This window comes from Adiantum capillus-veneris, chromosome 14 (genome assembly GCF_014529385.1).
Source record: "Adiantum capillus-veneris isolate H3 chromosome 14, ASM1452938v2, whole genome shotgun sequence".
Lineage (NCBI taxonomy): Eukaryota > Viridiplantae > Streptophyta > Polypodiopsida > Polypodiales > Pteridaceae > Adiantum > Adiantum capillus-veneris.
Genome location: NC_140944.1, coordinates 119,108,373 through 119,171,435, shown reverse-complemented (window position 1 = coordinate 119,171,435; position 63,063 = coordinate 119,108,373). Strand labels below are relative to the sequence as shown.

Sequence of the window (63,063 nt, the reverse complement as noted above, 5' to 3'; positions counted from 1 at the left end):
CCATGCAGAATATGTCCTGCAAAGCTACTTTGCATTAAAACCTTTCACGACTAAGGTACCCATTTGGCAATGCATTCAGTTAGTTTTGGTTTAGTCTATAAAAGAATTCTCACCATGTGGTCTTTCAATTTTGCAGAGTGCTTTAAAAAACTACACATATGATTATTTGCAAAGATACCGGGTAAGTTTAATACAACACCTGCTTACTATGTCTAGCCCCAGAGAGCTTGAAGATAGCGGCTTGGATGACCGCACTATTGATCTAACAAAACATGACGTGCCACCACGACAAACCCCTGCATCCGATACAATGGAATCACAACGGGCCGAGGGGGTCATATCAGCAGAAGATGAAAGAGCCGAGGATGAGGAAAGGTCAAATGAGCATATGGAAGGTGCTAGTGTACAACCAGAGGAGACAATGAAAGAGCCAAGTCAGCTAGTGGAGGAGCCAAAAGAGCCTATGGCTAAAACCCAAGATGAGGAAAGCAGGCCTATAGATGAGCAAAAGGATATGGATGAGGAAAGCAGGCCTAGCGATGAGCAAACTGATATGGATCAGGCAAGGATGTATGAGGCAAGCCGATCAACCGAGGGAGAGGAAAAGACCTTGGAGGAAACCTTGAATGAGGTAGAAAGAGCCATGGGGGAGACCCTTGATGAAGATGTGAATGATGACTATGAAGATAAAGCAGAGGAGAGCAACAACGACATGAACACTACAGAGACCCAGTATGGACCCTTGCTACCTGTAGATACGGTTGTTCCGATAATGTCTATTAAAGTATGGCAAAATATGTTCAGCTTCTAACTACTTATATATACTTGTCAACTTTTACAGAGGTTGATTATCTTGGATGTCAATGGATTGCTACTGATGCGGGTGCCTCTCGGTGACAGAGAACCCTTTGAGGATTTGCAAACGTTTCGGATGGGAACTTGTCGAGTCGTGGTTCGTCCAGGAACCAAGGAATTTATTCAGTTTCTTCTTTCGCGCTTCAAAGTTGCCATATGTTCTTCAATGCAAAGGCAAAACTTGTCGCCACTAGTTGCAATAGTTTGCAGTGTATGCCACGCTCACACGTCAGATTTTGCCTTTTTGTATGATCAAAGAAAATGCGTTACCGTTGAGGGCCACTACCACCCTAAAAAACCACACTTACCTCTTTTGTACAAACCGTTTAGCCAAATCGGTGTACCCTTTGATGCAACTAATACACTACTGATTGACGATACTTCTGAAAAGGGAGAACTAAATCCGCCGGGAACAACTATCTCACCACCTTCTTTCGAGGGGCATTCCTTCGATTTTTACCTTGAAGACATTCTGATTCCATACTTACAGAAATTGTTTCTCAGTCCATTGTTCACGGACGAGTTTGTACTTTCTAATGAATTAAGATGACTCTTCTATCATGTCTTTTTCTTGTCTAACATTGAGAGAGAGAGAGAGAGAGAGAGAGAGAGAGAGAGAGATTTGACATGGTAAAGAAATGTATTTCAAGCACACTTTTTCACAGGGCACAATTGAAAAATGAGCTCAATAAACTTCATGTCTTGAAAGTCATTTGTATACTCTTGGGTTCACAAGAATATCTGTTACATTGACACTTTTTCACAGGGCACAATTGAAAAATGAGCTCAATAAACTTCATGTCTTGAAAGTCATTTGTATACTCTTGGGTTCACAAGAATATCTGTTACATTGATACTACTTCAACCCGACCATCCAACTCTTTGCACAAAATATCTTTTTCCCTTCGCCGCATCACCTTACGGCCAGCTAGGAAAAAGGAAAAATCTGATAGGTCCTTGTCCATTGACTCTTCAATTATGTCATGCCGCAAATGCTGAAGACTGCATAGCTCCCTTATTGTAACCACCAACAGTAGGCCATGATCTTTATCAATCACTTCCACATCCACAGCAGGATTATCTTCCAAACCTGCAAAAACCTGGTCCATAGGAATGTACTTACCGTTGAGCATTTGTGATCGCATATACCAAAACGAGAGTAACAGTGATTGGCTTGCAATCATGTACTTGACAACTAGAGTATCAAGCGCGACCTTGCACCGTAAACCAATCTCTTCCTTTGCATACCATCCTCTGTCAAGAAGTTTGTCACAGGATGACTGCTGAAATGACTTGCACATGAACATAGTTTTCGTAACTCGGATGTTGTAGCTATGAAACAGCACTATGAAGAGTGCAACAGGACAAAAGGTTGCAATTCTAACCAGTTTGGTGGGAATAAAGCTACGTAGAGACCTTTGTATATCCTTGTAGAGCTTACTTTGCATTGCCTCCACCATTGTTTCCTCGGGAACTGGCCAGTCCACAGTGTTCCAATCGGTTGGTAGAGGCACTTTCACCAACATGCAATTCTTATTCCCTGAGCTAAGTTGGTAGAAGTGGTCATAAAAAAATATTCTCTCATCAACCAGTCTTTTGTTGCTCCTCCCTGAATACTGTAGAGAACCAATGTGGGCATGAACAACATGGAAGAGGCCTATTATGCACTCCACAGGCTCCCATTGCTCATAAGAAGAGGGATAAACATCTGCAATATATATAAGAAGAGTTAAACTAAGAGTATCAATAAGTACAAATGACAAATCTAATGTAATTGAGCTGTGAAGAATGGAGACATTGCTCATAACAAGCGGGAGAAACATTGTAAAATATATAAGAAAAGTTATAATGAGAGTATCAGTAAGTTCACATGTCAAGAGTACTTACAATTGCAACGTGGTTGATGTATATCTGATACATTTCCACCGTTTGCTATCACCTCTGGATGGGTAAACACATGCTGAACAAGAACTTCCTTTACAGATCTTTTGCCGATTTCAACTTTGAAATCCAACACTCTGGCCTTCCATGCTGAGCGGTAAACGTTGATACCACTAGACCTCTTGGGTCTTCTTGGTTGCATGAGGACCCATGAACCTTTGCTTATCCTTTGTCCAACCCATTGGTTCTCTGCACTTATTGAAGCTGGTATTGTAATTGAGGATATGCTACTACTTGGCCTTCTAGGCAAAGTGCAGTTGTTGGTTGTTGGTGTGAGAGACAGTAAACACCTGGAGCCTCTTGGGCGAGAAGACGTGGACGCCATAGCTCTCAGAGAAAATCTTTAGTGGAGGGAGATTCACTTTGAAAGCATTCTAATGGAGGGAAAGTGTTTTAGAATTCCAATATCTTGTGCGGGCTTAATGGTCACCCTCCAGTACGTTAATGACCATAAGAGAATATCAGAAGTGGGACCACATTCAAGCACCTAAAAGCTCGGTAAAAGGAAGGAAATTACGATGCTACAATCCTAGATTCCTGAAAGTTTTATGCTATTTTCCTATTTTTTGAGTCTTTCCACGTACTTTCCTACGTAACGTAGCCTTCGTGCTCATTGGACGCGCTCTATTATTCTCTCTCTTCATATGGCCCTCCAAATGACCTCTGAAATTTCCTAATGCTTTACAAGAAGCTATTGTAGCCGGAAGCTACCGCCTGCAACATGTCAAGTCATCCCCTCCTCCAGGCTCCAATAGCCTCGACTTCTGATGCTCGCCATAGCTGCCAAATCCCCACTTTCACATGATTGGGTGCTGCCCTCTTAGTGAGGTGTGGACCTTGGGGTTCTACAGGCTACAGACCACGCAAAACAGACCATCTATTTGGGGTGGAATTTCTCCTTTGTCCCTTGCCCTCCACCGGCATTTATGAAATTGAAAACGACACGACATTAAGCTGAGACACATTTTTTCCTAAACATTGCTGTGGACTCTTCCTGAATTTGTGTATATGAGACAGAGAGAGAGAGAGAGAATCTTGCCAGACTTCATAATTTAACTCTATTTTTGGAGAGAGAGAGAGAGAGAGAGAGAGAGAGAGAGAGAGAGAGAATGCACAATAAGTAGCTCCTTTGTCCGGTGCCTTTAGGCCAATGCTGTCTGACCAGCGGACAGTGTCTCACACACACACACACACACACACAGGTGTGATAGGTCACAGGCAATAGCGCCACAATGCTCCCATGCTTTACAAGGAGCTATTGTAGCCGGCAGCTACCGCCCGCAACATGTCAAGTCATCCCCTCCCTTCAGGCTCCAATAGCCTTGACTTATAATGCCCGCCATAGCTACCCAATCCCCACTTTCACATGATTGGGTGTTGCCCTCTTAGTGAGATGTGGACCTTGGGGTTCTACAGGCTACAGTCCACGCAAAACAGAGCGAGAGAGAGCTGCACCCACTCGCAATTGTGTGTGTGTGTGTGTGTGTGTGAGAGAGAGAGAGAGAGAGAGAGAGAGAGAGAGAGAGAGAGAGAGAGAGAGAGAGAGAGAGAGTCCCTTTCCGTCACGATTGGAAGCTGCCTTCTTCGTCAGGTGTAGGCCTTGGTGGTTTACAGATGACCACCTGTACACGAACATCCAAGATTCTATGTGTGTGTGTGTGTGTGTGTGAAAGAGAGAGAGAGAGAGAGGGAGAGAGAGAGAGACGTTCTGAGGTTTGGAGTTTGTAGCAAAGGCCTTGAAAATTGTGTACAACGGATTCTCGTAGCTGCAACCATCCCCCAACTTTGCAAACAGGTCCGTTCTCTCTCTCTCTCTCTCTCTCTCTCTCTCTCTCTCTCTCTCTCTCTCTCTCTCTCTCTCTCTCTCTCTCTCTCTCTCTCTCTCTCTCTCTCTCTCTCTCTCTCTCTCTCTCTCTCTGTGTGTGTGTGCTAATCGATGTCCATTTGGACCACGCGATTGGCAGCCCGCATCAGAGTCCGTGCTCAAAAGATACATAGGGGCACGATTGGAAGCTGCCTTCTTCGTGAGGTGTAGTCTTTGGTGGTTTACAGATGACCACCTGTACACGAACATCCAAGATTCTGTGTGTGTGTGTGTGTGTGTGTGTGTGTGTGTGTGTGTGTGTGTGTGTGTGTGTGTGTGTGTGTGTGTGAGAGAGAGAGAGAGAGAGAGAGAGAGAGAGAGAGAGAGAGAAAGAGACGTTCTGAGGTTTGGAGTTTGTAGCAAAGGCCTTGAAAATTGTGTGCAACGGATTCTCGCAGCTGCAGCCATCCCCCAAATTTCCAAGCAGCTCCATTCTCTCTCTCTCTCTCTCTCTCTCTCTCTCTCTCTCTCTCTCTCTCTCTCTCTCTCTCTCTCTCTCTCTCTCTCTCTCTAGGTCCCTGCTTATCGATGTCCATCTCGACCACCTGATTGGCAGCTCGCATCAGAGTCGGTGCTCGAAAGATACGTAGGTTTAGTGTGATGATCCCACCTGCAGCCAGCCAGTGTTCAGGAAAAATCATTTATCTAAACATACAAAATTCCTTACTTTGAATTTTTCGAGAGAGAATTTTAGAAAATTAGTTTAATTTCTGGGTTTTAAAACGATTTTTCTCCATTTTGGGCTGGAATTTCTCATTTTCCCCTCGCCCTCAACCGGCATTTCTCTAGCCCCCCCGCCCCCCCTCCTCTCTCTCTCTCTCTCTCTCTCTCTCTCTCTCTCTCTCTCTCTCTCTCTCTCTCTCTCTCTCTCTCTCTCTCTCTCTCTCTCTCTCTCTCTCTCTCTCTCTCTCCCCACCCATGCGGGTCCATGCTTATCGAGGTGTGCGATGTGTGATTGCAGGTCCATTTTGACCACCTAATTGGCACGCTACATCTAGGCTTGCGGGTAAAGAAATCTATGATCCTATTATCTCATAACTTTGTCTGTGGTCCTAAACCCTCTCTGAATAGGCAATGGAAGCAAGGGGTTTGAGGGTAAGAGGGGCCATGCCGCCGCCGAAGGCGGTGCCGTTTTACTAGTGTTTGTAGTGTTTCACCCTAGATGAGTAATTCTCACACAGACTAACACAAGTCTAGCATTGTCATGTCATAAAAACGTCAAGCATGATTTCCTTATTTAATTTTTTTAAAAAAATATATATGTGTGAATTGATAAGTGGGTTTTGAGCAAGTTTGTCTAGGGTAAAGGGTTGAGTAGTTTGGAGTCTTACTCATTGGACACGGATAAAGATCTAGATACGATGCCTGAAAGTTGAATATGCTTAAAGTCAATGGAAAGTAATCCAACATCCCTCGTCACTACATGGCACTGCTTTGGCCAGGGGTGATCTAGGGCCCAAATTTGGGGGCGGGAGGTGTAGGTGGCTTTAATCTCAACCGTCGGATCACGTAGTGAACTGGGGGTGAACTCGGGGTGAACTAGGGGGTGAACTAGGGGTGAGCTTGGGGCAAAAATGGCACCCTGAGTTCACTCCTAGTTCACCCCTAGTTCACCGGCCTCACGGGGTGTGGGTCGAACCTTGGACGTCTCGTTTGCCACACGAATGCCCTACCACCATGCTAGCACGCGTCCTTGTCCATGTTGGCATGGCACATGATCATACCCTAGTTTAGGCGCTCCTTGTTCACCCTTAGTTCACCCCCAGTTCACCCACCTCTAGCTTACCTGCCCCTAGTTCACCGTTAGTTCACCCCCAGTTCACCCACCCCTAGTTCATTGCGTGATCCGACAGCTAAGATTAAAGCCGCCTGGCGTCCCCAAATTTGGGCCCTAGATCGCCTCTGACCCAGAGCCGTGCCATATAGTGACGAGGATCCAACATCCAACTTACCAGCAACTTATAGCAAAGCTATATTCCACAACACATTAGGAGTTATGTCTCAAATAGAGTGTTAAAATTTGAGCGACTCATAATTACAATCTAGATGTATGTAGAACTAGTTTATGTTTTGCCAAGTAAATGATACAAGCAAAAATACTGAGTAAGAGATATGCTCTCACCTTTAATCGTGTGTTTTAGTCTTCCAATATATACGACTGTTTGAAAGGTGGTAATCATTACCGTAGTCCATCCTGCAAAGGAGTGACAGTTACTTGATGACATAACAAAAGCCCATAGACAAAGGAAAACATGTATAAAAATGGAAATAGAACTTTAAATATACAATGCTATCAGCTATCAACTAGAATTCTAATAGGATTGGATTATCATTATCCTTTCTATAAAGATAGGCATTATCCTAATTAGTAAACACCTACAAGAAGAAATGATTACTTGACCAAGTTAGGCACCCCAAGGCACCAACACTTCCGCTTGGAATGGGTGGGTCAGGCAAAAAGTAGAAGACGGGTCTAGGTCTAAATCCATTGTATAGTGCTAGCCCGACCAAAGGCTAGCTTGGGAGAAGGGTATGTGTGTTTATGTTTGAAAACCCAACAATAGATTGAAATGTACAATCTTTTGAACTATACAATGGATAAGACCAGAGACAATACAACTACACTATGAATGATGCATTATACTAAATCATAGACTCCTACACCAGCTATATGGTTACAAACTAGATTTTAAAATTAGTCATTGAGTATGGCTAATTGTGAATTTTCATAAATCTGTGCATAAATATGTTATCATCCATATGGATCTGTTGTTCTATCTGTCTTCTTTGTAGTAATCCCAAGTAAGAGACTTGTTACCTGCCGCCATCCACACAAAAACATTAAGTTAGTACTTAGCATGATTCATGTGAGAAGACAGGTGTCGATGATCCCTTCCCCTTGTTATCGGTTTCAAGAATTACACAACAAGCCTAGCCGATGAGAGAAGCAGACTAGCAAGCTAGTACAAGGGAGAATTTTTTAAGAGAGAAAAAAAGAGAGAGAGGGTAGAGGACAACAAGTATAAAGAAGAGCATAGCATGGGGGGAAGAGAGAGAAATATAGAGAGATGGCAATAACTAGAGAGAAGAAAAGAAAAGAGTATCATTTCCTTGCATGTACAGTGTTCTACATACATATTCACAAAAAAGGTCACAATGAAAACATAATTAGCACAAATGATCTCTTATATTGTGAGAGAATTTACTATAGAGAAGAAAAACAAACTACAATTGCACTATGCTCAATCCTAGGCATGGCATCCTTACAAGGACATAAACTATTGTATAAGAACTATGTGCAAAGCTACAAAGAAATTCTTTCAACATGACTGTGAAAGCCTAATTAAATCTAAAAAGGATTTCCATGCCATTCCAAAATGAAGGAATACTTCTCAAACAAAAAGACTTCTTGCAAAAATGCTTGATATGACAACATAAGCTATCTCATAAGTATTTGAATACCTTCTTATAGAACCAAGAGAAAATTCATAATATTCACACCTAATAATAAAGCTCCTTGTTCCAATTATCATGTTAACACCATCAAATGGATGTTTCAATAGCTGTCTACTCATTGTGCATTGCAGAGAGAGAGAGAGAGAGAGAGAGAGAGAGAGAGAGAGAGAGAGAGAGAGGAACGAAGAAAAGCAGTTAAGATCGAAGTCATGCATGTAGAATGCAAAACCTTATGAAGAGCACAGGTACGAATAGCATCTATGAGAGGATAAGATGCCAACAAAAGCTTCACACCTTGGAATGTGTGGAGCAGGTGTGCGAATTATGATCTAAAACGCGCCCAAATGGATAATCCTTATCTCGCAGTCACATGCTTAACCTCTATGAGTTGAGTAGATAGCTAAGTTAAGTTAGCTGGAAACATGGAGCGAGGATGAGGAGGTAGACAAAAAGGACATTTTCTTCAATTTCAAAACTAGTCCCTTTACTATCAAAATGAAAGTTTCCAATTTCTTAACAGTGTATAGGCTATCCACACTTGCTTTGTTTGAGAACTTACCTTTACACAAAATATCTTTTGGGTTGATTCTGTAAGAAGGTGAAATAGCAAATTTAATTACTTTAGCCCCCTCTGTTGGAGCTATATATGGCTCACTCTACTGAACTTGGTCTCACCTATATATTTGTATCTTGTCCTCAATATGAATCAGTCTTTGGGAGCGTATATGGTGTGTATCTTGTCTCGTCTCTCTCTCTTTCTCTCTACATCTCAACATGGTATCAGAGCGGTAATGATCACGCGCCGATTCAATTCATGGTGACACAACAGTATGTGTATGCGATTCGCATGTAAGATTCAAAATTGCTACAATTTTTATTTTTGAGGGTTGATTCTTGTTAACTGTGGTTGTTTTGTGTTAAGAAGAATATGATTAGTGTTTTATGTGGCGTTTATTTCTAATCAATCTAATCGTTGATTACGTTTTCTTGTTGATGACACCCTGAACTTCATCTCAATTTTTCTTGCTGTTCTGCTCAAAATTTGGAGAAACTGGAAAAGCGCCGTGGAGCGTAGGGCAATGGAACTTTTCATCCAAAACTTGCTCGTCTCCTCAAGCTCTTCGATTTGAGTTCTAGGTTTGCGTCAATCGGAGTTCGCAACAGAAAGTTATGCTTTTTTTACTGCAATTGAGCTTGACGCAGCTTTCTTCATCCTACTTCTTCGTGAAGCGTCCGCGATCGTTTTTCTTATTTTGCCGTTAACTTTTTTGAGAAGATTTAGCTTTTTGCTATTCATATTGTGGCCGTCAATCTTGCGTCTCATGCCACTCTATTTTGAGAACTCGTTTATTATTATTAACGTCTCCTTTACCCTGTCTTTTTTGGGTGACGTCTCTCACATCTTTGGATGTTCCTTCAGCATCCTTCTTACGTTTATCGTTGACAGAACGCAGTACTCATATCTCTCTCATTCTCAATTGCGGCCTTCACCATATATGGTGTGCAGATTCTGCGATCTTATCTTATACGTCTTCTTGCAACAAGATATGGCTATGAATATTCTCGTCAACGGCTTTCCTTCTGGTCAGTGTTCTGTTCCTCCTTTCCAAGGTCAAGGATTTCCAGACTGGAAAGCCAAGACGTTGTTAATTCTTGAAGGCGATGAACTCTCCGATGTTGTTCTTGGAAATCGTGTTTGTCTGCCTCATCCTGTTGATACGGATAATGATAGCGTGCTTATCACTGAAGGACCTATATTTGAAGATTGGAATGTTGCCTATACGGATTGGCAATGACGTGATAAAGCAGCTCGTCGGTATATTCTTTCTACTCTTACGGATTCCCTTTTGCTTGATATGTATGAACTGCCTACTTCCCACGACGTATGGAAGTACCTTATTGCAAACTTTCAGAAGAAATCTGTTACAGAAATACTTTATTTGAGACGGTTTCTTAACACTAGAATGGTAACCTAACAGGACATAAAAGTGTCCTTTAGGGTTTTGGGAAAAATTTCCAAAACCATAGTAGATCCACTCATTTTGAAAAATCCTTTCATGAGCTTATAGTTCAATAACTACTACATATGGAAAAAATGAGAAACTTGTAATTTTTCTCATCCCTTGGTCACTACAAGCCTCCAAAGTTGATGGACCAATGTATTTTGCCCAAAACAGCAATTTCTTACGGTTGATTGCATATAAATAAGAGTGGATATTTTTGTAGGAAATGAGATAAAATGCCCCATTAACTTCAATGGGTTGGTGACCAAAACATATGGTTACTTTTACCTCACTTTTTTTGTTTTGGCAAAAAAAATAGGTACAAAAAAGTTGCATTTTTGCCATTCTGCGGACCTATCATCAAAGTTTCTATAGTCACGCTCAATACAGATACTATATATATGTTTTCTTAGTTCCCTTTGGGCCTCTGGATTGAAAAGGAGCCATGGAGCATGTCAAAAGGATAATGGATCTCTTACAATTGGAACCTTGGGGGCAATGATAAAGTGCTAAATACAGCAAACATGAAAAAATTGGGTTTAGCATTATGACCTCTAGAAACCCATAGAAACTACTCAATATCTAGCCAAGTTTGTAGTCTATGATTAGAGATGGTCACTACCTACAAAATACACACAATTGGCCTAAGAAACTAGCAATATTGAGAAAGTTATACTTGCTACTCTAAAATGTATCGTATTCTTCAGTAATCAAAAAACTCAACCATCATCATATACTATGCTATATAGCATATTAGGTCCCCCAAAACTCAAGGAAGATTAGCTTTATGTTATACATTACACTTACACAATCAAAATTGAATTTGGATATCAAGAAAGCCACCAAAAATATCATAAAAGTGCTAATTTTGCCCAAAAAAACAGGATTATGCAATTGTTGTAAATTGGTCATAACTTTCAATTTTTACACTTAGCTCTCCCTACAAGCATCAAAACATGTTGAGAACTATGAAGGCCTAACCTCTAGCCATCTAAACCTCACAAACATGAATTTTAGAGTGGTATAGTTGCCAAAAATTGAAAAAAACCAAAAACAGGACCCGTTTTTTCAAACAGTTTAGGTTCAAAAATGTTGTGCAAGAGTAAGGTTAATGGTGAGATCGATACTAAAAAAAAATGCTAAGCTTTTTTCAGCTCATAAGGCAACTTTGTGGATATATAGCACCTATAAATTCATTTTCATACTCTTCAAATAATTCAAGCAAAATGGTCACTTAACAGGAAACAAAAGTGTCCAAGGACATAAAAGTGTCTTGTTACCATTCTAGTGTTAACAAGTTACAATATGAAGTTGGTATTGCCATGACGAGACATATTGAATCTTTCAAATCTATTATTAATCAACTTGCTGCTGCCGGTGATCCTGTTCCACGAAAGCAACTGATTACACTTCTCCTTGATACGGTGAAGGACTCTTCTTATGATAACATTGTTACTATTCTCTCTAATAAAGATGGTCTTGATTTCGACCAAGCTTGCATGTCTTTAATTGAATACTCTCAACGTCAAGAACGTCGGAATGCTGGTCACGATACAACTATGATTTCACAAGAGGAGACTGAGTCACAACAGATGGAACGTGCTTTTTATGCTCGAAGGCGTCCATTCCAACGAGGAAACCGCAGAGGTGTCCATCGTGGGAATATTTTCTCTCGTCTCAAATTTCCTAATAAGCAATGTTCTTACTGCAACAGAAATGGCCATACTGAAGATGATTGTTGGGCACATCAATATGATGAAGAACACAATATTACCACAAAACAACCACATTTATCTAGAGAATCTTCTTCTTCTTCTTGTGAATATTGTGGACGATCTGATCATCCCACTCATATGTGCTATAAGCGTAGCGTCGATTTGACACAAATCGGAATAGAGCATATGCTACTGAACATCGAAACAACATTGTACCAGAAACAAGCTGCGTCTTATGTTCAATTGCTCCAGACAGAATACTTCATGTACGTGATGGATCACTTTTTATTGTCGATTCTGGTGCTACAGGAAATATGACATATCAGTCTAAGTGGCTCCATAACTATCATCCACTGTCAGTTCAACATGTTGTTTATCTTGCTGATGATACTACTTGTCAAGTAAAGGGTATTGGAGACTTATATCTTGGTACCTTATCTTCTTCCACTCGAATTTTGTGAGGAGTATTACATGTACCAGATCTTCAACGTAATCTTCTTTCAGTTGCTAGACTTGTTGATCTTGGTCTGTTTGTTGGATTTGATCATACCAAATGCCGAATTGAGAAAGATGGACAGACTATAGCCACTGCTTCTCGAAACGGTAATTTGTTTGAACTCTCTCTCAACGATGTTGTAGCAAATATTGTCACTGCTCCAGGTGATCATGATTCAAAGTATGGCATCACCGTTTTGTTCATGCTGATTTCTCAAAACTCCTTGATCTTCAACGTCGTGATCTTGTTCACGGCATGGATCTTAAAGCCCATCCCCATATGGGAATTTGTGAATTTTGTGCTCTTGGGAAACACAATCGTAAACCCTTTCCTCTTTCAAATACAATTCATTCTCATGACATATTGAATCTTAATATATGTGGACCTCTACCTTCTTCGAGATCACAATATCGCTACTTCATTACTTTCATTGATGATTTCTCAAGGTATACAACTGTATTTCTACTTAGACAAAAATCTGAAGCCTTATCTGTTTTCAAACAATTCCACAAGGCTGCGGAACTTCAAACTGGTCGTCGCCTTAAGAAACTTTGTAGTGACAATGGAGGCGAATATGTTTCTTGAGAGTTTGTGATTTACTGTGCTGACAGTGGAATTCATCATGAACACACTATTCCATATTCGCCTTAACAGAACGGTGTTGCTGAACGAAAGAATCGCACTATTCTCAATGCTGTAAGATGTATGCCGATTCATTCTAGCTTATCTCGTGTTTTATGGGCTGAAGCTACTTTGATAGCACCATTTATTCAGAATTATCTTCCTACTACTGCACCCTCTGGTAAGATACCCATCACAGCATGGACAGGTGACATTCCTTCTGTATCTCATTTTCGAACCTTTGGATGTATTGCTTATATTCATGCTCCCAAAGAAACACGAACAAAGCTTGATGCTCCTGGTTTTAAAGTTATTTTTATTGGATATTCTGACACTTCCATAGGAGACAAATTCTATGACCCTTCCTCCAAGAAAGTAATTGTGAATCGTGATGCTACTTTTAACGAACAGCTTATGGGAGGCTCATGGTCCATGGATGATTCTGATGATACTAAATCATTGCTTCAGGCTTTTCCATTTCTTTCAGAAGATGAAACTCTTCCTGTAGAGCAACTTTCCTCTTCACAACCATCCATTCCAAATGTTGCCAATGATAATATTGATATTTTTGTGGATCTGCCTATTGATTTTGAACATGGCTCATGTCATGTTTATGATGACGATATTGCTGATAATGCTTTTTCTACTTCTGAAGATCCCGTTACTTATGATGAAGCTATCTCTTCACCACAAAAGGATCAATGGCAAGAGGCTATGGAAGCAGAGTACGATTCTCTTATCTCTAAAGGTACATGGATACTAACTGAATTAGCTCCTGGTCGTACAGCTATTAAATGTAAGTGAGTGTATAAGACAAAAGTAAAAGCATATGGATCTTTTGCCAAGTTGAAGGCGCGTTTAGTTACAAAAGGTTACTCCCACGTAGCTAGTGTTGATTATCAAAAGACTTTTTCACCAGTTGTTTGCATCACAAGTGTTCGAGTTTTATTGGCATTTGCTGTTCAATTTGATTTAGAAGCTCATCAAATGGATGTGCGAACTGCTTTTCTTAATGGTGACTTGGAAGAAGAAATTTATATGGAACAACCAAAAGGGTTTGTTATTCCAGGTAAAAAAAACCTTGTTGCTGAACTCCATAAGGCACTATATGGTCTCAAACAAGCTTCGCGAGCCTGGTATACAAAATTTGATATTTTTCTCACCTCTAAAGGATTCATCTCTTGCTCGTCAGACCCCAACTTATACATAAAACGCCAAGGTAGCAGTTTTGTGATTCTTGCTCTTTATGTGGATGATACCATCCTTGTTTCCAATGATTTGGGATTTCTTCAGCAAGTGAAAAAGTTATTGTCTTCTGCATTCGATATGGTGGATCTTGGAGAGATTCACTTTTGTCTTGGCATTCAAATCCAACGGAACCGTACAAAAGGTATTTTATTCCTTCGATAGTCAAAGTTTATTGCAGATACTATTCAAAAATTTGGTATGGAATCTGCACATTCAGCCAACACACCTTGTCTTGCGAGCTCTACGAAGAATACTTCTGACAATGGAGGTCAACTTGTCACAAATCAACCTTATGCTAACTTGATTGGATGTCTTCAGTTTGTTGGCATGAACACTCGTCCTGATATTCTGTTTGATGCTAATTATCTTGGACAACATCTTGCATGTCCTTCTCTTAAGCATTGGTCTGCTGCAAAGCATGTATTGAAATACTTGAAAGGCACTACAGATTTTGGTTTAGTCTATCGACGACAACTCACATCGGATTCTATGCAATCTCTTCTCTTTTGGGTTACACAGATGCAGACTGGGCAATCTCACATTTATCTATGCGATCTACTAGTGGAAATTGCTTCTTTATAAATGGTTGTCTTGTTTCTTGGACCAGCAAGAAACAATGTTGTGTTGCAGTTTCTACGACTGAGTCAGAATATGTTGCGGCATCACTTGCAGCTCGTGAGTTGATTTGGCTTCGACAAATGCTGGTTGATATTGGTCACTCTCCTCTTTCTAGCACACCCTTGCGGTGTGATAACCAAAGTGCTATTAGTCTTGCAAAAGACTATGTTCAACATAATAAGTCAAAGCACATTGCTGTCCATTATCATTATGTCAGGTATGAAGTACGCAAAGGAACCATTATGGTTGAACACTGTCCAAGTGACTAGATGATTGCAGACTTTTTGACCAAAGGCCTCAATGAGTCACGTTTCATCCTCTTGCGCTCGAAGCTTGGAGTTGCTTCGGCCTCACTCTTTCTAGATTAGCTTCTTTGCTATTGTAATAGCTTTGTACATATGACATTGTAATCTTTTAGGTACCATGCACTATGCACACTCCACATTTGCACCTTGTGATATCTAAGTCACTTGAATATTTGTACATAGATGCACAATTCACTTTCACATCATCACCGCTGGTTCATATTTTGACATTGTATAGGGGCTTGGGTTTTTCCCTTGAACTCCCCAAGGGTTTTTTCATCCAAAGCTAGAGACCTTTGTTTGAGTGGGGGTGTTGGAGCTATATATGGCTCACTCTACTGAACTTGGTCTCACCTATATATTTGTATCTTGTCCTCAATATGAATCAGTCTTTGGGAGCGTATATGGTGTGTCTCTTGTCTCGTCTCTCTCTCTTTCTCTCTACATCTCAACACCCTCAGCATTAGCATCCCCAAAAATTCACATGTAGTGAGGCCAATGTTATTTGACGTCAAAACAACATGTGAAAATGTTGTAGTTTCAAAGCTTACTCCATCCAAAATGGCAACGTTGGCTTAGAAAGACGGTGTTTGGGAGGCCTAACCCAAGTTTAGTCATGCGAACTCTCTCCTAATACGTTATGTATGAATGGGCCGGTTCCAAAGAAATGGCCGCTAGGCAAGTGTGAAACCAGGATAAAGTCCAATTAGTGAATGGACTGTATGACCTTTTGCAGGTCTCCAAAGTCAAGTCCTTGTCGCAAATCTGTAGCAACGGCTTGGCTTGGAAATGAGGGGATTGGAAGCCTCTTCCTACGAGAAAGAGCCTTCGGCAGGCAATTGGCAGTGTTAGCGTTACCCGTGGTGCCGCTTCTTGCCAAGGTAGCAAGTAACCCAGTGCTACCTTGGCAAGAAGGGCTTTTGATAAAAATCGGGGTGGTTGCCACCGTGGCACCCCCATCTTTCATTGCGTGTCATTTTTATTTCTAGCGTGGCAATTTCCTGGTTTGACATCGGCCAGTCGCTCACCGCTCGGAGAGCGCTCGCCGAGCATGTCATCTCTCTCTCTCTCACACACACACACACAGGTTTGCAGAGCACATGAGAACGAGCGACCTTTCATTGAAGCAGTTTCAGGCTCCAAGTCTCTTCTCTCTCTCTCTCTCTCTCTCTCTCTCTCTCTCTCTCTCTCTCTCTCTCTCTCTCTCTCTCCATTCAGCGGCTTGAGAGGAATGCACAATTCCTTGCAAATAGAGTGAATGTCGGAGCCAAGGGCTAGAATCAAAAGCCGGTTTAGGGAATCAAGGCATCTGTTGATCTTTTGTTCTAGCTCATAGGTTGGGTGGGTATATTGCCAGTGGGCCAGCTCCAAACAGATGTGAACCCTTCTGTTTGTTAGCTTTAGCAAAAAAAACAGTGAAAATTATAGAAAGTATTTGGAGTTCCTTCTTTTTTCTGGATGTCTATACTATTTCTAATGGCTGGTGTATTGTTATATGCACGTTGAATCCGCATCATTCTTCCAAATGTATACTATTTCTAATGCCTGGTGCCCTTTTTTTTATATGGCATTTGGAAAGTGTTTTGTCTTGAATGAATTTTGAAACACAATTATTATCTAAGACGATGCTCATATTTCATGGTTTAATGCTAATGGGGTAAAGAAATTGATTTTGCTAAGGTTGTGGGCAATTTAAAAGAGCCCCATGGAATTCCACTAGGTTGCTAGATAAGCTTGAAAGTCATTGGGCGCTGTAGTTTAGGGTCTCGGACAAGCACACTAGATTTTCCCATAAATCTTGATTGGATGGGTAGTTTACAACATTGACCAGGACTTACTTTGTCTCATGCTGTGGTACATTTAATTGTACCAGAACCTTCACACACAAGCTAACATTTTCATTGTTTGTTGCTATCAATTTAAATAACTTAATTTCTTTATGACGCATGCACACATGCGCGCACACACACACACAGATACGTAGTGGGAATGTATGTAATCTTGCCTCTTTAAATGAAATATGTAGGCGAAATTGCTCCTATGTAGGACCATGTGTCAATTTACATCCAAAGGCTCCGTGCGATGGCATTCTACTCCTATGGGTAGCTTGGAGAACCCCATAGACCTCATCACACCACCTTCGATAGGAGCTTACACCACCCGATTTATCTTTGTACCCTAACCCTTGAGAAGCTATTGGAAGTGCTTACAAAATCAGAGACATCTAAGGTGGTGCTCAACAGAATTGAAGTCATGGAGTCAAACACTATCACTGAACAGAGAGAAACCTATACAACAATGCAAGTAGAGGTTGGAAATTCACACGATAAGCCTACAAAGGTACATGTTGTTACACATAATTCAATTGAGAGTTTTCACACTAACATAAGATAAGCATGCTCAATGTGTTGTTGTGCAGGGTGCAAGGAAACCAAGCAGTCAGAGTAAGCCCAACAAAGATGCCCCCAGGAGGTTAGCACGCTTGACTGCCAAAAAAAGCAAAGCGCACTTTGAGGATTTCATCCTCAGGCATTCAAAACGCCTGCTTTCTCGGAACAACATTTATGATAAGAAATCTAGGGGTTTAGGGTTTAGGGTTTTTTGGCTATTTGTGGTAGTTTATTGAAAGAGAGATGGTAATGTGTGTGCTAGTCTCCACCCAACAGTGCTATCTTATAGCCTCCCCCTAGTGTACACACTATCCAGCCGTACCGGTGGCCTTGCCAATAGGACCCATGTCCTTACATTACCCCCACGTTGGAGAATCGTTTTTGTCCTCGAAAACGAATGTAGGAAAATGTTTTTTAAGTGCGAAGACATTCTCCCATGTAGAACCTTCTTTAGGTCTATCTAGCCATTTTACCAACACTTGTCGTCTAACATGATGTCTGGTGCGAAGCTCATGAGAATCCAAAATCTCTTCAGGCTCATGAGGAACGCTTGGTGATTCGATAAGGTCAACTAGCACAGTTATGTCAATGATGTTATCATGTTGTCCCAGTTGTTTTCGTAAACGGCTTAAATGAAAAACAAGATGAACTAGTGAGTGCTTTGGGAGAACTAACTTATAGGCCACTTGACCTATACGTTTGAGAATAGTAAACGGTCCACAATAGCATAGTGAAAGTTTCTCACCTTTTCCCGTCTTCAGACTTTCTGAATGCTCTTGAACTTTAAGGAAAACCGTGTCTCCTTCTTCGAAAGTAGCAAGACGATGATGCTCATGTGCATACTTCTTATATTGATCTTGAGCTTGCTTAACATTCTGTCAAGCAACTCAAAGCATGTCAAAATGGTCTTGAAGAAAATCCTTCCCTTGTTATATCTTCTCCTTAGCCAACCCCACCGTAACGGGTGATCTAGGTTGAAATCCATATAAAAGCATAAATGGAATAAACCCTTTAGTCACATGCTTTGAACTATTATAAGAAAATTCCAATATAGGTAAGTAGTCTTCCTAATTGGTTTGCTTCTTGCTAACGTACGCTTGTAGCATATCCTCAAGCACTTGATTAACTCTTTGTGTTTGACCATCCATTTCTCGATGATCAGCCGTACTTAGATTAAGTTTAGTTTCCAAATTTTGGAACATAGCTCTCCAGAAGTGATATCGAACTTTCAATCTCTGTCACTAATGATACTGGTTGAAAGACCGTAGAGTTTATATATGTGCTCTACAAATAGACGTGCTAATTCCGGTGTCTTAACCGTAGTCTTAGTGGGAATGAATCGAGCCATCTTTTTGAGACGGTCTACAATTACCCAAATCACATCATGGCCGTGATTTGTCATAGGTAGTCCTACTACAAAATCCATGGAGATACTCTCTCCACTTACCTTGTGGAATATCTAAAGGATGTAAAAGGCCACCTACCTTGAAGCGATCTGCCTTATTAACTTGAAATTGTTGGTAGTTTAGTACCTACTCTTGAACATCATGATGTAAGCCCGGCCAATAAAATTACCATCGAGCTAATGCATACGTCTTACGGATACCTGGATGACCAGCACTTGGACTACCATGACACTCAAATAAGATTTGGTGCCTTGTGTCTGAGTCCTTTGTCACACATATTGTACCTTTGTGGATTAAGTAGCCATCATCAATGGAAAAATTCTTCCATCGCTTAAGCTCTTCCTAAGTAGGGGTGGAGCTCTGTGTGTTGAAGTTTCTATCTGCGCGTGTAGAGACATATTGATTTGGCTGTTCAGAGACATGTGAGTGTGAGGGATCCCTTTTTAAAACTGCACTCCACACTTTAGCATATGATTGATCTTGTGCACACCTTCCACGTAATGACTCCAAAAATCAACTCTTTAGTTCCATGAAAGCAAGTGAATTAATCTAAGGCATCCGACTTAGTGTATCTGCTACTACATTATATCGCCCCTTGCAATATCGTAGTTTACAATCATAATCTTGAAGGATTTTTGCCCATCTAGCTTTATGACCCTTCAAGTCTGTTTGAGTAGTAAACCATTTGATACTCTCATGGTCAAAAACTACTTCAAACTTGGCACCATATAAATAGTGTCACCACTTTCGTCAAGTGTGAATTATGGCATAGAGCTCTCTCTTATAAACAAAGTAATTCTGTTGAGCTGTATCTAACTTTTTACTTTCAAAGGCTATAGGTCTTTCCTCCTGGAGAAGTACCGCACCAATGGCTTTATCACTAGCATCAATCTCTACCACAAACGGCTTAAGTTAGTCGACGATTGCTAGGATGGGAGCAGTGGCCATAGCTACCTTGAGCTGTTTGAAACTGTGTTTTTGGGCTTCTTCCCAAGAAAAGGTCTCACCTTTTGCTTTAAGTTGATCCGTCATAGGAACAATGATTTTGGCATACTCATGGATATACAGCCGATAAAATCCAGCCAACTCTAAAAATATTTGAAGCTCCTCAACCGTGTTGGGATGTGGCCATCGAAGAATGGCAGCGACCTTGTCAGTGTCCATCTTGATGCCAGAATAAGAGATCACATGACCGAGGTAATGTATCTCTAATTTAAAGAAATCGCACTTGCTTTGCTTAGCATACAGCGCGTGAGCTCGTAGCTGTTCGAACATTAATCGTAAGTGTTCTATGTGCTCATCATTAGTCTTACTGTAAATGAGAATGTCATCAAGGAAAACCACAAAAAATTTCCAAGATAGGGACATAAAATACTATCCATGAGTGTCATAAATGTAGTTGGAGCATTGGTTAGACCAAAAGGCATAACCAAAAATTCAAAATGCCCGAACTGTGTTCTAAAGGGAGTTTTGGAGTTATCTTGTAAAAGGATACGTACCTGGTGGTATCTTGAACGAAGATCTATCTTTGTATAGTATCTTGCCCCATGTAGTTGATCAAACAACTCATCTACTATTGGCAAAGGATACTTGTTCTTGATGGTTATGGTGTTTAATCCACGATAATCTACGCACATGCGTATAGTACCATCTTTCTTTTTTACCAATAGAATTAGTGATGCCCAAGGCAAAGTGTTAGGTCTAATGAAACCACGGGCGAGGTAGTAAGACAACTGACTCTCAACCTCCTTGGCTTCTTTAGCACTCATACGATAAGGTGGTTTACTCACCGGTTTAGTTCCTGGCAAGACATCTATGCCATGCTGCATATCACGTGTAGGGGTTAACCCCGGTGGTAAATCACTTGAGAACACATCACTATACTCCATGGGTAAGTCAATTATCTTTTTCCGTGCAAAAGGAGAAAGTAAACTAGAGTTATGCTGGGATGGAGAATCTTGTAATTCGTGTAATGTTTGTTTTACAGCAGTTGTACGTTGCTCTATAGAATTAAAATTGAGAGCACTTTGCTCGTTAGACTTTTTAACACTTTGTTCATCAGTAGAATTCATTGCACTTTGCATACCATTAGAATTCATTGCACTTTGCATACCATCACTAGAATTCATCGCACTTTGCTCTTGAGACTTCACAAGACTTGAAGACAAGCAGTGACACTAAAAGAATTTATCTATTAAATTTGCTTTCTGCAAAATAGAAAGCTCGGCTGTACATATAAGAGGTGCAGATGGTATATTTTTCTCACCAAGCAAAAGCACATGTTTACCATTGGCCATAAAGGATAAGGAGTTGTGTTCATAACTACTGTGCAATGTGTTTCCTAAACCGTGCAGCCACTCCCGTCCTAAAACTACATCAGCGCGGTCCATGTTCATAACTTGGAAATCAAGGGTCATCGTATGATCTTGAACAATAAGCTCAACCCCTTGAACTACCGTCCCCCATACTTCTTTATCATTCCCGAACATCTTCTCCACCACATACTTGTGAGAGCAGGGAGTCTATGCAAGCTTCACTTTCTTGACTAGCTTATAGTTCAAAAAGTTATGAGTTGCACCATCATCCACTAAAATGCAAACACGTTGTCTGTTAATAGTGCCATGCATGCGAATCAAATCATAGGGGCCAAAGGTGGGTTTCCACATTGAAGCAGGCACACAACACTTGTGCTTTTCTTCCATATGAAGAACCTCTACAGCATAATATTTAGGCGTTGCACCGTGTGCATGGCCTTTTCTTTGCCTTGTAGAAGAGGACAATCTTTCTTGTTATGTTGGTTCGAAAGACATCTAAAACACAAACTGTCTCTTTGTAAGCTCAAAATCAACAATGCTGAGAGATCCATGTGGAGTATCTCGTGATTGCTTAGGCTTCTTAGTCTCTTGTGGACGTGAAGAGGTATATTGTCTCTTATTCCTCTTGGAATGTGTGGGAGATCTACCTCGCCATTGGCTCTTAGTCACATTGCTCTTACAAAAAGTATTCTTAGAGTAGGGAACGTTTCCTTTCCTCTCTTGGTCATCATCATATCTTTGCGCATGACTGATGGCTTCTTCTAAAGTTTTTGGATGTCGGGTCTTGACATGAAAACGATAGTCTTTGTATAGACCCCTATTAAAACCCTCTATCTTTTGGAATTCATCTAGACCTTCTAGTTTTAATATGATTTCCCGATACTTCGAAAGGTACTGTGTGAGAGAGAAGCCAGACATGCGGCATGCATCCCATCCTAACCAATTCTTATCTTCTTCATTGGAGTCCAAAAACTCTTTGGAGAAAGAAGCGTACCTTGAGAAATTGAAGTCTTTGTGTTTTGTATGCTCCGTGATTTGCATTGCATGCGAACCTCGCGTTGCGGCAATTTGAGTGCTTCACTTATCGTTTGTTGTAAGAACACCTTTGATGATTCTTCACAAAACCCCGTCCTTTTTGTGAAGGCTTTTATTCACTTTGAAGCTACCTCCTTGAGGAAAAAAGAATTTTGGAGGAAAACGTACCTTTCTCCAAGAAGTGAAAAGGAAGGGTGAAGCTACTTCCTTGAAGCTTGAAGCTTTCCCTTTCCTTCTAGTTTTCCTTTCAACACAAGTAGACTATTTTTCCTTGTTATACACAACAAGGGTCAATAGCTTGATGGTAAAGTATTGGCCTCTTACCCTCATGGGGTATATTCAACTCTCCTTCACGCAAGGGTTAAGCGGGCCTTTCTACGCGCGCAACCAATGGTGCCAATGATAGCCTTCGGAGCCTCGGTGTCGTCAAGTTGTCGGTCGCGTTTGCCTCGGTCGCTCGTTGTGGAGGGTATAGGTGGGATGGCCGCGGTCGACTGTCGTTGTCTGTCCACACATGCTGCACACAGAAAACTGTACCCGTGTCTCTTTTTGCTGCACAGTGAAGACGTCACTATCTACGGAACGTAGGAGAGAAGCAGGGCATCGCACGCACATGCAAGCCATTTTTATCCTCCTGCTAAAATAGCTCGGATACCGCGGTGGTAGAGTGTGTGTTAGTCTCCACCCAACCGTGCTATCTTTTAGCCTCCCCCTAGCGTACACACTGTTTGGTCGTGCCAGTGGCCTTGCCCATAGGACCCATGTCCTTACATTTACACTTTGGATAATGCAACATCTTTATTTCATTCTATTGTCCATCAGATTCCCTTCAATAATCTCTCACTCTCTCTCTCTCACTCTCTCACTCTCACTCTCTCTCTCTCTCACACACACACACACAAAAAGAGGTTGGTGATTTTTCATACACTAAAATCTAGCTATTTTTCAATAAAGGGATCTCTCTCTCTCTCTCTCTCTCTCTCTCTCTCTCTCTCTCTCTCTCTCTCTCGTCCCCTAGTGGGAATGATTTCTAAGGTTTTAGTTTTGTATCTCTTTCGCGTCCCCTGGTGAGAATGATTTCCAAGGTTTCAGTTTTTGTACCTTTTTCCCTATCTTCATCTCCCCCCCCCTCCCTACCCCCCCGCGCGCCCCCCTTGGCAACAGGTTGGGATAGATCCATGAGGTTTCTTGGGGATGTTCCATTTTTGCACACTTTCTCCCTTTCTTCACTCTCTCAATGAAATAATTAGCAACACCCCCTACCATAGGGCAACAATTTGGGATCATTGCATGAGGTTTCTTGGGGATGTTCCAATTTTTCGCACTATCTCCCATCCCCCCCCCCCCCCCCCCCCCCCCCCTTTCTCCTTCATACACATGCATTAACAATGACATCATATACTTATATCTAGCTACTTTTTGCATACGAGATCTAGTGTGTGTCCTCTCTCTGTGTCTATCTCTCTTTGTATTAGACTCTCATTTAAAAACGGGCCTCTTCTTCCACTCTGTCTCTCTCTCTCTCTCTCTCTCTCTCTCTCTCACACACACACACACACACACACACACACATAGACACACACTCTCTCTCTCTCCCTCTCTCTCTCTCTCCTGCATGTGCATACACACACACACACATACACACACACACACACACACACAAACTAGAGACACAAATTACTAAGAACTCACTTGAGAATGATACTTTCTTGTGAAGAAAACACACACACACGGGATATTCGTATGTAGAATTTGCATGATGATGAGACTATCTTGTGAAGTAGACAATACATAATTTGGCATGTGTGGCTACTTCAATGTCCACTCATGTCCGATGAGCTACCCATTGCACTCTCTGCTCGTGCGTGACGATCCAACTTTGCTTGCATAGTGTAGAGCTTTTTTGGTGTGGACGCTCTGAATGGATTCGCCAAGCATTCTTAATTTGCTTCCTTGTACTGCCGCTCTTCTTCCTCGAATCCGCTTCTCTATGAAATATTTTTTTCTTTTCAGAGTGTTTCCAAATGCATCCTTGGTGGTCTCAAACTGGTTTGTTGGTTGATAAGCATCCTCTTTGCGTGCTCCCATAGATCTTCATGCATGTTTCCTTCAATGAAAAACGGGGACACGCCTAATGCAAGCATAACCTTCACCTGATGCTTGCATAGGTTTCCTTGTTCATACCACAAACATGTGCAACAGGCCCAAGAGGTTTCAGGGTTGTAAACAGTGTGTACTATGTTGGGATTTGTAGTACTGCGCACTACGGCATGAACACCCTCATCCCGAGAAACTATGGTGACATGGTCGTCGAGAATGTGAGATTATCTCTCAAAAGAGTTCTCCACTACCTTCTCTATTGCATCATTACAAATGAAACCATTATCTTTTAGTGTCTGTACATACCAATAATACGGTAGGGCGCACGAAATCAATTTGTGAAGTAGCCAATGAACACGTCGACTAACCATCTTCTTCGAGCTTCCTAAAAATTTGGTCTTGAGAATGCCATGGTATGCTTCGATGGCCCCATTTGTGTCTTGCCCAGAGTGTGGCAATGTCCTTGGTGCACGAATCCACATATCTACACATAAAAAGCAAGAAATTCATGGCCTGGTGGACACGTGTATGAGTGCATGTAATTCATCACCAATATCTTACCAATTTTTGGTTGCCAATAAGTCCAAAAATAATTCACGAATGCCTTTTCCACTTGGAAGTCATCTAGAAATGCCTCTATCATGTGTTGAATGCTTTCTGTGGTTTCCATCTTAGTTGTGCAAGAGGGCCCTCGTGAGTGCATGATCACCCCTAGTCGACGAAACATCATTGCCCTTGTTGGTCAATCTTGCACCTTTCTCACAAGATGTTTAAGCCAACACCTCCTCACATGCTACAAGCAAAGGTAGATGGGTACATGAAACACCTCCCTATGAAAAACGAGGTTCAATGTACAAGAAAAGAATATGATAAAAGGATATGGAATTGCATTGAAAACACGACCTTGTACTTGATTGCGTTTATTTTGGTTTCTACGTCATCTACCATGAAAGCAGCGGGCTCCCAACACTTGTGGTGATCCATAATTGTGTTCCTAAATTTTCAAAGCCACAAGGAATTCGCTTCCATTGTGTTGTTGGAATTCAAAACCCAAGCAACTGGCTCCCCATTGCGATGTGCATCGAAGACAAGTAGGGTGTACAAGTGAAACTACAATCGGGAAAATGTCAAATTTTTCAATTGTACTGGATTGTGATGTATCATGTTTTGCATAAATAAATAGTGGAAAAGAAGCTTATCTTGTAATTGTTTGTCCCAAAAGTTGCATCCATAGCAAGTAGGTTGGCATCTCCACGTACTCTGCACATTTCCTTTTGCCAAGGTGTTTGAACCCCCAAAATGAAATCTTGCTTATGCGTGCGATTTTGATCTTGGTATATGAAAACAATAGATGCGTTCTCCATGCACCAGTGCCGCTTACTCTCAACATCATCATCATGCAATTGATATGTTTCGATTGCTAGTTTTCTTGATATATTCACTATATCACAAATAGAGATGAAATCATCCCTTGACTTTGGGTGATTGGGGTTAGCAATCACTATGGCAAGTAGTGATTGGATGTGACCATCAAGAACTTGGTGTGGTGTGAAGCCTCAACGAAGAAGATTGTATACCCAAAGCTTCTTTTCCTTGGAGACCCAAGGAGAGAACATCATATTAGAGCCCACTCCATGACACACTAAATCTATCTTGTCTGTATGATAAGGGTTGATATATGATATCAATCCAATAGATGGATCTTTATATAGGCGGCTTATTGAGAAATGGCATTGACACCCCCTTTTGTGGAGTCCTTTGTTTCTTCCCCTCCTTCGGGGTTTTGTGCTACAAAAATGGCTATCATTGATGCTTGTATCCACTTGATTTGGCATTGCACGATTGTCACTACATGTTGAACGGTCCAATGAGATATTGCGCTCACTTGTAGGGCCATACGCACACCAAAATCTACAAAGTACCATAGGAAATTGTGAGGCTAAAACCGATGTTTTCAAAAGATGAATGAAAAACATATGACGACAAAGAAGTGCACGTGTAGTGAAATGCATGAACACTTACACAATGTTCTCGATCCATGCATCATTGGACACTCTCTTTAATATTCGAGTCGGGTCTTTATGATGGTGTGTGTATTTTTTTAAAACCATGTCATATCTTTCCATTTTTCCTTCTCCATGCACGAATCATTGATTTGCGACCATTGGATCATGGCTTGCCGCATAACCTTGTACTTGGACCAATATCCATTGCAATCCACCATCATTGAATGGACCAAGAGGAGGGAATTGTACATTTTGAACCACCATTGCTTTTTTTTTTTTTTTTTTTTTTTGGGGGGGGGGGGGGGGGGTGGGGAGTGGAGGGTAGAGAGAGATGAATAAAGAGTAAATAGTGATTGATAGTGAGCAATCACTATCAATAAAGGATGAAAGGGATTTAACAACTCGTATGGTTTATAGCTTTAATGGATGTCTAAAAAGCAAGGTAATCCTCAAGGGTGCAGTAGATATTAAAGTCTTTTAAGAATCAGAACTGTTCACATCACTAACATTGATGAAAGAGAAAGGGCAGGCTCCAGTGTTCGGGAAAATCATTTTCCCAAACATACAAAATGCCTTTCCTTGATTTGCCAAGAGGAAAATTTAGAAAATTAGGTTACTTTTTAGGTTTTTACAGTATTTTTCTCTATTTTGGGGCAGAATTTCTTCTTTTCCCCTTGCTCTCAACCGGCATTTTGAAAATTGAAATCGGCACGATATTAAGTTGAGACACATTTATCCCGAACACTGGCAGGCTCTTTGTGTGTGTGTGTGAGAGAGAGAGATTGCTTGAAGTGTATTTGGACTCTTTATGTACTCTTCATTGAAAAACGTGTGTGTGTGTGTGTGTGTGTGATAGAGAGAGAGAGTGGAGGGTTATAGTGTGTGTGTGAGAGAGAGAGATTGCTTCCGTCTGTGTGTACTCATTTAAAAATGTATGTGTTGAACAATGTGAGTGTGTGTGTGTGTGTGTGCGTGAGAGAGTGAGAGGGAGAGAGAGACAGAGACAGAGAGAGAGAGAGAGAGAGAGAGAGAGAGAGAGAGTTTGTTGAATAGTCCCGGCTTCCAGTGTGACCAACTTGGCTTGGTGCCCAACTAATTAAACCTACTCCAGTGTGACGTTCCAAAACCAGGATAAATTTCCAAGGAAATAAAGTCATGTTGGCAGCTTGGCGGCCAAGGGGCAAGGGCCCAATCGGGTTGTTGACCAAAGCGGGCCAAAAAGCTCTTTTTCAGCGCATGCACGACGTCGAGGAGACTCATTGAACGCCGGCAATGCTTGCCACGTTGGAAAGTGGTCGCCATGCCACGTCTCTATTTGTCACCCTCATTTTTAAGAGGGGATCTACGGTCCCAGATGATTGTTCATTGTGGGCCGTTCGATTCATATGGAGGAAAAAAGAAGGGCGTGTGGTGATGGGATTCGACCTCGGAGCCTCGTCCTCCCAATGCCACTGCTTTACCGCTACACTATTGCACGCGTTTTGAAAGGTATGGAGAATGATAGCATTATATTGTGGAGTCCTAGCTGCCCGCCGTCACGATCTTAGTTCACACTAAGTTTACTTCGAGTTTACATCTAGTTTCCATGCAAGTTCACAACGAGTTTGCATCTAGTTTACATCAAGTTCACATTCGGGATGAACGGTTGTGATCTTCGTCGAAAAGCGACACTGATTTTCAATCTTAGATCCCCTCTAAAAAAATGAGGGTGTCAATTAGTGACTCGCCATGCTGGACAGAGCCCCCGGCTTGCCACACCCCGATAGTTATCATCATCCGACCTCAGCAAGCTGGACAAGACGCAATGCATTCCCACCTCCATCAAGAGCATTGTGCTCGTAAATGCTTTCCTCACGTTTATTCTACTGTGTAACACGCTCACAGAGGTCTGCTGATGGAGTACGGCGGCAGCTGGTTGCAGACGCGGGCAAATGAGTGGGGGACGGCTGCCAAGGCGGGGGACAATGTGCTAGATCGGGCCACGCAGGGGATTGTGTGGGTGGTTATGGTGGTATATGTGAGCGCTGTATCCTTTGTAGCGCTGCGTGTGAAAGGGCTGCGAGAATGGCTCATCGACATGGAGCTTGCAAGCGTATTGGAAGATAATGAGTGTGGTGGATAGAAGCAAATGGGTGGGCGTCTGCTTTCTCTTGATCTTCTCCACTTGGGGTTGCGGCTTCCTGCTGTGCAAGAACCCAACTTTGTCTTTGTGCACTACCGTGGCCGTCACTCTGATGATGATAGTAATGCGCAGGGGCTTTCTCGCGGCGCCGCCCAGATCTGGCGCTTTTTGCGTAAAAGCTTGGATATGGTGCGAGACTGGTGGTGGACGTCTTCCTGCTGCAGGGGCTTGTCTCCCTCTACAGCATCGCTGCCCGCCTTGCCCTCCACATCTCTTGCAAGCGTTTCTCCCTATCTTTACCTTGGGAGTATTTCGCCTCTTTGGTGTCCAGAGTGTAGCACAGCTAGGCACTTGTGACTACCCCTTTCATTTTCCATGCACAAATACATTTTTGGATCATTTTCACTTGTGATGCCTCGGAGCGCCTCTCGGTGCCTTAGAGATTCACACTGGTTTGGCTCATGGAAAGCTCCGTCGAACTACATTACCTACAAAGGAAATTTTCCTTGTGAGTGATAATAGATTTAAGCTGTAGAAGACATGCTACATGTTTATCTTCTTTTAGCCTGCTTTTTTTTGTTATAACTTCATTGTAAATTGTTGCATTCTAGACTTTTTTGAAGGCATTGCCCTTGCCTTTTTAGCAATGCTTTGTGCAATGGTGTGAATATAAACACAATGGCTTAGACATTAATCTGGTTTGGAGCTTTGATTTTCTCCATACAAAGTGGGCGGAACGTTCCACCTGTTAGTTTAGTGGTTGGCAAAACAAATAAAAGCGAAAGGCGCGAAGCAGGGCTAGAAAAATACATTTTTCTTAACCGAACAAAATAAGGGGAAACTTGAAATTCTCCCGGCTTTTAGGTCAAAATTTGAAGCTTTTGCCGGTAATTACACTAAAACTTGTGTAAATTTGCCGGTTTTCTTAAAGGCAAGCTCAAAATCTAGCCAGGATTTTATAATTTCAGCCGGTTAAAATACACTAGACCCCGGTTTTTTTCTAACACTGGCACGAAGTAGTCGCTTTTCTCTTTTGTAAACAAAGGGAGCTGACATGATGACATTCCACTCAGCCTATTGCAGGCTTCCAAGCCATCAAATAAGGTAGCCCACTATATGATGACCAGCCTTGCCACTCTCGACACGAGAGAACGTCCATTGCCCACCCTTAGGATTGCTTGCTCAACTCATGCAAGATGGATCAGCCACATGAGCATTGGCCAAGTTCAAGAGGGAGAGCACCTAGTGTCTGAATGGTTCCTACTTGAGCTATCTCTCTTTACAATCCAGCATAATGCCACATGTGCCCCTCTCTCCTAGCGCGCGCACACACACACACACACACATGCTTCGATTGGCGTGTGCTACCATGTTTGCAACGGACACCGAGTAAATCAGTCTCTCTCTCCCTCTCTCTCTCTCTCTCTCTAGGAAGGCTATAAAATTGAATCAGTTTCTTCAAGCTCATGCTACCATAAATCACCTGCGTGCGTGCACACATTTCAGACGTGCTCTGTTCTTCGACGCATAACATGGCTAAGAGCTTGAGAATTCCATAAAGAAATAGAATAGATAGATTTACTTTAAAATTATTTTGATTAAGGAAAAAACATTTGGCACTCTTTTTAAGCCCTCTCTCTCTCTCTCTCACACACACACATGCATGCACATGCACTCTTCCATTTTGAGGCTATTCAAGATCAATATTTGATTAAAACTAGGATTTAGTGTATTAATTACAAAATCCGAGCTAGATTCCAAGTTTACCTTGAAGTAAACTCACAAAAAATTGCTAGTGTACATGCAATACATTTCTTAAATTCTAAACTTTTATGGCCACTGGCTTTCCAAAAAGCAAAAGGAACATTAAAGTCTCAAAAGGTAAAGTCAAACCTTCTTTTTATTTTTACTTGATTGGTTGAGTGTTGAAAGTTGAAAAGGTTCACAAATTCCAAGATTCTTAAGAATGAAACATATTGTAAGATTTTCTTTCAAGTGAAGCAGTGAGTGACACATGGATGCCTTCTCTTTCCTCAAAAACGTTAAGCTGCTTCATATAGTACTAGTATGTAACCCGCACATTGCTGCAGCCAAGAAAAGCATGGTTATTGGATCTCTCTCTCTCTCTCTCTCTCTCTCTCTCTCTCTCTCTCCTCCAACCTCACATACACACACACACACACACGAAGTCATATATAGGTAGGTGTGTATGTGTGTATATCTGCGTCCCCACGTGTGACGAGAATGACATTGTAGTCCTTAGAATCACTTTAGGAAGATAACAATCTCTCTCTCTCTCTCTCTCTCTCTCTCTCTCTCTCTCTCACACACACACACACACACACACACACACACAAATGTCCTTTTTGGATTGTTCCTACGTTGTTGAAAATTATGTTCTCTCTCTCTCTCTCTCTCTCTCTCTCTCTCTCTCTCTCTCTCTCTCTCTCTCACACACACACACACACACACACATGCCTTGGGATAGATGCAAAACATCTACAGCTTCTCCAAATATGTGAAGCTAATGTAGTCGGCGGCAATGGCTCCTAGAAGCTAAAACAACATTGCTAGCCATAGAAGAAGCCCAAATGCATCCAATGGTAAGATGCTCTACACTCTTGCATCCCCAATTAAGGTCTTTTGTTATTCACCATTTCAAGGAAAGGATCCATTTTAACTTTTTTCTTCAATTACTACATCACCATCATAGCTTGCAGATAAATATCTCTCAATATGTTAGCCCCTAGAGTGCTCTAATATACAGGGAAGTGTCATCGTTGCTAAGGACAATGGAATGGGCTCCTACATCTCTCTCTCTCTCTCTCTCTCTCTCTCTCACACACACACACACACACACACACACACACACACAAACACAGTATGTCCAAGTTATGGCTACAACTGCTCCCATCTAGGCCATTCGCTCTTTACTCTCTTGCTACCAGACCAAAATTTTAGTGGCTCAAGCAAACCCATGCACAGCTATTGCCTTGAGCACCCATATTCTACTACCGAGCACTCCCCACCAATGGACAGTGCTTGTCCCATGTTCGCCTCAACATGATCATTAGTAGCTATCGTGATCATGGTCTTGGTCTTGGTCCCAAATGACCCACCTAATTCTTTCTCTTTCTCTGTCTACTTGCTAGTGGAAGAGCACTTTCTTTCTCTCTCTCTCTCTCTCTCTCTCTCTCTCTCTCTCTCTCTCTCTCTCTCTCTCTCTCTCTCACACACACACACACACACACACACACACACACACACACACACACAAAATTTTGACTACTACAATCTGCACATTGTCAAAAAAAAGTGATTTGCACAATCTATGTGGTCTCTCTCTTCTCTCTCTCTCTCTCTCTCTCTCTCTCTCTCTCTCTCTCTCTCTCTCTCTCTCTCTCTCTCGTCATTGGGAAACTTTACAGTGCTCGCCCCTTTTAGTGAAGACCTGGTTCTCACGCTGCTGAACAACAGTGATAAGCAAGCTACCCGAATCGGACTGATGTAGATTTTGGAAGGAAATTCCTCGAACATTGTGGAAAATACTCTGATTGCGGCGCCATTCAGCATGTCAGCCTTTGATACCCATAGGTGCAGAGCAGTGCTGGGCTGTGTAATAGGAGTGAAAGGGGTCATCTTGACTAATGGACGCGATACAAACTACACGACATAGATCTGGAATATCCACAGACCATTCTTAAAATGTGGCTGCCAGATGCTTGGGTTTGCCGACCAATGCAAGGACAACAATGTACTCTTGTTCGATCAAGCGCTGTGGATGATTATGCACCATCTACAAGCATTCTTTCCCAGATCTTCTCTCAAAAACTCTACAATACTCTTTCTCAGCTGGCTGGCAAAAGAAGCATAGGAAGCTCTAAAAGCCTTGCTGATTCACATGCTCTATCGGGAGAAATTGAAGGAAGCCATCAGATTCTCGGTATTGTTTAATCAAACACCTCCAACTACAAATATGCAACATGAGGTGGATCTCTTCATAAAGCAGGCCATAGCACCGGCACGCGAGCATTTGGATGGTAGGAAGAGAGCTCGGGGTGAACAAAATCGGCACACTCACGGTCGCGGACGCTACATGACCCCCCCACGCTCCTACAACTCCACACCCACTCCTAGGCGTGGTCACCCTTCACCCTCTACTTCTGTGAGTAGCAGTAGATCATCTCATGGCACACCCATTTTTCCTCCTAACCCCACTCAAAACTCTAACCCAACGCCTAGAAATAGGGCTGCCTTTAGCTCTAATGTGGGAAACACTGCCAAATCTCTACTATATGATTGAGCTTTTCTTGTATGACGTAATTTTTTTTGAATTTAGGTTTCTTTCTGGCTGACAGGTTTCTAGGGCCCCGCATGGTCGTTGGCACTTATCCAAGATGGAAAAAATGAAAGGGATCTTCATCCCCATCCGTTTTGTAAACCCCCTACTTGATTTACCTAATTGGAAACATTTTTTCAGCTTCTTCTTCTTTGGTCTAAGTGTGATCACTACTCCCTTGTGGGGAGAATGCATGCTTTGTTGGTCATTTGACCCACCCCTAAAACTTACGATGGGTAATGCCAGAGAAGTATTCACTTCGCAAGATAAACATGAATGCCAATTCTTGAGATATCCTAACGAAGTAGATGACATTTGGGGACACATCATCTCTACCAACTTGGAAACATTCATGAGTAACCCTCTCTCTACCTTATGCAAACAGGGTTTAGGACATATACCTTCAAAGTCTCCTAATCTTGAACAAGCCATGAATGAACTTCACCAAGTATTAGATCACCTAATTGATAATCAGTGTATATGCTTGCCATAGATTTCTGCCCATCAAAAGACAACACCAAACCTACCCTAATCACGATGCAGAAATAGAGGATGTCAAGCAAAAGTTTTTTATCACATGCTTAGATAAAGCAACAAACCACCCTGTAATAATCTGCAAACACTTCATCTCCACAGAAGCAAGGAAGAGACTGAATGGAAAAGATTTCCAATCTTACAAGATGAGTGCGGAGCAAACCATATCCTCCATCTTGTCGCACCTCAACCCAATAACACAACCTTCACATTGCTCACTCCCTTACATCACCACAATATGCAAAAGCCACAAAAATGCCTTTAGATGGATAACTTGTGGGGTATCTTGTTGCTACTCGAAAATCTCATTACTCATGGAATGTATCCTAAAAACATGCATTCCGATCCTCAAAACAAGAGCATGGAAACTCAACCAAAAGGCACTATTATGCCATAACATCCACATCCAATCTTGGTGGATTGTTGCTCGGTATACGAATGCATTTTAAATCTCCCAACAAATGCTAAATCTCTCTTCTCGGGGGATATTAAGAAATGTTATGAGAACATCCCTCATCAAGGGAAAAATGGGCTAATTGCAAACCTCTCACGACTTATCAAACATGCATTCACATAGATCCCTGAAAAGTTTATCTCATTCAGAAATTTTCCCACCCGATGCATCCAAGGTACATGGTCTCGTCATGCATACAAATCCGGGATTTCCTTCTCTATGGATGAGGTCATAGCTCAAAACACATGGCTAATCTCAAACATGTTCATTCAATGCCAAGGAATGGTGTACAAGCAAATAAATGGTATCCCGATGGGACTAGCATGCTCCCCTCTTTGGTGTAACTTATATCTCCACTCCCTTGAATATGATTTCATAGAACAAACACTAAGGGACTCAGATGCCCCATCGATCCTCAACAAGCTGGGTACTCCTTTCAGATACTTCGATGACATCGTCTTGATAAACTCCGCAGATCCAACTCATTTTATGAATTGCCATAAAATCTATCCTGATTGTCTAGAAATAGACCATGAGAAAAAAGACTCAACCAAATTTCTCAATCTCAATCTTTCCATAGACAATGGTCTACTCATCAAAAGATTGACAAAAAAAGAAGACATACCCTATCCACATATCAAATTCATAAAACGATCTAGCAATCGGCCTTCAGACTGGGCACATAAAGTTATCATTTCTCAACTAAAACCCATCTTGTTTTGCAATACTCATCCAAAGGATGCCTCTATTGATATCAAGCAATTAATTCAAGCCTTCTGCCTTAATGGTTTTGAACGTGCCAAACTATGGAGACTAGTGAGGGGATACCTTAAAAATTGCATAGCCTCCCCACATACTTGTGATCCAAACAAAATACTGCAAACTTTGGAAATTGGAGGGCACTAGTAACCCTATGGGGGGCCTAGTGCCCCCCATATTTCAGGGATATTCTTACACAATACCTAGTGTGGGTGGTGGAGGGCCTCTCTATCTCTATCTCTCCCTCTCTATCTATCTCCACTTTTTTCTCTCTCTCTCCCCTTTTTTTACCCAAACACTTTAGCCTTAGAAAAAAGGACATCCATAGAACCTATTTGTTGAAAAATGAAAAGGGTTACATAAGGGATGTCGTGGGTATGCTTGGGACAAAGGATTATTGTTTTTTGGAACCAAAAGACCCCACTCTCTAACCAACTCAAACTATTGGGACTCCAAGAATACCTCCCACTCCCAAAAAGGACCCCACCACTCTTACCAACATAACTATACCACTTCTTGGAAAATCAAGGCATGAGGGGACTCCTCTCTATAAAGGACAAGAGAGAAAGGACAGAGAAGAAGAAGGGATAGGCTAGCTTTTTTTGAGTGTACTACTACCACAACACTTTCACCTCATGGATTCCTCCTCTCAGGTCATTTATCACTTAGAGTTCTTTTTTGCATTAGGGTGACATCAATAACAAGTGTGGATTTCTTAATACACTTGTCTGCCACCAACATGTACTAACATTCTCATGTTTTTATTTGTGGTGATGGTGACAGGTAACATGGACATCCACTTCTCTAATTCAATCTCTGGTGATATTTTTCCATTATTTGATACATTAGTCTCCCTATTTGAATTAATCACATGTAAAACATTAAGGCATGAATGGAACAAGAGGACTTGGTTTGAGTATATCCTGAGCAGTCATCCACTATGTTTATAGTGAATAAATGATGTTTTCTAATTTCTTGGCAAAGTTAGTAATGGATTAATTATGTCACCTACTCTCTCTCTCTCTCTCTCTCTCTCTCTCTCTCTCTCTCTCATACACACATACAAACCCACACGCACGCACACACACACAGGCTGACAACTGGTTGTCAGACGTACAATTTTGACTATTGCAGGTCATTGAAAAAGGATGGAATCGCATACAATCTGAACCACTTTACTCAATTGTCAAATGCTCTTTAATGCGTCTACGGTAAGAAGGACGACCCAATAGGGACTCAACAACTCAATTTTGGCATTGATCCAATATGCCATGCAAATCAAGCAAAAAACAACACGTGGAGGCCCTTTTCTTCCTTTGATTTTTCAAACTCCATTACAAAAAGTATAGATAATGGACAATTGAATAATAGCAAAAATCTATTGTGTACCGGGGTGCTCAAGAAAAACATAGGTTTAGTATAATCCCACCTACAAATTTTCTCAACTATATCTAATGCACCTTGGAGGCCCTTGCCACGTGGCACAAGGAAAGGGCTTGGCGGGGGGGTTGGGGGGGGAGAAGGGACCAAGGCAAATAAAGAAAGAGAGTGGATTGGGTGCCAAGAAAAGGGTCTCTCTCTCTCTCTCTCTCTCTCTCTCTCTCTCTCTCTCTCTCTCGGGCCATATATCCGTAAGATTTAATTTTAATGTTAGGACACCCACAACGATTGGGTGCCAAGAAAGAGAGTGGATTGGGTGCCAAGAAAAGGGTCTCTCTCTCTCTCTCTCTCTCTCTCTCTCTCTCTCTCTCTCTCTCTCTCTCTCTCTCTAGGAAGGACCATAAATCCGTAAGATTTAATTTGAATGCTAGGACACCCACAACGATTGGAGGAAAAAACTTAGGTTTAGTATAATCCCATCTAAAAAATTTGAGATTTATCTCTAATTGTGAATGGCTTTTATCAAGCAAGAGGAAGCGGCTTGCCGAGAAGAAGAACTTGATAGAAATATAGTGTACTTGCAAAAATGTTCGGGTACGTTTTGGGTCACAATGTGCATATGTTGTATTGGTTGGAGACCCTTGTGCAAAGGATATGCCAAGGTTACTTCAAATCAAGCTCTTAAGAGCATTTTAAAACGAAAAAACAAAGGTTAGAGAACATAAATTAAGGTTTAGAAAATCTACAAAGTGCAGAGAAGTTTAGTGCAAAAACCTTCAAATATAGTAAATTTGCCTCTACAATATTTGAAGAAAGGTATAGTATAGCCAAATGCTTGAAAAATCTTCAATTTAGTGTAATCCCACTTATAGATTTTGAAATTCATATCTAGATTATAGATTTGAAGGTGAGGAAACCTACAAAGTATAGAAAAATTGAGTGTAAAAGCCTTCAAATATAATCAAGTTGCCCCTAAAATTTATCTTATGCAAGCTTTCTAAGTTTTAGGAGAAAGCACTATGCCTCAACTCGATTTAGTGTAAGTCCTCTTACAAAATTTTGAGATTTTTCTTTAAACGCTTTAGAAAACCTAGATTTAGTGCAATCCCACTTATAAATTTTTAAACTCACTTTTGAACTCCCAATCCACCCAAAGGCGAGAGCACTGAATAAACTCAAAGAAATCTAGTGTTAAAATCTAGCGTCATCCACCTTTTCCGTTTGTTGAAGTCTGCTCGTACCTTGGGCTTGCACATCTTCTACCTTAGATTTGTTGAATTGAACTTTCCAAATTGAGTCAACTCTCAATTTTGTCAATTCTCAATTTCATAGATGTCGAGGTCAATTTTTTATTTTTGATTCTCGATTGTGGATTTCATCGATTGTCGCTGATTGTAAAACCAATGCTGATTCTCCCTCCCCTCTCTCTCTAGTGCCGGTGTGAGAGCCCTCTCACCCTCTCTCTCTCTCTCATGGACACACAAACACTCACTCACACAAGATGTAGTAAATGGTGCTCTCTCTCTTTCTCTCTCTCTCTCTCTCTCTCTCTCTCTCTCTCTCTCTCTCGCACACACATAAACACACACATAATGCGTGCACGACATTCATAACAACTTGTTGGACTCCTATCGATAAATTGTCAAGCTCAATGTACTTTATTAATGCAATGCATATGGGGAAAGCCTTCGTGTAATGCGCCAACACCTTGGGAAATGGCACGTCGACTTTGTCTCTTATATTCACAAACATCGAGAGAATGGGTCTCTCTCTCTCTCTCTCTCTCACACACACACACACACACACACGCTTACATGAATACATGCATCTAGATTTTGAACTTTGAGCATCGAGATCAAAGATCATTTACGACATAGAAGGTCCATACGCACCTCCGAAGGGAGGTTCATTGAGCAACACATGGGGAAAAACTCTTTATGGCCTTCAAAATGTAAAGGAAAGCCACCCTTCAAATGATTTTCAAAAATAACAGTAGTTAAAGGTCAGCCTTGAAATTGAGGCACTAGTCTTCCAAAAACTATAGGATTAAGTATTATAAATGTAGATAGAGTACTAAAGTCTTTTTTACTTTCCACTGTCAAGACTCATAAGTCTTTTCATTTTCTACCATCCTAGTACTCACCTTTCACTTTTGCATTTTCAATTAAATGTTTTTTTTAAAAATGAAGCAGAATGTGACACATGGAGGGTCTCTCCTTCCTTGAAAATTTTAAGCTCAATTATATATAGTATAGAAGTATAGATATAGATAGAATTTTTCTTGTTTTATATGGAAAAAATATTAGCTACTCTTTTGAAAATACATGATAATATTAAGAAAATAACAATGTCTTAATGGCAAGGGTGTCCCTAGTGAGTAGGAGTCCCCATGAGCTCAAACGTAAAATCTCTCTCTCTCTCTCTCTCTCTCTCTCTCAATAATGTAGATAACAACCCCTACCTTTGAATGCATGTCCTCAAAGCGAGATCGACCTAAATAATATTAAGAAAATAACAATGTCTTAAGGGCAAGGGTGTCCCTAGTGAGTAGGAGTCCCCATGAGCTCAATCGTAAAATCTCTCTCTCTCTCTCTCTCTCTCTCTCTCAATAATGTAGATAACAACCCCTACCTTTGAATGCATGTCCTCAAAGCGAGATCGACCTAAATTGATGCGCGGACATGCGAACCTTCTCCTTTTTCTCAATCGCTTTTAAAAATAAAAACTTACACAAATTTATAAAAGATATCAATATTGGTCTTGAAAAAAACCCTTTGATAAAACAAAGCCAAATATATCATTAAAAATCAAATTTTTATTAAATAAAAAAATCTCCACCAAAATTATGTTTACTTGCTTAGGTGGAGTGAAACTAAATTTATACATTTATTCTATGTATAGTTGAAAGTCAATGGTCTTTAGATTGTACATTTTGAAAGGCTTTTCATTTTCCCATGCATGTCAAATCTGACCCTTCACTTTTGCATTTTACATTAGATGTTTGGTTTAGACTTTTGTAAAGTGAACCAATGCATGACAAGTGGATATCTTCTTCTTGCTTAAAATTTTTAAGCTGCATAAGTATAGTATAGATAGAAGATAGATATCTATCTTGCACTATTAAAAAAAACTAATTTTCCAAGAAAAAACCAATGTACTACGAGCACCAAAATTTTAATTCATCTTCTCAAACAAGGTTCTCCACAAGCTTTGCTTTTTGAAGAAAATCATGTCCTTGCACTATAATATATGCGCGGTATTATCGCTCGCATTACCGCAAAAAACCAAACAAATTTCACTACAACATAACATCAAGATATCGACGGCCGTACCTTTCCACACGGTTATTGACGTACTTGCATCCCGTCAATATATGCATCAGAATATCCGTCAATATGTGCGTGGAAATACCTATGGCAAGGCATACGTTTCCACGCTATATCGACGGATATTACCACAAGTATATCGACGCAAAAAATTGGGGGAAAAATAGGGAAACCCGCGCGTAGGCAGCCATTTTCGCATGCGAAGCACTCAGATCTCTTGGCCAAAACCTGCTGCGCAGGTATTATGAAGCTCTCCCTCCCCAACCCCTCTCTCTCTCTCTACATCGTGTGTGTGTGTGTGTGTGTAGGAAAGAGAGAGAGAGAGAGAGAGAGAGAGAGAGAGAGAGAGAGAGAGAGAGAGAGAGAGAGAGAGAGAAATGTGTGTGTGTGTGTGTAGGTAATCAAAGAGAAAGAGAGAGAAACGTTTTTGTGTGTAAGAAACTAAAGAGAGAGAGAGAGAGAGAGAGAGAGAGAGAGAGAGAGAGAGAGAGAGAGAGAGAGAAATGTGTGTGTTGTGTGTAGAAAATCCAAGAGAGAAAGAGAGAGAAATATGAAAGTCAGAGTAACAAGATGACAAAATGACAAAAAAAATATTATGGAATCCTAAACTGCTGGGTGTAGATCAAGCAGCTAAAACAGCTAGCTAGGATAGGTAGATCGTAGGAGATCCAGCATCGGGTGCTGGCGAATCTCATCAATCTCGTCCATGGTCAGTAGTCTGACCGGGCGTTGTGCATGTCGAGCCAAATTGACCTGGATCCTCTGATGCAGCCTCTGTCGATGTTGTGTAGTCCTCCACAGTCGTGGGTGTCTGGATCTCCCTAGCTCAGTCGCTTGTTCGATCAGTATGCCTCTAGTGTAAAGCGACGAGCTCTGCTGTGGGAGAGAGAGAGAGAGAGAGAGAGAGAGAGAGAGAGAGAGAGAGAGAGAGAGAAGTAAAGAGTGATATATATATATATATATATATATATATATATATATATATAGAGAGAGAGAGAGAGAGAGAGAGAGAGAGGGAAATAGAGAGAGAAAGAGAGATAGCGAGAGCGAGATCGAGAGAGAAAGAACAAGAGATAGGGTACGTAGAGAGAGAGAGAGAGAGAGAGAGAGAGAGAGAGAGAGAAATAGAGAGATAGAGAGTGATATATATATATATATAGAGAGAGAGAGAGAATTAACTAGAGATAGCGACAGAGGTAGAGAGAGAGAGATAGATAGTAGATAGTGAAAGTCGGCATAAAAGAGTTAGGTTGGATGACCAATTGTGTGAAAAGGACAGAAACTCTCTCTCTCTCTCTCTCTCTCTCTCTCTCTCTCTCCCTCTAGAAGAAACTATGGAACTAAAAGAGGCAAAGGGGTTTTGCCCGCTACATGCATTGCCATGTACACCTCGGAGTGCACGTATATGTCTACCCATATAGGATTTGACCAATAAAGACGAGATTTTGACCCGGTGGTCCTGATCTCCGTACACCTCTAGACTGAGGTGTACGGAGATCGAGCAAGACTAGAGAATGCGAGGTAGTTTACATTGTGAGGAGTATATATATTAAAACAACATTCATAATCATTGTAGATGGCAACGTCATCAACTAACATGGAGAAAAAGATTGCATGCTCATGCACGCTCTGCAAGTATCAAATCCTGCGCATGCGTAGGATATGTAATGAGCATGTGCACAAGTACAGAGAGTTTGCTAGAGAAATCGTAGAGAATCTACGATACGCAATAGGGAGCGACACGATTTCAGGCGAAGCTGAACGACTAGAGGCTTACCCTTGCCAGACTATCTCGTTCCTCTACCTGAATTCCCTACAATGGCATGGTTGGACAAGACAGTGAGAGCAGCTCGAGAGATCGAAGAACCCATATCTCTAGAAGAGGAAGAGATGGATATTGGATGTGATAGGAAGTATCATACATACATGGCACTCTGGTTGCATGGAAATCATTTCAGAATACAACAAATTGACAGCAGAACAAACACGTTTGACAGTGGGATAATGGTTAGTTTCATGCAAAAGAGCAGGGCCAGTGCCAGAGACACGAATGAGAGCACTAGCAACCTCGATTATTGTGGCCTGGTGTCAGATATCTTGAAAGTCAACTTCAGGTGGTTTGAGATGTTTTTGTTGGATGTGAAGTGGTTCAAGGTGATTACTTCTGGTCGCAATGCAACGGTACGTAGAGATGGAAACAAGCTTGTGCAAATAAATTCTACAAAGGTTTGGACAGATGCGAGCGACACATTTGCTCTCCCCGAACATTGCGAGCAAGTGGTCTTTGTACCGGACCCTTGAGAGCGACAATGGTGGTTTGTGGTTGAGGTTGCTCCAAGAAATAAACAAGTATTTAAAGGGCATGAGCTTCTGGAGGAAAGTCAGTCAAACGACACAGATACTACTGTGACATTAGATGAGATGGACGAAGGTATGGCAGAGGAAGCTGACAGATATACAAGGGATGACACAGATGAGGCAGATTTGACACTTGTAGATGAAGATGCAATGGATGAAGGTAATCTGCCAGAACGAGTTGGGACAGAGTGTTACGACATGAGTCGCACATGCGGTCCTGTGGTCCTGCAAAGGTGTGGACATTGTGGATCAGGAGTCATGCGGTATGCGACAGTCGTGGTGGCATCTCTTCACAAGATATCATGGGACAGGAGTGTGTGCACCGTTCCTGATCTGCGCTGGAGCAGTGGTTGTATATGGGGGGGCATACCCATCTTTGGATGTAACCAACCAACCTCTATGTTATTTCATGACATCTGTTGTTGTAACTCTGTGTCCGGATTACATATGAATGAAGCAGGAGGTGTTTTGTGCCTATGTACTGTGTACTGTATTCTCTCCTATTTATAGGTGTTTGACGTTCACATCATGTAGTTTGCGCGTAATCATTCCCGTAATGCCTATTGCTCCTGTGCGGGCAATAGCCATTATATATGGTGACCACGATGCGTGATGGACGACCTGCGATGAATATGCATGCGCACTAGGTCGCAGGGTCCGCCTGACCCTCTGGTTCCAATTGTAGGAAGACGTCATAGGAGAGGCGGTTCGGATGAATTTGTTTTTTCTTCACCGCAGGTTCAGGAATCTGTATCTCCATCACCAATCTCGGTGCGTGGTAGGCGGTTGCGACGAGCGAGGCCTACTCCACGCAGTGAGTCATGTCCTCTTGTCGTATGTTCACCCTCACCCACACAAGTTGCTCCACCACCGTCTCCGGTAAGTAGTCCGGGGGTGTCTCCACCACAGTCCCCACCTCCTAGTGCTCGTCAGCTTGTTTCGGAAAGAGGTAAAGTTGGGCAAGGGGTGATGGAACATCCTCAGATTAAGTATGGCTGATTTCAAGGTCTTTCGAGAGAAGACCCTGATGCACATTTGCGCCAATTCAATAAAGCTTATGGATTGAATCATCCTTGGGTGGTGATTCCTCTCCACCAACAATTAGTGTTTGAATCTACACTCTCGAGGAAAGCTATGAAATGGTTGTCCGAATACCTTGATGATCATTTTCAGAAGTATGTCGATGGATCCAGAGCGTTTCTACGAAGGTTTAGAACGAAAAAGACAATCCCTCAACATTTGGAAAAGCTTCGAACGTTGCGGCAGAAGTCATTGCCAGTGGAGGATTACATTGCAAAATTTCGGATGCTTTTGCAGAGGGTACCTCGGGCACAAAGGCCGGCAGCAGAAGTGCTGAATGATTATTTTTTGCGGGGGCTCAACAAGGATCTCAGAACTACTATGGCAACAATGGATAAGGTAACTACTCCACTCGATAATGTAATTGCTAGGGCTGTAGTAGAAGGAGAAGCTTTAGAGGATACGGAATCTCCAAAGAAATCAAAGAAAAAAGACAGGAAGAAATCTCATCGAAAGTCGCAAGACAGTGGCAGTGATATTTCGGAGTCGGAGTCCGCAGTATCAGATTCCTCAGACTCAGGAAACAGCGATTCGGGGAAAGAATCGGAAGAGACACCTAGGAAAAAATTCGAGCGTCACGGGAAAGGTGTTTCATCCGAATCGTCGGAATCAGCTGTGGTGGCTAAAAGTATGAAGGAACTATGGTGTACCCAGTGTCGGAATCCGGGCCATGCTACTCAGGAGTGCGCAATGAATCAAAAGTGGTGTGCGATTTGCACGACCAATACTCATAATATAGTGGAATGTTATTTCAATGGTCAGGGTCATTGGAGTCGAGGAGACTCTTCTACAAGGCAACAACCACAGATAGGGCAGGGACAAGAGCATGCTGTGGTGATGGCTCATGCTCATACATCAGAGACGCCTTTGCAAGGTCAAGCAGGAGGACGGGGTCAAGGAGGAGGACGAGGTCGCGGAAGAGGTGGCTGAGATCCTAATCGCCCCAAGACATGCCTTTTCTGTTTCGGGGATGGGCACTGGCGATCCGAGTGTACTGAAGCTATGGAATATGATCGAAAGAAGTAGGAATGCACTGCAGGGAAACAGCCTAGTGTGGCTATGGTTCAGATTGAAGGATTGAAGGAGTCTGATCCAGTGGCTTCATTAATCACGCGATCGGGTAAAAATGTGGTTCCAACACCCGATTTAAAGATTCCGGATTGGACGGCTCAGGAAGAAGTGCGGAAAAAGACTGTGTCCTGGTTGCCACAATCCGCACCACCAGTGAAGTCATCAGGACCATCGACTGTGGGCTTGGAAATAAAGGAAGGAAAAGTTGGAAATAAGGATGATATTCGAGAAGAGGAGGATTGGAATTCACTTTGAAAAGAGGTCCTCACGTCGCCAATACAAGTACCTCTAGGTTCATTGTTGAAATTGGTCCCGAATTTTCATAATACATTGCTGTGACAAACGTCCACAGAGCTGAGGGAAGTCGCCATCGGGAAAGTTGAAAGCGAGGAGGATGATTCAGCCCCGTTGCCGACAAATAGGATCATGGATACCCGCATTCCAGAGATGTCAGCTAGATACCATGGAACATACATTGACAAGGTACTATTGGATGGAGGAGCGGGAGTAAACATTATTACTCAAGCATCTTGTAAGCATTTTGGACTCAGTGATTGGGACCCTGCACCCTTTGTAGTCCGCATGGCAAATCAAAGAAGAGTGAAACCAATGGGGTTACTTTGGGGCATTGTCTTGGATGTGGCAGGCTTATCTTTTGTCGTTTCCTTAGTGGTTTTGAATATTGAGGATCATAAACAGGATTATCACATTACCTTGGGGAGACCCTGGTTACGACAAGCGAGGGTAAAGCATAATTGGGAAGAAAACATGCTTACAGTAAAGAAGGGTAGAAGGAAAGTGCGGGTGATTTGGAAACATGCAGAAAACCAGTTCAAGCAGCATGGCCGGTGATAGTAGAAACAATAAATATGGTGGAAGGATTAGAAGAGGATGAAGAGGAGCAATTTCTGAAAGCTAATCCGGATTTGGTCTCTTTATATCTGGCGGATATTTCTCTGGTTCTGAAGGGGAACTCAGTGGGGGATTTAGGAACTCCAGCAGGAATAGGGGATCAACAACAGGTGCTTCCAAGTACTCTTGAACCTTGGAGGACGTTATTCAGCAAGAACGTGCGTTTGAGGCGTAGATGGAAAAAATTACAAGGGTTAAAGAAGATGAATTAGAGAAGGTCTTTCTTGGGGAGCAAGCGGAGTCGCAGCCCATATACATTAATAAGCAGCTTGAGGCAAGTTTTAGCGATGATTTGATTAAGTTATTGACAGAATTTAAGGATGTTTTCGCATGGGAATATGCGAATATGCAAGGATTGGATCCTAAGTTTTATCAGCATACGATAAATCTGAAACCAGATGCGTTGCCGGTGAAGCAGCACTCATATAGGATGAATCCGAATGTGGCAAAGCAAGTTAAGATGGAAATTGATCGTCTTTTGGAAGTGGGTTTTATTACCCCTATTGATAATCCGGAGTGGATTTCTCCAATTGTGGTTGTACCCAAGAAAAACAAGCAAATCCGAAATTGTGTAATTACCGAAAATTACATGCGGCTACTGTTCCACATCCTTTTCCTCTTCCATTCTTGGATTCCATTTTGGATGATGCAGCAGGACATGAGATGTATACTTTTCTGGATGGGTTTAGTGGATATAACCAAATACGAATGGCATTGCATGATCATCCAAAAACAACTTTTATTACCACATGGGGTGTGTTTGCCTGCACAGTGATGTGGTTCGGATTACGGAATGCGCCTTCAACTTTTCAAAGGGATATGTTCCAAATTTTTGGTCCTTATTTGATGGATTTTATGAGAATTTTTCTGGATGATCTCAGTGTTTTTGGAGCGCAATTAGAGCACTTGAAGCAATTACAGTTATGCTTTATGAAATGCAGAGAGGTAAAATTCAACTAGAATCCTTTAAAGTGTGCATTTGTTGCTCGCAGTGGCAGGTTATTGGGGCATATAATTTCTGAAGATGGTATTTTCGTGGATCCGGATAAAATAGCCGCAATTATGGAAGCACCTCCACCACGGAACCAGAAACAGTGTCACATTTTCCTGGGTCAAGCCCGTTGGCATGGGAGACATTTGCAGTTTGTCACGCATTCGGCAATCCCGATTACTCAGACAGCGCATGATATAGATTTTGAATGGACAGGAATGTGATTTGGCTTTTCGGAGATTAAAACTTCAGCTATCCACATCTCCAATTATGCTTCCTCCTAATTGGGGTCAGGATTTTCATGTGTTTGTGGATGCTTCGGATCGAGCTATTGGCAGTGTGCTGATGCAGGAACAAAGTCAAGGATGGTTCCGACCTGTTTATTATGCCAGCACACGATTATCATCCTTAGAAAGAAATTATTCAGTAACCGAAAGGGAATGTTTAGGGATGATTTACAGTTAAGAAATTTCGGCACTATCTGTTGGACCGACGTTTTTTCTTCCATGTGGATCATTCAGCTCTTTTATACCTGGTACGGCAACAGAATTTGACAGGAAGATTAGCCAGATGGGTGCTTTTGCTGTAGGAATTTGACTTTGAGGTCATACATCGTCCAGGGGCTCAGCATGCGGTGGCTAACTACCTATTCAGGTTAGATTCCGGTGAGCCGCGATGGGTGTAGCTGATGAATTTCCGGATGCGTCTCTGTTTCTAACAGGTGTAGTTGCAGAGGATACAGCAGTTTCGCAACAGGCAAGGGTCATCTCTAGCATCCCATGGACATGGTATGCATTAGGAGATTTCGGAGGTCTTTTAGAGGGCCTTTTGGAAGAGAGAGGAAAATAAGCTCCTCCAATGAGAGAAGAGCCTACGTTACGTAGAAAAATAGATTGATATTAACAAAAATATAAAAGGTGTCCCTCTCCTCATTTAATAATCTAGTGGTCCTTGAAGACGAGCACTCTCTTTCATTTAATGCGAGCACCTTTTTCAGAAGGTAGATGCGGTGCATTTGATACGGGCTACATCATCACTAGAACTCAAAAAGTCACAAAACTATCAAGTGGTGGAAGATTTTGAAACTTTTGATATTGTCAATGCGTCCAGAACGCACATATCTCCTAGAAATGAATGTCCAATTGCCTCGCTCAGACATCCAAAGAGGCAAAAAAATGTCAAAAAGCCCTAAAGGAACATTTTACTAACGGCGCGCGAGGGGCCATTCCAAAATTTTGTAATGCCTCCTCGCGCGCCGTTAGTAAAAAGCCCTTTCTTCCTCTTTTTAGGGAGCTTTTTGAGAGGAAAATGTCCAAAAACCTCTAAAAAGGGGCTTTCTGGAAAGATAAGTGTCCAAAAATCACTAAGAGGAGCTTTGTACTAACGACGCACAGAGGGGCATTCTAGAATTTTGGAATGCCTCCTCGCGCGCCGTTAGTAAAAAGCCCCTTTTTCCTCTTTTTAGGGAGCTTTTTGAGAGGAAAATGTCCAAAAACCTCTAAAAAGGGGTTTTCTGGAAAAATAAGTGTCCAAAAATCACTAAAAGGAGCTTTGTACTAACGGCGCGCAGAGGGGCATTCTAAAATTTAGAAATGCCTCCTCGCGCGCCTTAAGTAAAAAGCCCATTTTTGGGGGTTTTTTGACATTTTTTGCCTCTCCGATTGTCGGAATGAGGCAAGTAGACATTCGTTTTTAGGGTATTTTGGCGTTCCGAACGCATTGGTGGTGTCAAAAGCCTCAAAATCTATCACTATTTGATAGTTTGTGACTTTTTAACTTTTAGTGAGGACGTAAGCTGCATTGAATGCGCCGCACCTGCCTCCTGAAAAAGATGCTCATATTAAATTAAAAAGTGACCGTTTTCAAGGACGATTGGGAACATAAATCTACTTTTTAGAGTGTCTGGTTGTCCTTTTGGACGTACTCACAAGGTGCAAGTGCATTTTATAAAAAGTTTCTAGAGAGAGAAATACAATTTCTTACAAGGCCCTCTAAATGACCTACGAAATTTTCTAATGAGGAGATGTTTCATTTTCTCGACAGTGGCGAAAGACTATCCTTCTTGTCCAGCCATCAGAGGAAACGTATGGCTATCAGAAGCAAGAATTTTGAGATTATTATGGGGAAGCTGTATTATCGTACGGTGGCAGATGCATTACTCAGATGTGTGCTACCACAGGAGCAGGAAGCAGTTTTGGAGGAAGCCCATACCTGTATTGCGGGAGGTCTCTTTGTAGCATTAATCACAGCTCGAAAGATTCTCTAATCAGGATTATGGTGGCCCACATTGTTTCAGGATGTGAGAAATTATGTGCAACAGTGTGATGTGTGTCAACGGTTGGGACAACCTACCAAACGGTCCAGAATGGCTTTTCAGCCGGTTTTGCCCTTGGAGCCTTTTCAAAAGTGGGGTTTGGATTTTGTTGGACCTTTTAAACTAGTTGCAGCTCACACAGGTAATAAGTATATTTTGACAGCCACGGATTACGCTACCACATGGGTGGAGGCATGGCCTTTGAGAGATAATACTACAGTTTTTGTGGTTGGATGCTTATATAAGGATATCTTTTCCAGATATGGCTGCCCAATTGAGATGGTTAGTGACAGGAGAAGTCAATTTTTGAATAAGGTGATGGAGAGAATGCTACGGTTTTATTTTGTATTACACAGGAAATCTTCTCCATATTATCCTCAGGCGAATGGACAAGCAGAATCAACTAATAAGCAATTGATTCTGATATTAACAAAGTTAGTGAATATGCATTGAACAGATTGGGATGTGAAACTTCCTTCCGCCTTATGGGCCTATCGGACAACTTATAAAGTGGCAATAGGATTGACTCCTTTTAAGTTGGCATTTGGCATGGAGGCAATCACCCCAGTGGAGCATGTGATTCCGAGTCTGCGGATGCTGATTGCGGATCGGCTTCTTTCGGAAGATTCTTTGATTTATCGTTTGGATGTTTTGTAGGAGCTAGACGAAGAGCGGTTGCATAGCTTTGCGGTGCTGTAGGATCTGCAGTCTAGGCGGAAAAAATGGCTAGATCGCCCGAAAGCACGACAATTTGTTCGGGGACAGCTGGTCCTTGTCTTTAATTCCCGTCTCGGGAAGATGCCTGGGAAGCTTACATTACGGTGGTCAGGACCATTCTGGATTTTTCAAGCATGCGGGCCCATCTCTTTTTATTTGGCGGATTTGCAGGGGGAGGTTATTTCTGTACCAGTCAATGGTTTTGATGCATGGTTTTTAGGACCCCTTCTGAAGATGCAATAAAGGCACAGTCAGTTGTTGGGGAGATGAGGATACTCTAGTCCAAGGGATCTCGAAAGAGAAGAAAAATCTACTTCACAAGCACCAAAGAGTAAAAAGTGCCATGGACAGAAGATACGTGGGAACGAGCTCTTATGCATGCCTACAACCTATATCTTACAGAATAGCCCATTCTAGGTGTGAATTTCTAGTGAAATTTACACGAGGATGTTCGTGTGGACTCACAGCACAGCATACTCCGTTTTCACTTTTTTACCGACAGTAAATATTTTTTACCTACAGTAAATATTTTTCACCTACATGGTAAATACAAATCACTTTTTACCTACAGTAACGTTTTTTACCCATGGTAAATATTTTTTACTGCACCATAAGTATTTGGTAGGTAACAATTCACTGACTAGAAGCAGTGATTGGGCATCAACAATGCAGTTACAGGAGGAGAAAAGGGGAAAATCTTATGGTAAAGGTGAGTCAACAGGGATAAAGACTTTTGAGTTGAAAAGAGACATGCTGATTTTTTCAAAGAACACATGTCAAAAGAAGCCATGGTTGAGGATTTTTTGAGAATTTGATATTCAGGAGGACCCAGCTGCCACCTCCCCCCCGCAGGTCCCCCCCTGACATGTGCAGAACCTCCAGTTTCAACAGCCACCTTACCTGCTCTTAAATGCTGGTCAAGGCCTTATCCCCATGTGTCACAATCAGAAAAATCAGCATTTACCCTCCCCTCTCACATCACTCTAGAGAATATCTTGATGGTGATATATCAGGTGACCTCAATCTGTTGACCACCCTAAGCAAAAAGTAACCCCAATCAGCGGATTTAAGCATGTTTATCCCTAATCCTAAACCCTCTCAGAAACCTATATAAGGAGGCCTTCTCTCACTCAAAACCAACACTTCACCCAATTCACCAAGCAACGAAGCTATGACGACATTGCTCACAACGAGGAGCTATGGATGGAGCTCTACTCTCTCTCCCTCTCTCTCTCTCTCCCTCTAGTATGCTACATTACTAGCCCTAAAACCTAAATAAGGAGTCTTCTCTCATGCTCCATGGCCACCATCCTCGCCATCATTCTCTAAGGTATTGATGTGTTGCTAGTAGGATCATACCTACTTGCTGTGTTGATTGTTTTTGACAAGGGATTATGCCATCCTTGGCTTGCTTCTCTATATCCTTGTTATGTATGATCAGATGCTGTTGTATTGTTAAGCTGATGTCTTGTGTATATATACGCTACATAAGGTCCCTAAGCTTCGTTTCTATGTGTTTTGCCATATGTTTTGATGCCATCATAATGCCAGAAGTCTCACTTGCCTATGTGCACTATGTGTGAGGTCCCTAAACCTCTTAATTTAGGGTGGTGCCCCCTTTGTTTTGTTCTTTGCTTGTTTGCATGAGGCGTGGTTTGTGGAGTGTGCACGAGTAGAGAGGCCACCCGATTGCACTGCTCTTTTTTCCGCTATCATTTTGGTGCCCCCACTGAGGAGGGCTACACAGACCTTCAGTCCACAAGCAATGAAGATGTGCAATCTACAACATGGACGAATGGCGTGAGGAGTTTGCAAATTGGAGAACAGAAGAGGAGGAGGCTTTAGAGGCCTTAAAAGCTTTCATCGAGGTCTTGTTACCAGGTTGCAGTGTCATTGAAATTCAAGAAGTAAGTTCTTCTACATGCCTTGTTCGTGATCGTCGCCAACGAAGGAGAGTAAGAAGAAGAGCTTGATATACCTCTCCTCTCAACCTATGAGTGCTCCAGAAACCTCCAACGCACACGATCTTGAAATATTCTACATCAACATACACGAAGGTACTGTGACACACATTAAGGGAAGAGAAAGCATCACCAGACCTCTCTTTCCTGAGGAGCCGACTAAGAGGAGGAAGATCACCTCTACACCTAAGTGGCCCAAGGCCGCAGCGCGTGCTCAAGCGTAAGGTAACATTTGGCTTAATCTCATTAATAAGGGATTACATGACCACTACAGGCAAGAAAAATGCTAGTGAGCAACCAACTTCAACCTCCAACTTGCAACCACGACTCTCACCCCTAAATCCTCCTGAAGCAAAGAGGCGAAGGCTTGCCTACAAGATTGCCGCCCGTCTGCGAGTGCTCCCAGTGCACTTTGTGAATCCAGACACCACCAATCCCAAGCCAACCTCCTGTCCGCGTGAAGATCACTTTGGATATTGTCCAAAGTGCTTTGGAGACCGGGTGAAAAGCCTCCCTGTCCTACCTTTGCTGCTAATTTTCAAGAAGTTATCTCAATCTAAGGAAACTATCTTAGTTGATGATGTGCTGCACATTAATGGTGTCACTTTCATTCGTCATGTTGATTATGGTAATAGCATCCAATTGTTGCTTGCTAAAAGGCCCAGCATTGTACAAAGTGTTGCCATCACGCTTTACGTCTTCACAGATGTATCAGGAAGAGTCGAAGTGATCCGAGGTGCTGACCTTCTGTGGCTGATCAAGCTCATTGGTCCCAAGGTGGTGCAACTAAGCTAGGCTCTTGTGTGTAAGTATGGATGCCAATAATGAGAATGATGATCCCCGCATGTTTCCTTTCCATTTTGTGCATCATATCCGTGTAAATATTTGTATTAATAGAAAAATCTTTTATCAGCAAAGAATAGCCCTGTTGTTTGGAGCCGAGAGACTTGGGGAAATCTTGCGCTCTCCTCATCTTGTCATTCTATCCTTACTAGACTATTACCATTCCTTTGATGTGTCGATCTTCATCCTATTTTGAGCTAAGTTGTGCTAAAGCTCCAAATTTTAATTACCATACTCTATTTTAAAATAAATTGGAGCTGTTTGTGTAATTGTTTACTCTCTCACTTATGGCCTTCCCTAATTTTTATGGTAAGCCTGGGGAGGTTGCTCCAGACTTTTTGGATAATTTGGAAATGGCCTTTCTGGTATCGGGAAGGGATGACGAAGCTACTAAGTTAAGGGCCTTTCCTTTGGTCTTGAGGGAATGTGCAAAATTATGGTATCAAACTTTGGCACCTGAAGAAAGAAGAGACTGGGAGTCCTTAAAGATGGCCTTCATCGAAGAATTTCGCCGCCATGAGCCTCCAGAGGAGATATGGAGACAGCTCTTAGAGCTACGCCAAACATCACCCAATGACTATAGAAGCTATGAAGGAATGTTTTCCAACCTGTGGGAGAAATGGTGTGCATCACTAGGTGAAGGGGAAAGGGCGCCAGAATGCCTAAAGAAGGACTGTTTCCTGGCAGAGCTTTACCCCATCCTTCGAGAAAAGGTAAAAGGTAAATTCCCAGATACCTTTGATAAAGCTATGACTTATGCAAGGGAGAAGGATAGGAAGTTAAAATTCCAAGCTCAACTACAAGGGGGAATGGAGCCTCCACCGCTAGCTCAACCTACGACAAGGGTAGTAGCAGGGACAGGAGCAGCAGACCAAGAGTCCTCTCAACAAGAATTACTTCAGCAAATCACCAATCAACTAGAGAGCCTGTCCATCAATCTGGTTCAAGGTGTAAGGGCTCCCCAGCCAGGAAATGAACGAAATAGACAAGAAGGACAAAGGCAAGCACGTGAGTACATTTGCTACAACTGTGGAGAGGTAGGTCACGGCATGTATTATTGCCCCCATCCACGACGCTATCAAGGAAATGGTAATCAAAGATGGCCTCCTCGCCAGCAAGTCACTCCTCCTCGAGCTAGGCCACTAAATGGACAAAATGCACACGTGGCTCCACCAATCCAAATATTGAGACCCCCTCCTCCACCACCACAAGCACCAGCAGAGATCCCTCCACTACCATCGGGAGGGGAGGACAGGGCTGTCTCTGTCATAAGTCTTGACAATGGTAAGGATAAAGGGAAAGAAAAAATGGAGGAAGCTGTTGCCATGCCAATAAAGAGAGTTAGGAGACAAAGAACTGATGAAATGGAAGCTTCAGAGCCGGATAAAGGGAATGAGGGTTCCTCCCAAGTGATAGGAGACAAGAAAAGGAAGAGTATGTCAAGGAGGCACATAGGAGTAGAAGACTTTCCACTTGGGGTAGGATCCATACCTTACCACCTGGTAGCAGATGTGAGTAAGCAAGGACCAAAGATTTCATGGCAGCAACTCCTCCACCTTTCCCCAAAGATGCGTAGAACCTGGTCTAAGATGGTCAGCACCAGGAGGGCTAAGGAAAAGTCAGTTGGGTCTATTATTGCAAGAGGCATGAAGGATATCATGCCAGTCATTGATGCAGAGATTAAGAGTCAGCGAGTCTCCAATGTGTACGTAGATGGTGGAGCCGAGATTTGTGTTATGACAGAGAAATTAATGCATAGGTTAGGTTTGGAAGTAAAGGAGCAAACTTCCTTACAAGCTAAGATGGCAAATAATGTAAGGGTGGCTTGTGTGGGAAAGGTTAATGGAGTGAAGGTTTCAGCTTTTGGTGTTGCAATCTCAATTGATGCTTATGTGATCCCAACTAAGGGGGAGGGCTATCCGCTAATCCTTGGAAGACCTTGGCTTATGGCTATGAAAGCTAGGCAAGATTGGGAGACAGGTTCCCTTGAGTTGCGACCAAATCATAAGGTAGGTGGCAAGCAACAAAAAATTGTGTATGACATGAAGCAGGGTAGACAACAAGACCTAGAGATGGAGACTTCTATGGATGAATGGAGCACAAGCAGCTGCTCTTCATCTGAGGAGGATGCTAGCTCTTTGGAAGTCATGAGTATAATACTGTGAAACCCAGAAGGAGAAGGTGGTCAAGACTCTCTAAACAAGGAAGAAGCCACAGGCTTAGAGGAGATGCTAGCTAAGGACCTACTAGAAGAAGAGAGAGAACCCTATTTGCAGGTACTAAAGAAGCATGATGGCCTCTTTATAACTGATTACGAGCACATTAAAGGAGTGACGGTAACCCAACACCATATCCAATTAAAGGAAGGTGCCAAACGAGTGGTGCAAAGGCTAAGGAGATTAGGGCTAGTGCAACAAGATGCACTCTTAAAAGAAGTAAAAAGATTACTCAAGGCAGGATTTATCTACCCATTGGAAGATTCTGAGTGGGTGTCTCCAGTTGTGGTAGCACCAAAGAAAAATGGGAAGTGGAGGGTATGTGTGGATTACAAGCCTCTAAACGCAGCCACAAAAAGGGACCATTTTCCTTTGCCTTTTCAAGATGAAATACTAAATGAAGTGGCTGGTCATGAAAGGTACACAGTGTGTGATGGGTACTCCGGCTACTTCCAAATCAGAATTGCAGATGAAGACCAAAGAAAGACTACCTTCATAACACCTTGGGGGTGTTTTGCTTATAGAGTTATGCCTTTTGGTTTAACTAATGCCCCAGCTACTTTCCAGAGGTTTATGAACTTGGTGTTTCAACCTTACTTCGGTAAGTCCATACGAGTCTTCATTGATGATTTTTGCATTTACAGCTCTTGGGAAGTACATCTGTCCAAGGTTGATGAAGGTTTCACCCGTCTGGCCCAATTGGGTGGGCAATTGAATAAAGACAAGTGCCACATAGGTGAGAGCAAGGTCACTCTACTAGGCCATGTTGTGTCTCAAGATGGTATTGAGGCTGACCCTGAAAAGGTAAAGACATTGTTAGCTTTACCTACTCCTTCAAACGTGAAGCAACTAGTCTCCTTCATTCAAAAGGTTCGCTACATGGGACGATTCATACATCTCCTTTCTCAGGCAATCTATCCTTTGCAGCAGCTCACTAAACACACTACATTGACATGGAGTGAGGAGGGTGAAAGGTGCTTTCAAGAAGTTAAAACCATTTTGAGCTCATTGCCTGTCGTCCTACAACCCACATGGGGTGAATTATTCTATGTAAATCCTAGTGTAGGTCCAGCAGCTCTAGGAGCTGTCTTGATGCAAAAAGACCCAAAGACATCTCTCATGAGACCATTCTACTTCTCTAGTAGAGTGATGACAGCTGTTGAAAAGGGTTTCAGCGCAACTGAGCAATTGGTGCTAGCTCTTAAGTTTGCAGTGGAGAAGTTTCGGGCTTACTTACTTCCGAGACAATTTGTGGTGATCACAACTGAGGAGGTTTTTCCATATGCCCTACAACACATAGAATTGTCTCAAAGAATAGCAAAGTGGGTGGTGCAGCTTCAAGAGTTTGACTACACACTACAAGTAGAGGATTCCACCCGTGCTTGTTTGGCAGATGTCCTCACACAAAGGTGTTATGAGAAGGCCAAGAAAGAGGCACCTAGTAAGGTACCGCCTATCCCGGAGCTTGAAGTTCTACTGGGAGCACACAGTCTATATTTTGATGGGGCTTACAAGAGGACCAAAGACAAGGCATCAGCAGGCATAGTAATATTAGGTCCAGAGAAGGAGAAGATCTTTGCAAAAGGGTTTCATCTAAAAGAGGTTCATTCTAACAATGAGGCAGAGTACCATGCCCTTGTTTTAGGGTTGCAATGTTGTCTTTCTCAGGGCATCACAAAGCTAAATGTTTTTGGTGACTCCATGTTGATTGTTAAGCAAATGGTTGGTGTATGGGCTTGTAAAAATGACAAATTGTCTGTTAAGATGAGGAAAGCAAAGGCCTTGTTGAAGGGTTTTAAGGGAAAGTTAGAGTGCACTTTGTACCTAGAGATCAAAATCGAGAAGCAGATGCCTTAGCAGGTGAAGAACTACAAACTCTCATAGTAGGTGCTATCCTTGTGAAAAGTCCTTTATACCAGGGAAAGGAGGAGCTGCATGATTTACTTTACTTTCTTGAGCATTGTGAAGCACCCTCTGGTATGAGTAAAAGTGAACGTAGGTGGTTGGCAAAAAAGGCTACCAGCTATAGCTTAGTGAATGAGGACTTGTATTGTAGAGGGAAAGATGCTGTCTTAAGGAGAGTTCCTGCATCCCAAGAGATAAAGGATATTTTGTTTAGTTGTCATGAAGGTGTGTGTGGTGGCCACTTTGCACAAGAGATTACTAGCAGAAAGATTTTACAAGCAGGGTTCACGTGGCCAAGCCTCCATCGAGATGTACAACATTGGTGCCGCACATGTGAGGTTTGCCAAAAAGCTGGACCAAGGCGTCTTACCCATGAAAATCAGCATCCAATCAAAACCTATGGGCCATTTGAAAAATGGGGGATAGATGCAATAGGGCCACTACCTTGCACTCAATCAGGGAAGGAATACATCATTATGGGGGTGGAGTACATGACCAAATGGGCAGAAGCTCGTCCCACAAAGCGCATCACAGCCAAAGACGTGAGTGATTTCATTTTTGAATGCCTTTGTTGCCGTTTTGGCACACCTTTGGAGATTCTCTCGGATAGGGGACCGGGATTTCGAGCTGATTTAGTCGGGCAATTGATGAGCAAGTTAAAAATCAAGCGTAGGCACTCTACACCATACTACCCTCAGTGCAATGGTCTTGTGGAAAAGGTAAATGGTCTTATATGTAAAATCATCACTAAGCAAGTGCATTTACATCCTAAGACATGGGACAAACACCTGGATGCAGCACTTTGGGCCTACAGAACATCCTTTAAAACATCCTTGGGGTATACACCTTTTCACTTGGTTTACGGGAAAGAGGCACTATTGCCTATAGAAGTGGAGCTAGCGAGCCTCCGAGTTCTAAAAGCACATCAAGAGGATAGTCAAGAGAAGCAGGTGGAAGGAAGAATCATCGATTTGGAAAGGTTAGGGCTAGATCGAGAGTCAGCAGTGAAGTACTATGTAGCCCAGGCAGAGAAGAAACGAAAGAAGTTCAATCGCAACCTTGTCAAGAAAGGTATCAAGGAAGGTTCTTTAGTGCTCAGATACGACAATCGCTTTGATCGCAGGAAGGATGGTAAGTTCTTGCTTAAGTGGGAAGGCCCTTTTATAGTGATACAGAGGTTCTCAAATGGTAGTTACCAACTAGGTGACCTAGATGGTAAGGTACATCAGACCCCGGTATATGGTTGGCGATTGAAGGCCTACCAATGTCGTCTTTCACAGCCATATGCTGGTGAAATCAATGCTAAGGATGGTTCAGAGGAGAGCTCATCATATTCGAGCTCCAACTAAGATAACAATCATGTACATAGTCGTTTCAAAAAAAAGAAAAAAAGAGAAGACAACAAAAAAAGAAAAGAAAAAAAAAAGAAAAAAAGAGAATGCTACCAGTGAAAGCGGATATTGACAATGGATGGGGTATGGCTTTCAAGGGTCTAGGAGACTAGTTGTTAGTCATGGATGGATACAATTATTCATCAGAAAGGACTAAACAGGGTGCATCAACCAAGAAAGCAGTAACATGGAAAATTCAATTGGTACCAGGTAGGTAAGTATTCAACAGAACCCTATTGAAGCACAACCTACATCTAGAGGCATCAAATACCTCTAGATTAAGGGGGAGGGCTATATGATGCATGGTTTTTAGGACCCCATCTGAAGATGCAATAAAGGCACAGTCAGTTGTTGGGGAGATGAGGATACTCTAGTCCAAGGGATCTCGAAAGAGAAGAAAAATCTACTTCACAAGCACTAAAGAGTAAAAAGTGCCATGGACAGAAGATACGTGGGAACGAGCTCTTATGCATGCCTACAACCTATATCTTACAGAATAGCCCATTCTAGGTGTGAATTTCTAGTGAAATTTACACGAGGATGTTCGTGTGGACTCACAGCACAGCATACTCCGTTTTCACTTTTTTACCGACAATAAATATTTTTTACCACAGTAAATATTTTTTACCTACATGGTAAATACAAATCACTTTTTACCTACAGTAACTTTTTTTACCCATGGTAAATATTTTTTACTGCACCATAAGTATTTGGTAGGTAACAATTCACTGTTACTAGAAGCAGTGATTGGGCATCAACAATGCAGTTACAGGAGGAGAAAAGGGGAAAATCTTATGGTAAAGGTGAGTCAACAGGGCTAAAGACTTTTGAGTTGAAAAGAGACATGCTGATTTTTTCAAAGAACACATGTCAAAAGAAGCCATGGTTGAGGATTTTTTGAGAATTTGATATTCAGGAGGACCCAGCTGCCACCTCCCCCCCGCAGGTCCCCCCCTGACATGTGCAGAACCTCCAGTTTCAACAGCCACCTTACCTGCTTTTAAATGCTGGTCAAGGCCTTATCCCCATGTGTCACAATCAGAAAAATCAGCATTTACCCTCCCCTCTCACATCACTCTAGAGAATATCTTGATGGTGATATATCAGGTGACCTCAATCTGTTGACCACCCTAAGCAAAAAGTAACCCCAATCAGCGGATTTAAGCATGTTTATCCCTAATCCTAAACCCTCTCAGAAACCTATATAAGGAGGCCTTCTCTCACTCAAAACCAACACTTCACCCAATTCACCAAGCAACGAAGCTATGACGACATTGCTCACAACGAGGAGCTATGGATGGAGCTCTACTCTCTCTCCCTCTCTCTCTCTCCCTCTAGTATGCTACATTACTAGCCCTAAAACCTAAATAAGGAGTCTTCTCTCATGCTCCATGGCCACCATCCTCGCCATCATTCTCTAAGGTATTGATGTGTTGCTAGTAGGATCATACCTACTTGCTGTGTTGATTGTTTTTGACAAGGGATTATGCCATCCTTGGCTTGCTTCTCTATATCCTTGTTATGTATGATCAGATGCCGTTGTATTGTTAAGCTGATGTCTTGTGTATATATATGCTACATAAGGTCCCTAAGCTTCGTTTCTATGTGTTTTGCCATATGTTTTGATGCCATTATAATGCCAGAAGTCTCACTTGCCTATGTGCACTATGTGTGAGGTCCCTAAACCTCTTAATTTAGGGTGGTGCCCCCTTTGTTTTGTTCATTGCTTGTTTGCATGAGGCGTGGTTTGTGGAGTGTGCACGAGTACAGAGGCCACCCGATTGCACTGCTCTTTTTCCCGCTATCAGGTTTCAGTCTGCGCCATTATGTTTCACCTACCACGATTCAGTGCCCCTTTGCTGTGGTACAAGAGCCGGAAGCCGCCCTAATAATGATTGGGGATTCTTTTGCATGCAATCTTGGAAAGCGGGAAAGGAGCTATGATGGTTGCAACATCGTGGCTCGCCCTATTTTGGGAACTCATTGTGAGAGGGTTAATGCATGCAGACGATTATTGTTGTGCTTCTCCTGTTTTGTGTATCGCACGTCCTTAGCTCAATATTCTCTGCTCCTACATCTCATCGTCGCCATGAAGGCTTGTCTCCTGCAATGCATCCCCTTCACTCCAGTACAGCAGTTAGCACTTCGCCGAGTGGATGCCTGGCTACAAGACTTGCAGCTACGCGTGTTCGCCAACTTGGATTGGCAAGGGATACCTGTTCACCCGCAGGCAATAGGTTTGACTGAGCAACTGGCTGTTGGAGATATGGTGGAGCTGAATAACCAACAGATTCAGCTGACAGCAAAAAGAATTTCCAGGTGTTGTTGTTTGCCTAATGATGGAGTGGTGCGAGCGTCTCATGCGATTCCTGTTGCAGATGTCGAGCAGGAGTTTGGATTGAAAGTGAAAGGTGAATATAGGCTTTCAGGGTTGTCAGATGTAGCGACCAAGGATGCGTATAGATGGTTTCTTGAGGCAATTTGGCTACAAGCCAAAACCTATACCATCTCGACCAGAGTGAGGAATGTTTTGCATTCAGCCAACTTTGGGCCAGTGGCTTGGGCAGCAGTTGTCAGAGAAAGAGTGCTGGCAGAATGCCAAAGAGTGATGGCACAATTGGGGCGAAATACCCCAACCAACACAAAAATGGGCCAGCTGCTCACACTGATCTTTCCCTTAAGGGAAGTTTTTTCCTCTCGCCCTACGTCCTCTATGCCATTTTGAAGATGACCGATTGGTGGTCCAAGGGACTGTTGCCCCTCTGTCGCAAACCAAGAGTTTGGTAGTTCCTGCTAGGTGGGAAACACAGCAGCAGAATGTTGGCACTGAGGATTTTCCGGGTCCATCGACTGCAGTGGTACCCTCTGGATCCCAAGAGATGGCCACTACAGGACCAGCAACCCGCAAGCGCGGCCGAGAGGAACAACAATTCTCTACACCACCTCCTGCGACTGCATCTCCTGAGCCGGAGGATTCTACGGTGCACGCTAGCGCTGCCAAATGCAGGAGAGAGTGGAAATTTCTACTCCGCCTAGGACGGGCTCTCCGGCTGCGGACGTTCCCTCGCAACCGAAAACTTCTGGAACCACCAATGCGGCTGCCTCGAGGAGAGGTACTCTTCCCGCAGCGCTACCCTGGGAGGCTACGGCAGCACACCCTGCTGACCAAATACAAGCATGCGGCACTTTTTTGAGCAGACTTGCGGAGTCTATTCGTGCGGCCTGGCCAGCCCCTACAACAGAGGGAAGAGTTAATGAGCTGGAAACGCAGGTAATGGCCTTGCAGGCTTGCATTGCCGAGCTCACCAATCAAAATGCAGAAATACAAACGCTTTGGGGGGCTAATGCTGCATTTGTGGCTTCCATTCAAGAGGAACTACTTCAATTACGAATGCAACATAGCCTTGCCTCATACTTAGCCTCGCACCCTGGTGATGTAATGATCAGTATGAATGATTTGAATGCGTTGGCAGTGGAGATGCACCAGGATCTCCGTATCTTTTTGGACAATCAACTACAGAGCTGGAGCACACGCTTATTTGCTGAGGTGAGAGCATAGCCACCAACTGCGAAGGTTGTGGTGCAGCAATCTGAGTCATCCAACACTGACAGAGGTAAGAGTGTTGTTCTCGAAGGTTTTGATATTGCTGATTGAGTGCAAGCTACAGAGGATTATACTGAGGCCCAAGCTCATGTATCTCGTTTGAAGAAAATGATTCGTCGATTTCTTAAGGAGCGGTGCAGGGTGTGTTTTTGGGTGGAGACTTTGGCTCATTCTTTCTCCCTCAGTCTACCCCCATGCCCTCCATTTTTGTCTGCTCTCAATGGATACCTTTCTTGCTATTATCCTCTACGTACGCCTCTTGCTCCTTTGCCACAAGCGCCACAATCTATTTCTTTGCCAATGCAGTTTATTCCTCGGGCTCCTTGGTCGGAACATACTGAGATAGATCCACATCTTTTGGATAAGGTCTATCCGGCACATATTGCAGATTTTAGAGGCTTTGGCTACATTGACGTTTCCTCTTCACCAGAACAGGTCGAAGATCAGCAACCGGAACCTTCCAACTGGAGGGGTTGAGTGTGGTTTCGCGCAATTCATCGTGCATGCCAGGTGCTACGGCATGAGTCGCACATGCGGTCCTGCGGAGGTCTAGACATTGCGGATCAGGAGTCATGCGGTATGCAGCAGCCATGGCGGCATCTCTTCACAAGATATCATGGGACAGGAGTGTGTGCACCGTTCCCAATCTGCGCTGGAGCAACGGTTGTATATGGGGGGGCATACCTGTCTTTGGATGTAACCAACCAACCTGTTTGTTATTTCATGACATCTGCTGTTGTAACTCTGTGTCCGGATTACATATGAATGAAGTAGGAGGTGTTCTGTGCATGTGTACTGTGTACTATATTCTCTCCTATTTCTATGTGTTTGACGTTCACATAATGTAATTTGCGGGTAATCATTCCCGTAATGCCTATTGCTCCTATGCGGGCAATAGCCATTACACAGAGTTATGTCTACAATTAGATATAGACGATGATACGGTGAAAGATCTTATCGATGATGCCTCACTCGTCGAGGCCTAGGCCTGTAAGTGTTTGTGTGAGACATTGATTTAAAATTAAGCTTAAAGTTAATTTAAAAAAAGGTGTTCTGACGCTTTCTTTTACTTTCTGTGTGCAAGACTTTAGTATGGCAGACGAGTTTCTAGATCCCGCTTCTATGAGTGCAGATGCATTTATCACTACAAGAGGCTATTCATATTAGCGACGCTCAAAAAAATAATTTCTCAGCGTCGCTATGAGCGTCGCAAATTTACAAGTAAATTTGCGACGCTCATAGCGACGTCGGCAGGGCTAAAAAAAATAACAGAGAGCGCCGAAACACTCAGATCTCAGATCTGAGTTTTTCGGCGCCCTCAAGCAAGGAGAAGGTAACGCTCTCCCTCTCTCTCTCTCTCTCTCTTTCTCTCTTTCTCTCTTTCTTCTCCACACACACACACACACACACACACACACACACACACACACACACACACAAGGAGAGGAAGGAGAGCTAGGTATGCTCCTTCCCTCTCCTCACTCTCATGTTCCCTTCCCCTCTTTCTCTCTCCCTCTCTCTCTCTCTCTCTCTCACACACACACATAGTGTTTTTGAGAGAGAGAGAGAGAGAGAGAGAAAGAGTACAAACATAAACAAAAATGCACACACACATACATAAACAAAGAATGCACACACACATTGAGAGAGGAAAAGAGAGAGAGAGCATGCATAAACAAAAAACGCACGCATTGAGAGAGGAAAAGAGAGAGAGAACATGCATAAACAAAAAACGCACACATTGAGAGAGGAAAAGAGAGAGAAAACATGCATAAACAAAAAAACTCACACACATTGAGAGAGAAAGAGAGAGAAACTAATTTAACGTCGTAGGAAACTAATTAAAATTAAAAGACCTAAAGATCTAGCCGACGAGGAGTTGAACTCAAGACCTATTATTCAAGAGGGAAATGGCATAACCAATCTATCATACTTGGCATGGGTGATAGAAAGGTTATACCATTTATCTCTTTTTATTGGCACACACATCCACACACGCGCACACACACAAGAAGAAGAGAGTTATAACATTGTAGGAAACTATCCTAAAAGACGTTAAAGATTAGGTTAGATGTAGACTTACATTAAATTAGATTTAGGTTTATTTAAGTTAAATTAGATTAGATTTAGGTTTATTTTTAGTTAGATTTACGTTATATTAGATTAGATTTAGGTCTCCATAGACTGCGATGCCTGCATGAAGCGGGTGAAGAAAGCCCTCAATGGAATATAGGGTATTGCTGCCTTCACTCATGGTGGGCTCCGTCGATCCAAAAGTACTGGTGAAATGTCTTCAGAAGATAGGGAAGAAGGTGGATCTTCAGGGCGGAAAGAGTCACTACATCCCCGACAATGACCATCTAGACAACCTCTAGTCATTCAACAGCAACTTCAAAGTTAGTAACAAGAGCA

The 63,063-nt window shown here is 42.4% G+C and overlaps 1 pseudogene; it reads left to right on the top strand.

Annotated features, from left to right (window-relative positions):
• The first annotated feature begins 17,220 nt into the window (after positions 1-17,220).
• LOC147443022 (uncharacterized) lies at positions 17,221-28,496 on the top strand (annotated as a pseudogene).
• The last annotated feature ends 34,567 nt before the right edge of the window (positions 28,497-63,063 follow it).